General features: G+C 43.4%; 5 protein-coding genes across 6 annotated transcripts; 2 read left to right on the top strand and 3 right to left on the bottom strand.

Annotated features, from left to right (window-relative positions):
• Positions 1 to 8,170: 8,170 nt before the first annotated feature.
• Positions 8,171 to 13,791, top strand: LOC131272428 (zinc finger protein 768). Its single transcript, XM_058274152.1, has 5 exons — positions 8,171 to 8,656; positions 8,740 to 9,724; positions 11,160 to 11,695; positions 11,764 to 11,868; positions 12,919 to 13,791. The coding sequence occupies exons 1-5, from the start codon at positions 8,171 to 8,173 to the stop codon at positions 13,699 to 13,701; spliced, it is 2,895 nt and encodes a 964-aa protein (XP_058130135.1). The 3' UTR covers positions 13,702 to 13,791.
• A 14,059-nt stretch (positions 13,792 to 27,850) lies between these two features.
• On the bottom strand, positions 27,851 to 39,603 carry LOC131260267 (uncharacterized). Of its 2 annotated transcripts, none has more exons than XM_058261944.1 (5): positions 39,478 to 39,603; positions 38,235 to 38,937; positions 36,359 to 37,888; positions 33,998 to 35,838; positions 27,851 to 33,217 (listed from the first exon to the last, which is right to left on the bottom strand). In XM_058261944.1, the coding sequence occupies exons 2-5, from the start codon at positions 38,290 to 38,292 to the stop codon at positions 28,607 to 28,609; spliced, it is 8,040 nt and encodes a 2,679-aa protein (XP_058117927.1). In that variant the 5' UTR covers positions 38,293 to 38,937; positions 39,478 to 39,603; the 3' UTR covers positions 27,851 to 28,606. The 2 variants fall into 2 exon arrangements, with proteins under 2 accessions (XP_058117927.1, XP_058117928.1); XM_058261945.1 differs by having other exon boundaries at positions 38,235 to 38,764; positions 39,531 to 39,573.
• Positions 39,604 to 39,951: 348 nt separating this feature from the next.
• Positions 39,952 to 48,073, bottom strand: LOC131265553 (uncharacterized). Its single transcript, XM_058267839.1, has 6 exons — positions 47,936 to 48,073; positions 47,730 to 47,845; positions 47,149 to 47,655; positions 41,002 to 47,100; positions 40,403 to 40,909; positions 39,952 to 40,320 (listed from the first exon to the last, which is right to left on the bottom strand). The coding sequence occupies exons 1-6, from the start codon at positions 47,960 to 47,962 to the stop codon at positions 40,026 to 40,028; spliced, it is 7,551 nt and encodes a 2,516-aa protein (XP_058123822.1). The 5' UTR covers positions 47,963 to 48,073; the 3' UTR covers positions 39,952 to 40,025.
• A 449-nt stretch (positions 48,074 to 48,522) lies between these two features.
• On the top strand, positions 48,523 to 49,222 carry LOC131271487 (uncharacterized). The gene has a single exon (XM_058272934.1). It carries the CDS (start codon positions 48,592 to 48,594, stop codon positions 49,156 to 49,158), a length of 567 nt encoding a protein of 188 aa, XP_058128917.1. The 5' UTR covers positions 48,523 to 48,591; the 3' UTR covers positions 49,159 to 49,222.
• An 11-nt stretch (positions 49,223 to 49,233) lies between these two features.
• Positions 49,234 to 50,287, bottom strand: LOC131271476 (eukaryotic translation initiation factor 3 subunit K). The gene is made up of 2 exons (XM_058272924.1): positions 50,026 to 50,287; positions 49,234 to 49,918 (listed from the first exon to the last, which is right to left on the bottom strand). The coding sequence occupies exons 1-2, from the start codon at positions 50,094 to 50,096 to the stop codon at positions 49,324 to 49,326; spliced, it is 666 nt and encodes a 221-aa protein (XP_058128907.1). The 5' UTR covers positions 50,097 to 50,287; the 3' UTR covers positions 49,234 to 49,323.
• Between the last annotated feature and the right edge of the window lie 20,626 nt (positions 50,288 to 70,913).

Below are 70,913 nucleotides of genomic sequence, written 5' to 3'. Positions count from 1 at the left end.
CGAGGATGTTTTCTTGTGCTAACCGCGAAAAACCGGGACAAACATTCTCTGAGTTCTCCGAACCGCCGGCCGTCTCGGGTAACTCGCTTCTCGCCGGAAGATATCTCATTCGATCAAACTCGCGCTCGGGCAGTATTTGTGTTTACTCTCTCCCACAATTAACCTTCGATGCAATAATTTTCTTACACAAACATTCATCGGGCGCTCGGTCCTAGTGTGCTCGGTCGTCGGTGTGGCCGCTCTTGCTGCGAGCTCCTTCGAGCCACACAACCCGCACGTTTTTCGTTGTCGAATTTAATTTTCCCTATCCCCCCCGTCGTCGTCTTCGAGTCTCGCTCTCTCTCTCTCTCCCTTTTCTGCCCACTTGCCCGGCATGTCTAATTTGTCGCTCCGTCTCGGGCTGGCGCGCGACGGCAAACGAAAGTCTATGAAAACACTGATCTTGGACAACATGTTTGTGACTTTCGTCGATGAGAACTAGCGTGTCTCGAAACTTCAAGTCCCCCCCCCCTACGTCGTCCCCGTTTCGTTCGTTCGTCGGTGTGCGAATGCTGTCTGTGTGGCAGCCTTATTTTATGGGGATTTTCCCGACACCACCGTCGCAACTCTATCGGAGAGAGTTTCCATTCCCCTCGGGTGGATTTACTGTTCGCTTCCTCTGCACCCGCTGAGACCGTTTGAGATTTCTTGAAAGCATTGTTTTGTGTGTCGGTGGGCCTTCGGTATAGGGGGAAGCAGCACTAATTTTCTCCCGCTGCTACCTCTTCCTCCCCTTCGGGTTTTCGCTCTCCCGGAAACTTCCCGTGCCGGACCACGTGCTTTTCCGTCGCTCGGCGGAAAAGTCTCTCCAACGGAAAACAGCTGATGCCCGCCGTCTTCGTTGTTGTTGTTGGGCGCCACCGTCGTACGATCATGCTGTTGTTGCCTCGCACTTGCAAAGATTTATCTTGACCGCACGTTCGTTGCATTGCACGTCAACCTCGGACGATGCGCTGATTTTCCTTGTTGCTTGTTTTGCGATGGAACGCAATTCGGTGCAGTTTCTTTTGTTGCTCCTGCGCTCAGTTGGTTTGTGTGGGTAGCGGAGGTTGTTGGGAGTTTCGAGCGAGTGGAGGGGGGGGGGGGGATTGTTTTGTGTGGTTCTGTGCAGTTGTTTCTCGATTTCCGGTGCGTGCTTTTATGACCACGTGTGTTCCATATGAGGGGGTTTGAATTGTTTACTTCTCACGTCTTTGGGGAAATGCCACTTTTGAAAACTTTTTAAAGCCTCGTGAATAATATTTTTGAAAAATGTTTATTTAGTTTGTTGTTACTATATTTAATTGTCGGGGTCGGAGAAAATAGTATCCCAGTTTTAAAATATGTTTGAATTGTTTTTGATATACTTGGTATACAAAACCATTTCCATTTTGCTTATTTACAAAGTGGATAACAAACAAAAAAAAAAGAATATAATTTTTTTTTCTCATGTAGCGACCAGTGTCATGTGTCTGGCGCCTCCATCTCCCACACCAGGCGCCTCCATTGTGAAAGTTGCACTTTCCCTGACAAATATAAAAAAACTTCCTTGATAAAAATAAAATATTTAAAATAATGCTCCAAAACAAAAATAAAATATTAATGCGAATAAAATCAAAACGCGCATTATACGATACAACTCTTTGCCGGGAACCCGTTAAAACCGTTTCCCACGAGACGCTGGTGTCTCAAAATTACCATCGATCATTCGATTCAAAACGATCAATCATTGCCATCAGTGTCTGTACAAAAAGAAGGAATATTTTTTATAAATTCAAGAGTCACTTACTGACATGGTTTATCTCATTAACCGTCGTCTACAGGCAAAACATAAATAATAATACATTTCCCCATCTTCAATTGGAGGGTTTGTAAATGTGTTCAAGAAATCGAACAGACAATCCTCTTTGTAATCGTTTATCATGGTATGAAAAGATGAAACAATGCTCTTTAATATTCCCCGGAAGCCATTGCGGCATCGCTTTCGGCCGAAGATGGCCAATCACGCTTCCTTTCACTTTTCATCAAGCCCTCCTGACGCATTTTTTTTTATGTATTTTTGAATGTTTACCACATTTTTATCGCTTCTGTACATTGCTTTAAATATTTGTTGGCCAATGGAAAAGAAAAAAAAATCAACGCATCAACGAAACGCCAAAATGCATCTGGATGAGTAATGGAAGGCAGAGGCAAAACAAGAGTGCACACAATGCTGACGGGGCAATTGCATTTCCCAAGTGCAAGCGGCCATCGCAAATGCAGGCGCGCTCTGGTGCATTGAGTGTTGAACCCGCGAATTTCGTAGTTATTGAATTTTAATTACGCTCGACGCTATTTTCCCAGCAACCAATCAACGGACCGTATTCATTTGGAGCCGCTGCAGTTGCACAATTGCATGTGTACGCAGGGGGTGGCCACACTGGGGGAGTACGGGACGGTGTGCAGAAATTCACCAAAAAACACACGAACGCAAATACCGTACGGTCAGGTCCTCAGTAGGATTTTATTTTTTGTTTTGCTGGTGTATGGCCTCATGACCCGTCCGTCAATTCGAATATCCTTCCGATGGATTGTTTTTTCTTTCGATGCCGAGTACAAATTGGATTTTCACATGGCTTCCTCTTTTCCAACCATGCGTCCCTTTTGCCTGTCAGTGTGATAGGAAAGTGTCAAATTTTTATTTCCCAGCTTCAACTCCAGCGGGAGCTGAGTTTTCCACCGCTGCGAAGAAAGACAATCAGCGTGGAAAATGGCCGATGGTCGATGTGTGTGTGTGTGTGTTTGTGGAGAACACGCGTGCACTCGAATTTATTTATTCTCCATCCCAGCGGAAGCCGATTGTTAACATTTTTAATTATTGCACCAAAATGAATAATTACAACCTCGACGCAATTCTTTTGGCTGCATACGGGTGAACTTTTAGCATTTTTTTTTACCTCTGCACGAACCTTTTCCCAACAGAAGCGCCAATTTTGCTCCCGCAACCACGTTCTCCCACATCAATTCGACGCTGCACGGTCTGTGATTTCCGAACGGTTCGAATTTAACGCTCCACCGTTCTTGTTCTGTGTAGCCTGCGTTGTATTTTATTTGTCCTGCTACAACATTTTTGGATGTAGGTACAATCGTTTTTTGTTGCTTAAAACATCGTTAGTTGGAAAAACGAACTTGTGCAACTGATTGGGAGAAAAAGTAGTTTTAATTGCAGCGGAGATGTAATTTCGCTGACTAACGATTGTTAGCAATTTAAGCAATTTTGTTTTTCAAAAGTTTTCCTTATACCTTTGTCTAACATTTTGCACCTTTGTACTGTAACACTCAGTTAAATATTTTTTGTTAAAATTTTGTATTGGATAGAAACTGTTATCGAAATTATTTCCAATGCTTATGTGTAGACAATAATTCTGCAGTTTGCCGTGTTGATTGTTTTCTCTTCTGTTATTTTCGAGCTTTGATATTTTTAAATTGTATAAGAAATTACGTACTATACCATGGCCAGACGTTATATTTCAATTTCTAAATGTTTCGTCTTTCAAAAATAAACATTTTTTATAAATAACTAGATGTTCTGCTCCGCACTACAATATTCGAAAAAGAAACTGTCTTTAAACATACTTTTTCGGCAAGTGACCCTGCAAGCTGCCATCCTTTTGTCAAAAATTTGGCTGTCGTCAAATCATCAGCAGAATGGATCCTTCTACGGGATTTGGTTTTTTTTTTTCGTTGTTGCATCAGCTCATATCAATTTGGGAACTCAAACCATTGAAATTTGCACTCCTTCTCTATTGCTTGGAAAGAGCGAGACCGAAAAGCGAATGTGATCGTCCTCGCCGACCATCAATCTCCACTCGTCAACCGGGTGGATGGATATTTTCCCATCCAGATTTTCCGCCACACTTCACCGTCCTGACGGCGTCGGCACATTTAATATTTATTTCAATGCACGGTGCATTTTTATACGTTGAGTTTTCCCCTTGCCCCACACTTTTCCGCGTGGAATGAAAGCAGGAATATTGTAACCTGTTGTTTAATTCCTTTTTTAATTCTCCATTCTTTTTTTTTGTCCATCGCACTCGCTGAAACAATAGATGCATTCGATAATTAACAGCCCAGCGGTACGAGGCACCAACTTCATCCTCCACACGTTTGTGACAATTCAAACAAAGCGAGAGTGAAAATCCCGGCTCTCCGGGAACAGCTTGTTTTATTATGCATTCGTGCTGTATATTTTTATGATCAGTCTGATTACCCTTTTTTTCCTGTTTCCGTTTTCCACTTTCTGCACCGTGTTTTCCCCTTTTCCCACCCGCTTGGAAAACTCTATTGTTTTCGAATGTGTTTTTTTCTTCTTCTCTTAACTTACCCCGGGTCGGTACGAATTGACGAATGTAAACAATAAATATTTGTGCAGTGCACATGCGTAGTTTCAGGATTCGAATTTCGCGCCATTGCCATCGGGTATTTTATGTTTCATTCTCTTTTTTTTTCTCTTCCCCTGTTTGACTGTGAACATGCAGGGGACCTGCAGTTGCAGCTGCTTGGTGCAACAAACACCTACCCACTAGGGTTCGCGGATTGCGACCGCTTTCCTTCATGCGATCGCGTCTCATTTATGCGACGAACGTAGCATATGGCATCAAGGGTTTGCGTTTCATTTTGCGCTTCAAAAAGAGTTTTCATTTATTTTATCGAAACTATTGAAACGGTACACGGCCTTATTTCTCGATTTACCTCACCATTGCGTTTGGCCGGGGAAATGTTTTAACCCCTCCAAGCTGGAAGTCCTGGTCGAGTGCTCCCATTGCGTTCCCTCGCCGGGTTGGGTGCAGTTTTAAATAATAAGAGAAAAAATGCATATTATATACCTATCCGTAGGAATTTTAAATCCTGTCGAAATACATGAACAGCGTCAGTGGCCCATTGCGCACGTGCACGACGTCGCTAGGATATTAAGCTCCGAAGGGAAACCGGGGGAAAAATGTGCATCCTGAAAAATGCTTATCACCAAACAACGCGGCTGAATGTCATCGAGGAGGATTTTTTTTAAATCGTGTGTATATATGAAGTTGGGGTTTAGAATCTGGCTCAAATTCCTTTAATTATTGCACTCAACGAATGTAATATAATTTTTAAAAAAGGCACGAAGTCTATAAGCCCAAAATGGAAAATTAAAAATGAAAAACATGAATTAGTACTCAGCGTCAGTTTCGTCGAAGAAAAAAGTAATATAAGCTCTTTTTAATATGTTATCAATTTAATGTTCGACAACTTTCACTACAAATAATTATTACCAATAAATGATTCCCATGCCAGTGAAAATGGATCACTTGTACCATTTGCTGAATCACCTTTCGGCACAATTAAAAGAAATATGGACCAGTGTTTTCATAAAAAACTAACGCCTAGACGTGCTGAATGAAGCGAATTGGAGTACACCATTAATAAACACTGGCTGCACTTTGGCTTTGTTACAGCTGATATGTGAGTATGTTTGAAAACTGCGTTCGTTTTTCTTCTGTTTTGCTTTCCACCCTTGCACCTCGGTCCCTCCGGGAGGAGCGATAGCATTGTGCAATAGTGCGCCACGAAAGTTATTAGCAGAAAACGGCGCCCAGCAAATGGCGGGGACGAAAAAAGAGAACCGCGGAAAAAGAACCGAATCTCCACGCAACGTGTGCGAAACGACGACGGCTTGTTATTGTTAGTTGCAGAGTTGCCCCAACCCGCGCCCCCCTTGGCGCGGTTGCACCAGGAGAGGGTGCATTGTAGTTTTGTTTAGCTTTCCGGTTGCTGCTAAGCGTTTGGGGGAGACGGACACAGGGAGCGGGTAAAAATACACTCTTTGCTGCACATAAACACACACACACACACACACACACACACACGCAAAAGCAACACCTCTAAAGTGTGCGAAGGAGCCTGCCGACCGGAAACGTGAAGAAAGAGCAAATATACTTGCCACCAAAATAGGAAAGCGAACACTTGGAAAAAAGAACACTAAAAAGTAGCACAAAAGTAGCCGGACAGCGTTTGCGAAATACACGACTTAACCACGGAGTGTCCCACGAGGGGTAGAAGGTTAATAGAATAAATAAACTAAAAAATTCTTCAACTATTGCCTTTTTGCATTCAGCACCTAACCTCCTATTGGGGTTTTGACGTTGGAATGGGAGCGTGACGAAAAGAAAACAACAAAAAAGGCCTCCCCATATTACACCTCGGCTCGGCGACGGATATGCTGCACTTTGTGCAATAGTATAAACAACAATTTCCTCACCGTGCCCATTTTTGTTTTCTTTTTTTTTACAAAATTCAAAAACATTCCCAGGTATGCAATTTTTGTCTTTCAATGCTGCAACGGTGGGGAAGACAAATGGCGCCAATCCCCCCGGGGACGGCATGAATGGGTGGTGGAACAAGTAAGGAAAACTGGAATGGCCAAAACCGCGACCTCCTTCGAATTGTTTTGTCCCCGGTTCTGGCGGTCTTCAACCAAAAATTTTCCCATCCATTCCGAAATTAACGGTTTCGCACTCGACTGTGCTCTAGTTCCCTTTTTTGCTGCGGGCCTTTTGGGGAAGACTAAATAGAGCAAAAGCTGTTTGTCAACAGCCAATCACACACGTTCGCACGTCGATTTACCTTTGATTTTTTGGTTAATCAACCAACTTCTTACAAAGGCTTTAACAAAAAGAAAGAAAAAAAAACAAACATGGCGGGAACTGGAAACCGGGCTTCACAGGGTCAGCGTTTTATAATGTTTTTTCCTGCCTTCGGTTTTGCTTCCTTTGCGTCACAAATCCTAATGCACTCGATGCAGTATGCACCACCAGAAGCAAGGGGTGATGGGGTAGGGGGAGGGGAGAGGGGGAAAGAAGTGCATCGCTGACGCAACGAAACGCAACGACGGCAACGAAGACAAACGTCCGTCAACTATTTGCTTCGAACGGAGCACGAAGTGTCTAATGTAAATAGAGTCGAGTTCGTGGAAAACTCGTGCCTCCAAACCGAGGTTGCAATCCCCCCGGGGGGTGCCAGGTGGTTTTCCACCTTTCGGATCTTGTTCCTCCTGTTTGTTTTTTGTTCCAAACACCTTATCGTACACCTTTTCCCATTCATGCGCGCACGGGGTGTTTTTCCGAGTAGCTTAAGGGTAAACCAGCATAAAGCTGGCGTTGAATCCTTTTTATTTCTATGTTGTGCTGCGAATTGTAAACATTGGATTGAGCTGAGGTGGGGTGGAGGTTAGGTTAGGAGACACCCTCCGTGGACCGTGGTGTTCCGCGGTCAGTCCGTTGTTACCGTTGTAGGGCCCAGTTCAGTGGAATTAAACCCGGTTGGCGTGTAGTTGCCTCCATGTTTGTGCACATTCCGGGAAGCCGGCGATCGACAAGAACCGAGAACTCCCTCGGAAACCGTTTTTTTTTTGTGCGTTCGGTTAGGACATTCGTCAAATCTTTTTCCATTTTGTTAGTTTTTTGTTTTGTTCTCCACCCACAACCCCCTACGAATTCCAAACGGAATCATTATTTGTTTTTCTCTTCTTTCTCTTCTTTCTCTCTTTCTCTTTCTGTTTTCGTTTTGCCTTTTTCTCTTACAGACGCACAGAAATAAACCACAAACGAACCCACAGATAGTCTTTCCCCAGCTGGAACCGTTATTCTACAGGATGGCTCAATGAACTGACCAAGCGGCTTGCTTCCCCCGGTTTACTGGAAGCCTTACATTCCACCAACAACCAGCGCAAGCAAGTGCAGATGAAACAGGCGACGAACACACAGCAACAGCAACAGCAACAACAGCAACAGCATCAGCAAAAAGGACAAGAGTGTGTCCTTTGCTTCGATCTTCAACCTTCCCTTCCCGTTACGGATTTGCTCCACCGTGAGAAGCTTCTGAGTTGGGTCTAAGAACCCTGTGACCGTGAATTTACGAGTGTGTGCGTGAGTGTGTGAAACATCGACGCTGCCTTATAAGAAGGCCTTTGGCGCCTGCTGCCTGAGATCCTGACCCTCGATTCCCCCCTCGAAAACCCCTTAAGTACCTTCGAAAAACCCACCGAGAATCGCCACCGGTGGTAAGCGTCCCCCGTCTCCTGGTTGTCGTCCGGGTTGTTTTCCGGAAGCGGTGAGAGCGGGAGGGTGCGCGAAGGATGGCGATAAATTTTTCCGCCTCGTTTGCCGCCTGCCTGGCGGCCGGGCTGAAGGTGCCGCGCCAGATCATGTACTGCATCTCGCAGGACACGGCCCCGTACGTGCTGTACAAGGACTCGCAGGAGGCGGCCGAACGCGGCGCCGTCCAGTGGGGCAACAACGCGGACGGTGGCGGGGGCGGCGGGGTCTATCCGTCGGCCGCCGCCATCCAGCAGAATGCGCAGAACCACCTGCAGGCCCACATGAACGGTGCGACGCAGCAGCAGCTGGTGGCGGCAGCGGCCGCCGCCGCAGCCCAACACCATCACCAGCAACAGCAGCAACAGCACCATCAGCAGCAGCAAACTTCCGGCAATAATAGCTCCCCGAATCAGGACAATAGGCCACAGCAACCGGGTGAACAAGCGAATGGTCATCTACACAGCCCGGCGACTAGCCCGTATCCTGCGAATAACGGTCCAGATATAGAAGAAGACTTGATCAAGGTATTTGCGGTCGGGGTGTTGTTGCGCGTGCGAGATCCTCGCGAGGCAAGCGAACTAATCTGAGATCGTTTCTGTCGTTTCAGGTACAAAGTATGCAACAAGCCGTTCAGCACCAGCAGCCGAACGGTCAGCAACAGTTGGTCCAACAGCAGCAGCAGGCGAACAACAACAACTCCCCGTCGAACCAGAGCCACCCGAACGACCCGAACCCGAACGGGGGCCAGCACGGGGGACCGGGCGCGAACGGACAGGGTGGAGGACCACCGGGACCCGGGTGCTTCGGTAACGAAGCGTCACAGGCCGAGCTGAACTACTACGCGCAACGCCATCACGCCGGGCCGCAGGGCGCCATGTTGGCACCGCCGGGCTTCGCACCGCTGCACCACTATCTCAACAAGTCCGGCGTGCTGCCGGTGGGCATGCCGGGCGGGCTGGTCGATCAGCCCGGCGCCCTCGAGCAGTACGGCATGCCGGACCTGCTGCATGCCGGCGCCGCCACCGGCGGACCCGGCGGTCCCGGTGCGGGCGGTGGAGGCGGCGGAGGCGGTGGAGGCGGTGCTGGGGGCGGTGGTGGCAATCAGCTGCACCACTCGCCGACGAACGGTGCCGTCGCGCCCGGCACGGGGGGCACGAACGGCGGGGGCGGTACCACCGCCGGCACCACACCCGGCACCGCCGGCGGCCACGGTCCGTCGTCCGCGTCGTCCAAGTCGTCGAAAAACTCCGACCTCCGCCTGTTCAAGTGCTTGACGTGCGGGAAAGATTTCAAGCAGAAGAGCACGCTGCTGCAGCACGAGCGCATCCACACCGACTCGCGCCCGTACGGGTGCCCGGAGTGCGGGAAGCGCTTCCGGCAGCAGTCACATCTGACGCAGCACCTGCGGATACACGCGAACGAGAAACCGTTCAGCTGCGCGTACTGCCCGCGCAGCTTCCGGCAGCGGGCCATCCTCAACCAGCACATCCGCATTCACTCAGGTGATAAGCCCTTCGGATGCCCGTATCCGGAATGCGGCAAAAAATTTCGTCAAAAGGCCATATTGAACCAACATGTGCGCACCCATCAAGGCGAGCGATCGATTATTGTGACGATTTATATACTTACTATTAATACTACTAATACCAACGCTTTCTGTCCCCGTCCCAACTGGCCCCACCACCCCAACCGCCACCACATGTACCAAACCCGCCCGGCTTCCCTTTCTTCGTACACCCACCACGTCTCTGTTATCACTCACGAAATCTTTCGTCTTCCCGCATACTAGAGAATATCGATTCAGTAACGTGATTCAATTCAGAGTGAGTGAGTTGGAATAGAGAGTCAATTGTTTAATACCTTCAGTATGAATTGACACAGTGAGAATATGATTCGGCTTATTGAGAATGTATTGGCTCGGTGAGAATGTATTAGCTCAGTGAGAATGAATTGGCTCAGGGAGAGTGAAATGACTATTTCGCGAGCTGAAAACTGCGCATTTTTTCGATGAATAATAACTGATCAAATGAACTGATCTGGTAACTACTGATTGTACAACGAAAAAAATGCCAAATCAAAGCCAGTCAAATCATTCTGAGGGGCCAATTCATTCTCACTGAGTTAATACCTTCTCACTGACCCAATACATTCTCACTGAGCCGAATCATTAATGAGCCAAAATAAATCATCTTGGTGAATTGGCTCACTCACTCACTCTGACTCAATTTGCACATCAATAGCCCATACTGCATTATCGATTACTGGATGCCCAAATTCCTCCCTTCTATCGATACAGTTCCCTCCCCCACGCTTTCATCCCGTAGACTCATCCTGTGTACTCCTCGCGTGATTCCTTCTTTTCCAACGCTTTCTTCTATGGTGTCCGTACTCTGTTGCTTTTTTTACGTTGCGTTACACTAAGCTCTCCATGTCCATAGCCTCCAGGGGGTTTTCCGTTCCATCTTCCAACTTTACACATTTTATCCAGTTCCAAATGGTTTTCCATTCACTTCAACATCTGTTTCCATACGGCAAAGAGTTTATGAAAACAAAAATATTAAAAACAACCAAGTATGATTTTTGTTATGCTTAGTAACCATTGGTCATGGTCTACTAGATAGCACTGCTACGGAGACAATTGTTGATGCGCTCGGAAAACCACCTTACCGTCTCCATCCCGCTCTGTCCGGAACGAACTGCCACTGTTAGATACTGCTCTCCAAAATTCCAAATTCATCAAAACAGAAACAAAAGTGTGTAAATGCCGCCGAAAATGGCGCGTTATTATTGGCAATGTGGTTTTGATTTGTCCATTTAGCGTTTTTGAGTTGTTGCAAACCGGTTTAGTTTGTTTTGTATTTACCTTCGGCACAAGACAGACTGTCCATACTCTCATAAACACATCTATCCCTTTAGTGTAATGGATGATAAGAACAAAAGAAACACACAAACGGAAGCTATACGCTAGACGATGGGTCTTTCACGGTGTCGTTTGTTTTCTTCTTTCCGCTTTCCTCCCATTTGCAGATGTTTCCCCGCATTTGATCTTCAAGAACGGGCCGCACGCGACGCTGTGGCCGCAGGATGTGCCGTACCCGCCGGAGCTGGAGAACGCGCAGCCGAAGGACGAGCAGACGTTCGGGGACGAGGCGTCGCAGGGTGGCGGCGAGTCGCGCGGCTGCTTTTCGCCCGAAAACTACCCGGCCTACTTCAAGGACGGCAAGGGCGTGAACCACTCGATCTTCGGCAACAATCTGCAGTATCTCAACAAGGCGACCGGCGGGAAGGCGATGCTGCCGGACGTGATCCAGCACGGCCGCTCGGCCGGCATGCCGCTGTACGTGCGCTGCCCGATCTGCCAGAAGGAGTTCAAGCAGAAGAGCACGCTGTTGCAGCACGGCTGCATCCACATCGAGTCCCGGCCCTACCCGTGCCCCGAGTGTGGCAAGCGCTTCCGCCAGCAGTCGCACCTGACGCAGCACCTGCGCATCCACACGAACGAGAAACCGTTCGGGTGCATGTACTGTCCGCGCTTCTTCCGCCAGCGCACGATCCTCAACCAGGTACGGCGAGCCGACTCTGTGCTGTGAAACCGTTTACTAATGCCTAATTAATCTCTTCTGCTCCGCAGCACATTCGCATCCATACTGGCGAGAAACCGTACCGGTGCGGCCAGTGCGGCAAGGACTTCCGCCAGAAAGCCATCCTCGATCAGCACACCCGAACGCACCAGGTAGTTGTAAAATTACGATTTGAGACCGAACATTGGTTAACCATATTTACACTGGAACAGCTTAACCTTCGAATATGTTCATTTGTTTTACTTTAAAATGTTCTTTTTCATCAATATTTCTAAACCCTTGACGCGAAAAAATAACAGTTCTGGTTGTACTTCTGTTTTATAAACATTAAAATTTTGTAAATTAAGTCCATTAATCATACAACTAAAGAAGAATTGGTTTTTCTATCATAGCTCAAGGAAACATTGACAAAATGGTGAAATCTTTTAAATTTACATTTGTAGCTTATTTACTGTACAAATGAATTGTACAAATTTACTTCTTACTTCTTGTTCCTGTCTTTCTATAAAAAAATACTTTGTAAAATTTGAAAGATTTTAGCAGCACAAAATTGAGAATACTTCTCGTCTTTAATATGCAAAACTTGATTTTTGGAACTTAAGCATGTGTCAAACAATCTTTATTTAGTAGTTTGACCATCTGGGACCCTAGTCAGTCTATAAATAAGGCACTTTAGCATGTTTTTTGACGCAAATTGGGCCAAAATCGCTATTGCAACTTGTACGAAGGATATCGATATGTTATGCCACACAAAGTAGTTACGGAGACTAGAACTAGCGGACTAGAACGATCTACAATACAAGACAAAAGTGAAAAGTTAAAATCACATTTTATCTATTCGAGAGTTTAAAGTATTTAGTAAACAAAATAAGGCATTAGAAGAATATTGGTTTCAACAGAACTGAATAGCTATGTATAGCAGCTTGTTCAGCATCGACAGCTAAATGTGAAAAATTACATGAATTATTTATAACATCTATAACGAAATTTTGAAAACTTTCGATTTATGATGTTCTATCTTAATATTTTCTTTTCGGGGCTTTTATTTTAGTAAATTCTTTGTAGAAGTAAGACAAACCATTGTACTCATCGTTTTCTTAATTCATAATTTACACAAACGGTTTGGTTAGGTTTTATCCTCCGCATTTATCCACGTAAACTAATTCTTGTTTTCTTTTACATTTATTGTTTATATCGCATCGCAGGGCGACCGACCGTTCTGCTGTCCGATGCCAAACTGCCGGCGCCGCTTCGTGACCGAGCAGGAGGTTAAAAAACATATCGATAACCACATGAACCCGCACTCGTCCAAATCGCGCAAGCTGGCGACGATGGCTGCAATGAACAACAACAACAACAATAACAACAACAACCAGAATAGCAACAACAACAATAGCAGCAATAATAATAACAACAACAATAGCGGCACGGGCAACAATCCGACGGCGAACAGCAATGCCGGTCCGGCCAATGGCAACAACGCCGGGGGCAACAATAACAACAGCAGTGGCAACAACAACAATAACAACAACAACAATAACAATAATAACAACAACAACAACAACGGGATTATTGAGCAAAAAGTGTCGCCAACGTTCCTGATGGACAAGCAGAACCAGCTGATCCAGCGGATGGCCCCGGTGAAGCACGAGCTGTACTTCCCGCAGTGCTACGGCCCGCCCTTCAATCAGTCGTTCATGGCGGGCGCGGCAGCCGTGGCCGCGGCCAACGGTCCGGCGGCAGCCGCTGCGGCCGCCGCTGCAGCAGCTGCAGCCGTCGCGGCGTCCGGCGCCTCGCAAGTCCCACCACCGAACGGCGGAAACCCGCAGCAACAGCAGCCCGGTGCGGGTGGGGCCGGAAACCCGCAAGCGCCGCCGCCTCCGCCCCCGCACGTCGCCACCAACGGACCCCCGTCGGCCGTGTCGGCAGCCGCCGTAGCCGCCGCCATCGTTGCCGCACCGGCCCCACAGGCCGTCGTCGCGCAGTGATATCCGAACGATCCACAGCAGCACCTGGTTCACCTGCAGCCGCAACAGACGCCGCAGCATCTTCCACATCTTCCGCTACAACAACCACCGATGGCCAGACACTGATGATAAGCGGTGGGCCCGACCGATCGATGATGGGTTTTCTGTTTTTTTTTTGCACGCCAGACACCCGCTCGCAACACCCAACACCCATTGCAGGACGACCGAAAAGAGATTGGCTAGATTGGTGTGGTGGTGGTACGCGGAGGCATCAGTCCTGGGACCAGGCTCCGGAAGCGAATGGTGTGCAGCAAATCGTAATCGAAACCAAAGACTGATAGGGAAAATCACGGGAAGGGAATGTTAGCCGCTAGGGGTTTGAAAACGAGATAAAACTGTGGATCGGATTGAGCATGCGCAACGACAGGGTGGGCGACTGGTGGGAGTCCACGAACCACGCCGTCGAGGATCGCTTAAAGCGAACAGATACAGAAATAGAGACAGGGTGGAAAGGTAGTACTTCACACGGTTTGAAAGGGACGAAGGGGTTTCGAAGGGTACGGGGTGCCACCTTCAGGCGACAACAATCCACAGTTTAGTGTGCGAAACAGCAAACGAACAGTTGTGCATAAAAAAAAGCCGTCACACACGTATATATTCTTACACATAAACGTATATATATTTTTATTTGTGGCAGGATAACAGAACAGGCAAGGACTAAATGTAGTGCGCAAAGTTGCGCCAACCCTGTGCTGTCCGGGACAGTCAGCAATTATGAGACGCGCCTGAAGCGCCTCAGCAAACAATTGGTTACCAATACGCGAACGAGCAAGAGGTAGGACGAGCAAACAAGAAAAAAAACCTCAAGGCGACAGGAAAAATCAAACAAACTAAAACCAGACGATAAGAAAAAAAAAACAAAATACGATGCGCTGGGAAAGAGGACATTCGGTAAGGGATGAAAAAACCCCTAAACCGGTGCTCGCTGTGAACATCGGGCGAAATGGTGACAACTACACGATCTTACAGCGCCCGATCGACTGTTTATTAGATTAGAGCCTCACCTTCGAGGGCGCGTGGGACGCGCTAGGAACTAAGTAAGTTTTGTCCATTCGTTTGAGTAAGTCGATTTCGTTGATTATTGTTTGTCTTTTTCGTTTATTATTATTTTTGGCTTTTTACATATATAAATATAGTTGATTGTACGTAGACATTAGCCACACCCAAAACACAGGACTGCTTCACTTGCCATCCCGGGCGGGAGGTGATCCGCATCTTCCTTCCTACCTTTAAACGAGTAAGCATAAACAGTAAAAGATATACCTCTGCCATCCGGGGAAGACGCGGCAATGGTTACAGTAACGGTGGAGCCTCCAAACCGTCGTCGCAATCTACCGAAATCATTGTTACAAAACCCACACAGGACACACACGAAACACATACACTCATACCACGGTTGCGCCATTGCAGCCGGATTTGAAAATAGTGATAGTAATTAATAGTCAAAGTTAGTCAAACTCCGTCAGCACATTTTTCCGGTGCTGACAGCCCCTCCAGCAGCCCCCCCGGCGTTGGCCGGAAGAAGATAGTTTATTTTCCTTTCCTCAATCACCCAGCAAAGGATTTTTTCGGTTGAGCTTCCGTACCACCAGCAGGAGCAACAGCAGCATGTTGATTCGCCACAGGTTTTTAAATATACAACAGTACACTAGCGATACACGAACAGGATGTTATTGCAACTCGGCTACAATATTAACGTCAATCAGATGGTGCTATTTTTCCTATTGAGAACACATTTTTTAAACTGCACAATAGAACAACACCCAACTTCCCGCCACGGTCCCGATTTCTGCAAATCCTTGAGCCTTCCATGTTTGTGATGGAAGATATTCTTGTGATAGAAAACTCGGAAAAAGAGTAGCAAAGCGATGAATGAAAAGAGATTTAAAAAAATACACACACGTACGCATAAAGGGATTTAAAGAAAAGAGGACCGGGAAGAACTAGAGAATCAGGAAATAGTTAATCGTTCCCCACAACAAATCAATAGAATAAATCACTGAGGAGATGCGTAGTGCAATTGAGTTATTAAACAGCCGAGATATTCGTACACCGGAACCTGATACAGACATCCACACAAGTACATCCTCACACTGACATTATCATAATCAGATACTCCCAAAAAAGGTTCGTAGGAAGTTGAATGCCACGTTTGGCTCATGAATGTCGGGACCGATAACTATTTCTGCCCCAAAACTATAAACATGTTATAGCGTGTTACTGCTTGAATATCACTAATTAAAATGTTGTCAACAACCTTTGCTATGGAAGCAGTTACTTCAACATGCTTTCCAGCCTTCTACAACATTTTTATTTACAACATACCTGTTTGATGTTTTTCTCTATAAAATTTACTTTTAATAATCCTGAAGGAATAATATTTGTTGTGACAAATGCGGATCGAGGCAGGGGATGCGTTTATGTGTTAGGTTTAAGAGCTTAGCTGATAAGAGCGAGTTGTCGTATCGCTCTATCAGTAGCTCAGTTGTCCATCGTCGATACATGTATGTGCGTGTGTGTGATAGAGACGCCGACGCGGGAAACCATCTTTTTGTAATCTCTCTTCTTCGTCAACTCCCGCGTCGGTCGGACGTTCGTCGCTTCAACGTTAAGTTAAGTAATATATGTTAAAATAAAATTAGGTCACGTTAAACAAAAAAGAACACAACGTAGGGTTATTATTCAAACAATATTCTCTACCTGCACCTTCTCTTTGGTATTTCAAAATGATGAAATCGTGCAGATATATTATCGCACTCAAAGTTTTTTTTGCGACAACTACTACGAGCCGAATACTAAGAAAATTATTAATTTAAAGTCTTGTAAGCTTTCTAACAATGCGGTCACTGTATTCAGAGCGAAACATGGCGATCAATTTTGTACGAACACACCTTTTGAGAGTAGCTGTACATCAAACACTTTTCATCCCACTTAATGCTCCACCTCACCCTACTCGTAACAGTCGGCTGCAAGGGGGAGGCACGCGTTGGCAATAGTTTAAAATAAAACCGGAAAGCTGGCCATGCCGATCCGGCCATCGATAGAACAATATACAGTTGTTAATTAGTACCTACAGTATATACAGTTAAAGAATCACTTGCAGCGGGAAGCTTCATACCTGCTGCACTGTAATTAATTGAAAACCAAACAAACAATAGCACAGGACATGCCACTCGGCGCGGGTTTAAGTGGTGGCGTGATAACGTATTTAAAGCAAACAAACCACACAAACAATAGTCCGGTCCAAAACTGTTCGCACGGGGTTTTGGCGAGCGGTCGTTTCGCTCCCGTCGCCAACCCGCCCACGTGGGCAGCTCCTTTTCTTTTCTTCCGTTGGGACCTGACCACCAGCCGCCGGTCAAGTGCCTTGTAGCGTTCAATTTTTCTGTTCCAGAGACAGCAGACAACAGAACAATCAATACAATAGGAATCCAATACATATAGTAGTATAATGTGGCAGCGTGGCACCGAACGTGGTGGGCCGAAGGTAGCAGCAGCGGGTGAGGCATATCCTGGTGTCCTTCCATATATTGTTTCACCAGACGCACGGGTTGGTGTGGTGTGGAGTTTTTCTTCGTTTCCGGCTGGACCATACAGAACGTACCAGCAACACAAGAACCGAGCTGAGTAGGGCCAGAGCGCGGGGTTATGGTTTAGCTTGAGTTGTTTTTAACTGTTTCTTTTTTCTTTTCATTACTTTACGCAGAGTTAAATATTTGCCAGCATAAAATGCTGATCGTTAAATATGATTAGTCACGCAAAACAGAGAGATAAAACCAGGACGAAGTAGACGACAATGATGAGCAAGATCTTTAGTGCAACAAATTACGCGTGCCATGAGAGTGTAGAAAGGTGTGTATTGCAACAATCATTTGATAAAGAAGGAAAAGAAAAGAAAAGAAAAGAAAACATGTGTGAAAAAGGTTCGAATGCGGAGAAACAGGTGATGGTAAATGGATAACTGGAACGTGTGCCATGTCATTCAATCGATTACCAAAGGAGGACACCTTAACCGGTGACAGTTGGAAATGAATGGATGAATGAGCGAAAGGATTGAAAAGCCTGAAAAATGAAACGTATAAACAAACTCTAAACTTTTACTTTCATCGAGAGAAAAAGTGGACAACCGTAAAAAAAATGTCTAAAAAGGATGTTACGGTACATGCAAATCGCTGCGACAAGAGCCACGACGGCATAAGAGATGTTACGTTATGTTAGACAACAAGAAGTTGTACGACAGGAGAGGAACCAATCTCGAATTTAGACTTCCTGCGAGGAAGACAATGGGGGAAAGAAACAACCGCGTGCAAGAGGAAGGAAAAAGCAAGTGTTAAGGGAAGTCGAAAATAAGCAAAAGCAAAACAAGAGAGTGCAAATAACTACTACAATTTACTAATGCAACAGAACCTTCATTATTTTAGTGTTGGCATTTAAGGGTGGATACGCAAGGGCAGGGACAAACGCGCACACAGTGTGTGGAGGCAAGCAACCTGCACAGAGGTAGGGGGAACTCTTGTTTTGGCTCAGGATGTGCAAATTCCTCGACGGTATCGTGTCGTTTTCTCCTACGTTGGTTACTATGCTTTATATGGTTTTGACATCCGTTTCGTAGAGTGTGTCCCAGGTTAGGTTACCCTAAGTTAAAGTGCGCTGCTTAACGCAGTAGGTGCAGTTGTGAAATATCTGTATATCTAGTAACGGTTGCAATCGTCTGTGGTCTCGTGTGAATCAAATTTACCAAGTTTTAGGCTGATGATAACAAAAAGAAAATAAGGAAAACATAAAACAAACTTTATTTTTAATAGTAAACGATCGTGAAAAGGTGAGCGGCACGTGCAATGTTTGGCTATGCAAAATTATTTAACGAAAACGGCAAAGGGGCCCATAAAGTGACTAAGATCATGCAAACGAAAATTAAAAAACAAAACGGATGAATTGGAGCGAAAGGATCTGAGGGTGGGTGGCGTAGGGATTTGAAGGAATGAAAAATGGAACGATCGGTAGCAGGAATAAAATTATAGAGGGGAGATTGCATTTAGGTTAGTTATGACGTAAAGGCACATTTTACTTTCCTATAATTATTTATTTTTGTTTCTATTTTCGTTATTTCATCTAAAAACATATGTTCCTGAAAACAATTTATGAGAAGCATATGAGTGAAAAGCATTTTCTTTGACGATGCATGAAAAACAATCTGTGCATCGTACTTTCATGTTCGGTTACGAGATAAATGAACTGGAAGGAATACTTTTACTTGACCTTTTCAATTTATCAACTCAAATGTGTACTTTCCGTTTCGATTTATTTGTCTCTTCCTTTTCTTTTCTTTTTTGCTACTGACCGAAATGTGTACAAGCGTCAGCGTCGGGGTGGAAAACGTGGAAAACAAAACGAAAAAATCTGAAAGCGCAAGTAAAGGATGCAAAAGAACTGTGATAAAAAAATTTAAAACAAACAAAGAACACACGTGAGCACAAAACCACACATAAAATTAATGAATAGAGGGAGGTGAAAACAAAGAAGAAAACTAACATGAAAGTATTTCTAAATTAATGATTTTATTTTGCAAAAACTGTTTCGGAGTACTGCAAGGGAAAGTAACAAAAAAAATAAATAAGGAAACGGAACGCTAAACTAAATCTTTGGAAGCAAAAAACCAAAAAACGAAGGCAGTGAACGATGGGTTTGGTGAACGGAAGGAAATGAAAAAAACGATACAATCGAACTTTCGGAGTGAACAAAAAGAGTAACTGTTTAGGTCAAATGTTTAAAAAAATTTGTTTTAACAGATAGTATATACAAAGAAAAGTGATGTTTGGAATGAGAGGCAAAATTTGTCGTCGAGGCCCAACACGTAGCGAAAACCCAATCACACCTCACAAATCAACATAAAAAAACAATGGGTGGTGAGAGATTTATCGTGCGGACACGTCAACACGGCAGTGAGGTTCGAGCCAGGGGGGTTTCCCTCTACGAGAACGATGTAGAAATGATCTGTTTTTCTTTCGGTGAAACAAAAGGTGTTCAAATTAATGTTTCGGTTTGTATAAATGAAAAGAAAACATAATTCTAGTAGCTAAAAATTTTGACTGTGGTCGAGAAACGGTTTAAAACTTTCTCTGTCTCTCACTCTCTCTCTCTTTAGGCATAAACGAAGTATCAACACATTTTAGGCAATCAAAATTAATGTAATGAACTGTTTGACAAAAACAAAGGAAGAAAAAACACGAAGAATAGAAAGGATCAAATAGACTAATCGTAAAGGTAAAATGGAAAATACTCTCACGCGAAAAAGCTCTCACCCGATGCCTTTAGTTTATTTTTCGGCCTGGGAAATTCGGTGGATGGGGGAAGGTGTTTAGGTGTTATCGAAATTGAATTGTTTAGGCAAAGCTAAATTATCCGTTCCACTGGCCAGGGCACGCGTTACGCTAGTCGATGTCGTGCGGCATTTCGGAAAGGTTTCCAAAAACAAAAAATGGCGAATTGTGAAAGCAAAATGTTAAAACTAAAATCCATTATCTCCAACCGTAGTAGATTTTCATTCGAACGTTTGGCTTACATATACGATGGCGAAGTGAACGTTTTCCATCCATCCGGTTCTGCAAGCGCTCCAGGGACGGGAGGGATTTCCATGTGCCATGGGGAAGGTACAACATCTGGGATGCTAGCTTTTGGCCGTTCCTCTACTGCTGTCTATCACCTCTGTAAATTGTTTGCCGTAACGGATCCCTTTTTTTCTATCCAATTCGGGAGGAATCTCTAAGACGGTGCCTAGTTTGATTTGCATTTGATTTCAACCATATAAGCGTTTAAAATGTTTCCGATCCCAAGCTTCTATTATTCTTGGTATACGGTGGTAAGAGGAAGTAGAAAGATAGAAAAAAACAGCAGCAGCCCCACGCCCGTAAATGAATGATCGGATGATTGCAATATTACTTAGCGTGAAAAGCGTTTCACAACGTGTAAAGCCGTTTAAGTTGATTTCGAGCATTACGTATGGATTTAGCAATATTATTAAATATATGTTTATTCGTACGCGTAGGTTATGTTTAGTTTCACTTGCATTAAGTTTCTAATGTTAACGTTTTCAGTAATGCTAAGCAGTACCATAATAGAGTTTAGCGACAACGGTTGTTGTGGAATAAAAACTGCAGAGAAAAATTTTATTATTTTTATCATTTTATATTGTGTTGTTTTGTTCAGTTTGTATTTTATTGTTATCTTGTTATTCGTTTTACAGCTAGCTATATTTTACACATTTTTTTATTGATTTTGGGTTTGAAATAATTTTTCGAAGTTTTTAATTTAAAGGGATAACATTGTTTACACGATCAGAAGTACAAATACTGATTTATTTTGCAACTGAGAACGTAATGAAGTGTTTTAATATTTAATACTTGCAGTGAATAGCGCCTGGAAAGGAAACTGTCGAACTTCCAGCTCAACTTCCATTTTTCTTAGTTTGTTTTATCTTCCATTCTAGAAGAGTATGTACTTAATTATTTCGTTTTTGATTTACCTTTTCTCGGGCCATTGTAAACTGGGAGGGGAAATATTTGTTTTACATTTGAATGAATGATGTCTAACCTTCGCTTGGATAGCGACTGGGGGCGTGCTGGCCAAATTTAAATAATCGCCCGAGCGCCCCGATATGCGAATGGAGGACTAGAAGACTACTATCGAACGGTCCAAACCCAGCGGAAGTAAGATGCAGCAAAACTGCATACAAGTAAATTTATCAACAAACAAAGCAAACAAACAAGTATCGTGAAAATGTGTGTCTCTTCTATCCATAAACGTAGGTTTTAAGCAAAACAACAAGAGGTCTATCCATTAATATGTGTCTACTAAAGAGATTTACAGAAAACAGCTGCTCAAAGTTGGATGGTAGCGAGAAGAACGAGATACTATCAAATGACTTGGAGCCCTTATGAAAGCCTATCAAACATAACGGATTGCATATAAAGTCTTGAGAGGACAAAGAAGGTAGGATAATGAATCACACCCTCGAAATATCGTGGTTGCCGATACGGATCTCCACCACCACGCCATAGATCGATTGCATCGCCACCCCACAACCGGCGGTCCAGAATTGTTACTATGCACAGCTCGGCAATGCAATCGTAAACGGTAAGTAACATGGAAACATTACCCACTTCCGTAATGGTAATGAGAAAATCAGAGAGAAACGAAACAATCTTGAAAAAGCGAGGGGAAAATTTTAGGTGTAGAACCACAAGCACAACCGAAGGACATGCAAAATATTTGCAGAAAAGAGAAGCTTCTTAAACACACTACTATAAATAGCGTTGTTAACAAGAGATCATTTTTAAATATTTTATTAGGGAGAAGTGAAACGAAACGAAATAAACTGTGCAGCGAGAGAAGTAAAGAGAGTCTAAGAGACATGAACACGTGCACGCCTAAGAAGTGAGTCGTGTGATGCGAAACAATACAGGTACCGAAACCAATAACCCTTTGGATGAAAGGATCAAGAGATGGATGCCAGCATATGGATCATGAAGAGAAAAGTGAGAAAAGAAAACTGTAAGCAACACTAGCAAACAAATAATAGATCGTAAAACAACAAAACACATAATCAATATCCATAAAGAAGCAAAACAAACCAACAAACAAACAAACAAACAGCAACCACAGTCAGCCAGAAGTCGGTGCTCGATCGTCGGTAGCTTTATTGCGGTTGACCGATCGACTGACGTGCACCCGAATCGTTACAATACACAAACGGAAACAAAGCCAATAGCAAAGGGAAACTATTTTTGTTTTAATTTTTTCTAACATAGGTTTATTGTAAAGCAAATAATTATTGAACAGTTTCAAAGCAAAGCAGCGGAAAAGTTGCAGCAACAGAAGCAACCGAAAGCGGTGTCAGCTTCCTTCCGCCAATCCTACGCTCGGTTCACTGGTTTTGTGACGACAGCCGAGGGATGGGAGGGAATGTCCTGTGCTGCTAACATACACATCACACAGTGCCAGAGTTTATATTTAAACGCCACAAAGCTAGCTCAAAGCATTCCCCCGACGGTGCCACGCACCGTCCTGGGGAGTGTCCATATTTACAACGTTTAACAATGAGAGGAAAACCAAACGACAAGACAGAACGGAACTAAAGAAAAAATAAAAACAAACAAAACATACAAGCCACAGAAATAGAACAAATAATAATTAAACAAATGTTATATTAAATACAATAGCAGCTCACCAAAGGTGGGCAAAACCCAAACCAAATCCAATCCGAAACAAATCTGCAGGATAATAAACTGAAAACCTACAAAGTGAAACCGTCAAAATGAACGAACGAACAAACGTACGAACGAACGACAAACGAACACATCAAACATGCCAACGGACGACTAACGACTGACGCAGAGAGTATAACAATAAAACAATAGTTCAAATCAGCAGTTTAAGCAAAAGAATTACAACTTCACAAACAATAAAATAGCATAAAGAAATAAACCGAATGAAAGCAGATACTCCAACACACAAAGCACATACACAACAACACACCGCAAAACAAGTATCACTCTTTCGCAGAACCACTTCCGGCAATAGATATTTGGTACACGATGAAAAGGAAAACATCCATGGAAGCAACAATTTAAGGGAAGAATAAGAACTGTGTTTCTATTTAATGTTGTTAAACGATATTTAACAACCATTCGACTACCGCCAGACGGTGATTGCTTTGGCGTTGGAAACTACCGAACGGCAACACGGCCTTGGGCGTCGCCATAGCAACCACACCGGAAATGGCGCATATCGAAATGGTGGTGAAAAACTTTGGACACATTTAGACGACCGATAAGTTTCGTTCGAAAATTGGTTCATTTGTTCAATCATATTTTTTCAGTTCCACTCAACAACCGAAAAACCGTAAGCAAACCATACTCATACGTTGAGCAAAGTGAGGTGAAGGAAAATGCAGAAGAAAGCAAAAGATTCAACAACTAAGCAACTGGAAAAGCGAAGAATTTTAGGAAATAACGCAAGGTAAAACAAAAACATGGTGACAAAAAGGGAATAAATGCAGCAAACGTCCGTAGTTGTAACACCGTACGGACAAGTTTGCAGATGCTTAACGAATAACGAAGCATTTTGAATAAAATCAGTATGTCTCTCTAGCAACAGTGATCAGGGCAATCTTTGGCAGCACATGTTTTTCGGGATAATCGCGCACTGAAAACAAAAAACGGGGCAAGCAAATGTACGATGGCGTAAAACTAGTCTCGGAACTTCTCTCGGTAGTATCTGGCACACGGATGAAGGGAAAAACAATATATTAAGCAAACTCACGCCCATGGTACAGGTCTGCAAAAACCGACACCATTTTTCCAACAACGGCGTGCAATCCATCCGACTGCTGTAACGAAATCGAAATGAAAGAATACCCAAGCATGTTACAGTGGCGTAAAAACTGAAATCGTTTACAAAATGGGCGACTTTGTAAAAAACCAAACTCAAACAAAAACTACATTACGCGGAACCAAAAATTGAACAGCAAATTCGAAGTCATGTAAAATTCAGCAAATTCAAAAAGACAAAGTGTATGCTAGCATAAAGCATTAAAGAAAGTAAGTAAAACTAAAGCAGTGAAACACATACTGCAACTAAGCATGTTTGTAACCGTCAATAGTGTTTCCATGCATAGACGTAATAAAGATGATTGAAGAAAAAGAAAACAAATTAAAAAGAAACTATCTTACGCATACACGGACACGGAGTGTGAATGTGCTCACCATACATAAATATAATAATTTTAAATGAAACTAACAAAAATGCATCAAAAAACGAATTCATTACCAAAAAAAAAAAACGAAAGGATAAAAATTACAAAACATATTAAAATGATCTGAATCGTTGTAACTGTTCCCTTATAAGATAGCTCGTATCCATTCCACGATCACCCATTTGGCAGACGAGTGGGGCACAGCAAATGCCGATGGAATCAACAAGGGAAACGGTATAGGTTTGACGAAAGGTGGTTATTTAAAAAATCAACCCACATCCACTGCACAGTGCAGCGGCAAAGAGCAACCAATTGGAACAGAAAGGAACGACATAAAACAGATGCAAGACAAATGCTCGTATCAAGGCCTCCAGGGTTCGCCTGAAGGCGTGGGGAAAAAAACGTAAAATCTCATCATCTCATGAATATTAATTATGTATAACAAAATGAAAAAGCAAATGAAAGTAATGGTAACGAAAGTAAATTCCTATAATATTATATTTGATCGAAGTCAAGTCAAACCAGCAACCAAACACACAAAAAGTAATTTAAATTGAAACCAAACCAAATTGATGCTAAAGAATATCAAAGAGCAAAAATAATTGTGAAAATTCTGAAACAAAATTGTAACAAAAGTTTAAAAAAAAAGAATAAACACAAACACAACACATACACAAACAGATACAGATACAAAGAAACATACACACACCTACACAGAAATACATACGAACATACATTCACATGTCTTTAGATGAACAGAACAAAGGAAAATGAAGAAATAAATCAACAAAAAGAAGACCGTCTTTTAAAATGTGTTTCATTGTAGTTTTTTTTGACTAATATTGAGAAAACTTAAAAGACTCTTTCTTTCACATCGCCAAAAACATTCGAAATAAAACATCAATTGTTTTCGCTTTGCTCTTCTCTCGTTTTATATTTTCAGTTAAACTGGACCATACGGTGGATGTTACATACTGCATACACTTCTTGTTTTTTACTGTTTACATTACTTCTGTCACATTTTGCATCAATCACAAAATATTTCCTTCTATTTCAAATCCCACACGTTCCTTTATATACTTATAAACTGCATTAATGTAATGAAAAAAGGAGCATTAACCTCAAAATGTTAAAGAATTTGGTTTGGAATATTCAATTCATATTTAAAGTTACATAAGTGCCGTCACTGAGGAATTCTCAACGGGTTTCTCCAATAGCTTAATTAAAAGATTACAAATATCATAATTCCATTAAAACATATTCCCAAAGTAAGTTTGTATCCTGCTCTCAACTTTTTTTTTCGTAAGTTTCCTTTCTATATCTTATTACTTTCCATTCATTCTTTTTCTTTTTTTTATTTTCTTGTTAATTCTCATTTCCCTCCAATCCCGTACATTTCCTTATGTTGCTTTTTGAAGGACTATGTTACTGTTTTTATTTTCTTAAGTTTTAGTTGTGTTCATAATTTGTAATATATCTTTATTCTTGTTTAAAAAGTACATACATATATGTATAAATATTTCCTTATACTTTTCTTAAGTTGTCGTTTTTAGTTAAATATATTTGTTCTCTTCCGTTCATGACTTTTTTTGTTCATTTTTTTCTTTTTTTTTCATGCTCCCTCACCTTGCTTGTCATTTACAAACTTCAAATCATGCAAAACTAACGGAAAACTATCTGAAACAATTTATGGAATATTGAATCAAACATAGGTTGTCTGAGAGCTAATTTTTTTTTAGATTATGTGAATACGACGTTGCTGCTATGAGTTTATACCTCATTTTACACCAGTTTTATCTATACAGTAATCATGTTTTGCATTCATATGTTTTTATGTAAATATCTCTAATCGTGGGGTGATGTTATTCTCATGCACATATATTTTTGGGGATGAAACTGGTCATCGTAATGATTTTTCTGTTTTTTTTACTTCTTTTTTTCCTTTTTTTAAGTATCCGATGGTCATTTCATTGTTTTATTTCCGTTAGCAGTTGGTTTATACGAAGCACATTATTCAATTTTAGCAACAAGTGCTATTTGTTACACTTGTTGAGTCGTTTGTTATACAATCTGTAATTTACTCGGGTATCGGGAACATGCTCGTGGATAAGACTAAAAAAATACGCCCCCACAGAACTCTTACGTCTGCACGATTTTTGTCTTTAAATGCAACCATCACACCGCGTGGGTCGATTCGATTGATTAATTTATTTATCCTGCAAAACGTATCCGGTCGTGACGATTATATCGTATGTTTTTCTCGAAGGATGCTTCCTCGGCTTTAATTCGCAAAGCAGATCAACACCTTTTCCTCCTCTCTCGAGCGCCAATTACTTCCGAACCCGCACGGTTTGTATTCACACCTCACCATTCCTGTTACAAAAATGTAAAATGCATATAAATGTGCAGCTACACGTTTTACAGTTTTATATATTTATATTTTTATGTTTTAGGTTATATTTGCCACCTAGTTGGTACATTCGATAGAAGTTGTTCTATGTCATTCTGCCGTTTGCATTGCCCGATGCAATCATTTGTTTGAAGTGTGTTTAATCGTACTGGTGAGCATTTATGTGAGTTTTGTAGTGTATTTTCAAAATTGGTATATTTTAAAAGGATGTAGACTGCTTTCCTACAATTCCTGTAACCGAAAGGACCAACACGACCGTGAGGATGAGAACGAAACAGTTCGGTAAATTATGATTTTTTTTTACAAGAAAAACCCCCCAAACAAACTCAATAAGCTCCCCAACGCACAGAAACTAAGGATTGGAACGAAAGAAAACTAACCAAGAAATATTCATTACTGTGATATAATTTATTTTAGATTCATCATGCATGCTGCATTCAAATGTTTTAATTGTAGATATATAAGATATAATGCTAAACGAAGTATAAAGTAGTAGCAAATTAGTTTCACATTAAATAAGAAACGAAATAAAATAAGCATACGAGTGAGTATAGAATTAAAGTAAAAGCATAAACAAATCCAAAGTATGTTCAATTAAAGCAACATTAATAGAACAAAATTGTCAATATGACCTTATGTTTCCTAGGGACATTATGTTGTTTTTCTTCTGTATGTGTGTGTATGTGTGTGTGTTCATCATCATATGCGTTTGATTTGTGAATATATGTGGTTATAAGTGTACATATGGATTTTTATAGTGAATCACCATTCGCTCTAGGTGCATACTAGATCCCGTTCCTCATACTAACTCCTTCTGTACACATATGTTGTTTCTTGTTTTTCTCCGTCTCTTCCTATTCCTTTTCACGCCGTACGATAATAGCTTAACCATCCAGCAGTCAAATGATGGGCTGTATTATAATATTACTCACGTAAGTTATTTGCATATTTTGTCCATCTGTGTCACACAGGTGCCGTGTTTGTGTATGTGTGTGTATGTGTGTAATTTTTTTTTTTCAATTTTCCTTTGTTTTCCTTTGTTTTCCTTTGCTTTTAACATTACAAATCATAAGTAGACATAACTTTTTTGCGTTTTTTGTAATAGTTTTTCCTTTTTTTTTTCTTTTGTTTTTGTTTAAACTAGTTTTGCTTCGTTTAACCTTTTTTTACGTTTTAACTTAATCGTTTCATTGTTGTTAGTACTACTACCATGTATTATACCCATTTTCGGTTTTCTACGTTTCTGTTTTTTGTTGGGTTCGCGCTGTTGCAAATAATTATTTATGCTTCACACACCGACCTTGCTCCCGCGGGCATGATTTAAAATTTTACCTTTTTTTTCTTTTCACCTTTTCATCTGTTTCATTTTACACTTTTTATGTTCTTTTGTTTTCTTCTTCTTCGCTATTGTTGTTCATTATCATATCGGTAGGTGCAGTTTCTGCTAGAGTAGAAAGAAATGCAGTCCTTGAATAGGGCGTAAAAGAGGCCAGACTTGCAGCGATCTGACGGCAACGCAGTTTTTGTTTCTAGTTCATATCGGAGGGTGAGCTAGTTTTTGCGGTGGCAACTAAAAATTCCTATTATTCAACGATCGAAAACGAGTGATTCTTTAGTTGCTTTTACGACATCTGATGGGATCGGTTCGCCATAATGTTGATTCTTCTCAACGATAAGCAAAGTTCGATCTTTCAGCTGTGCTTTTAAAGAAAATAGTTGTACAATCCTCCGCTGGTCTTCGCGCCAAGGTTGCGTAACGGTGCGAATGGATCCGCACTGCTGTTACTGTTGCCATTACCACCACCACCACCACCACCGCCACCTGCACCATCGTCCATCGAGCCGTCAGACAGCTCCATCTTGCCGAGCTGCTGTTTGAGGCTTTCCATACCAGCATGCTGTTGGCCATGTTGCTGCTGGGACGCAAAGTGTTGGTGCTGGTGATGCGCATGTTGTGGATGCGGTAGATGGTTACTGTTGCTGCCATGCTGCTGATGGAGATGATGCTGGTGGTTGCCTAACCCCATCCCCCCTCCTCCACCAGCTTGTTGTCCTTGACTCAGTACACTGGCGTACGTTGCGTGGGCCGAAGAGGAGACGGGCGGCATTCCCGAAGGACCACCACCTCCTCCACCGGTTGAACCACGCTGGGATAGTAAATGATCATCATGTAGCGACGACTGTCCCATGCCACCCGACTGCTGCTGTTGCTGCTGAGCTGTAAGATGCTGCATATAACTCCGACCACCCAAATCGTGCTGTTGTTGTAATTGTTGCTGCTGCTGTTGTTGCTGCTGCAGTAATCCAGCAGCGATATTTTGTATCGAGCTGTATCCAGCGTTACCCTGGAATACTCCATTCTGCTGCTGCTGTTGTTGTTGTTGCTGCTGATCGAGCAAAGGATTCCCGCCATACTGATTGCCACCGTTCGTAGAGCCTGCACCACCGGCCAGACCGGAGCCGAAGAGATAGTTTTGCTGTGACATTTTAGGCTCCAGCAACTCCACGAGCGACGGCTGTAGTCCGTAGTGCTGGGCGTGAGATTGCTGCTGTTGCTGATGCTGCTGCTGTTGCTGCTGTGGATGCAGATGAACCGAGTCAAGCAGATCCGGCGTGGACGAGTTGATCGAGTGGGCATTCGACGAGGAGGAGGTCGTAGCGGTAGCACTTGCACTGCTAGTACTTCCACCACCACCACCGCCACCGGCGTTGCCCGGTAGATAGTTTTGTCCCGCCTGGCGACGGTACAGCGGTACCGATTGCTGCTGTTGACTCGTCTGCGACGGTCCGATGAGGGAGGGAATTTCGGGGGCCACCAGGGTCGTCGAGAGGTTTGCGAATAGTTCTGTCGGCTCAAGCATGGCTTTTCCACCGCCAGGACCTGGCTGATGAACCGCCGCATTGACTGACGATGCACTGTGCAATCCATTCACCAGCACATTCGAGTGCATTCCTCCTCCTCCCACACCGATGTTGGCCGACCCACCACCACCACCGCCACCACCGCCACTTCCAGTGACACCGAGCAGCAGCGGATCCTTCAGATTGGGGTTGAGAATATTGTCCAAGAAGAGATCGGCTTGCGATGATAACGGTCCGACCGATTTCGGCATTCCGTGCTGCTGCTGCTGCTGTTGTTGCTGTGATAGCGATAACGATGTAGCTGTCGGCTTGATCGCATTGGCAGCCGCCACAGCCGTCGGTACCTGGCGCAGCACGTCGGTGAACTTGTTGGCTGATTCGAGCCCTTTCGTTTCCATCAGCTTCATGAACCAATAGTACTGGAACTCCTTCGTCTGCATCGCCATATCGAAGTAGCTCATGTTCTGCGGGAGCAGATGGTTGAAGTCGGTGAGGCCACCATTCGCGGGACCTCCAATGCCGCCGCCGCCGCCACCGCCACCGAAATGCTGCTGAAGGCCCGGTACAGCGGAACCGCCCGGACCGAGAACGGCGGACATCTGCTGCTGCTGCTGCTGGTGCTGCAACAAATGTGCCGAAGATGACACCGGTGGCAAGTGTCCACCGGAGGTCAGCTGGGCCGGTAGAAGCCCGCCAGCGACCTGCTGCTGTTGCTGCTGGTGCGACGCTATGGGATTGCGCAGCTCGGGAAAGTGAACGTTCTGGAGAAACTGATAGTCGCCCGACTTGTCCAGCGCGTACTGATCGGCACCGGTGGCACGCGCGTGTAGGGCTGCGCCCCCAGCGCCCGATGGGCCGCCGCCAAGTTTCTGTCCACCGCCCGCGATCGATAGCTGCGGCATCCGGTTCGACATGGCCATCAGCTCGCTTTGGATGCTGGACATGTAAAGGTCGGTCGATTGGCCACCACCGACGAAGTGGCCCTGCTGCGCGTTCGAAGGTGCCACCTGTTGCTGCTGCTGCTGCTGGAATCCACTCGGGCTGATCGGGCCACTGTTCAACATGGGGCGTATGTGGTGGTTTTGTTGCCCCGCTCCCGACCCCTGCTGCTGAAGTCCACCCATATGCGGTATCGCCTGATGGTACAGCCCAAAGCCACCACCTTGTTGTTGCTGCTGCTGCTGGGCCTGGGTTTGCATGAGAGTGGCCTTGTTGGGTTGTTGCTGTTGCTGCTGAAAGTAGGACAACGGAGGTAGTCCTCCGCCCAGTGGTGGCGGTGGTGGTGCTTGGCCCGCTATCGTTGGACTACGCATCGGTGGCGCTATCATCGGCGGTGGTGGTCCCGGGCGTCCCAGTCCCATACCGAGCGGGTGCGAAACCGATTGGCCACCACCCTGTGCAGCCGCCGCCGCCGCCGCGAGCTGGGGCCGTATCGATGGGGGAGCATTCTTTTGTGCCAAACGCCAACCGGGCGGTGTGTTACGCCCACCCGGTGAGGCGACCATCGGAAAGTTGCCACCTCCGGCCGCCGATGCTGCACCCCACAGGTTCGGCGGATTCTGATTCGGTGGGGCAAGGTTCGGTGGAAGCGGAGGACCACCACCAAGGGCCGCGGAAGGATGCGGAGGAACCATGGTTGGGCCGCGGAGCTGTTGAGGCTGCTGAGACGATTGTTGTTGTTGCTGCTGCTGCTGTTGCTGTTGTTGATAAAAGTAAAGAGGGTTTTGATAAGGAAACTGTTGCGACTGTTGTTGTTGTTGCTGCTGTTGCTGCTGTTGTTGCTGCGATTGCATATGTTGCTGGAGCATCGATGGTTGTGCAACCGGTCCTTGACCGCCCGCACCAAGATGGCCGCCGGTTGAAGAAGCCGGTCCCATGAATGGAGCGATCGCTAGCGGATTACGCATAAGTGCGGCAGCTGCGGCGGCGGCGGCCGGATTCGGTACACCACCCAGTCCACCGGCACCAGCTACTGCGCCTGCACCACCTCCCAGTGGATAGGTGGGTCCTCCGACGGGATTGTGATGAAATGTCCCGCCTGCCTGCTGTTGTTGCAGCTGTAGATGTTGTTGCAGAGGATGCGGGGGTACTTGCTGTTGTTGTTGCTGCTGCTGTTGCTGTTGTTGCTGATGTTGTGGTTGCTGCTGTTGCTGCGACTGCTGACCACCCACTTGATGTTGATGAGATCCGTGGCCACCTGGGTTGAGAGTTCCACCCAGTCCACCCACCGCTCCATGATGTCCAACCAGCGCCGAATGATGATGAAACTGTCCTCCGATCATCGACGCACCGGCCGACGACAAGCCGGGCCCTCCACCACCCAAACTGGCCGCCTGATCCCGAAGGTACGCTTCTCCTTGTAGCGCACGCGGGATAAACTCCGGGGCGAGCGGATTCAGGACGTACGTTTTCTTCAACTCCACCCCGTCCAGCTGCGAGCGCAACAGGGACCACGTGATACCGAAGAGGCTTTTGTTTTGGTAGCAAATTTCGATGAATCGCTCCCACACCTTCCGGCAACGGCCGATCGAGCAGAGGGCAACCGGATCACCGACGACCGCCACCAGGCTTTGGGCGCGCGTGATCGCCGTGTTGAGCAGCTTCGAGTTCGAGAGAAACCCGTAGTCCACCTCCTCGGCCGAACTGGAGCCCTCGTTTGCGTTCGCATTGCACGTGCGCCTGGTGCGCACGGTCGACAGGAAGATCGCCCGGAACTGCTTGCCCTGCACGTTCGCCACTCGCTCCACACTGATGCCGCCCATGCGCCGCTTGCGCAGCTCCGAGCGTATGCGGAACACCTGATCGGCGTACGGGGTCATGATGCCGATGCTCTGGTCGTTGATCTTACCCCACGCGCTGGGCCACTTCTTGCGCAGCTCGCACACCCGCTCGACCACCTCGTACACCTCGGAGTTATTGTAGAACGCGGTCGAGTTCTTGTCCTGCACGTCCTCGCCGCGCGTCGTAAAGAACGTCAGCGGGTAGAACTTCTCGTGGCGTGGCTGCTTGCCGGACGCGATCAGCTTCTGCTCGTAGAACAGCTCGGACGTGAACTTGATGATGGCCTCATGGGCGCGATAGTTTTCGCACAGCAGTATCTTGCACGGGAAGTCATTCGGATAGTGATCGTACAGGCGCTCCAGGAGCGACACGTGCAGCTTGCGCTCCTTGGCAAAGTTCGAAAACAGCTCGGGTGACATCTGCATGTGATCGCCGGCCAGCACGATGCGCGTCTTCTCGCCCGCCAACGCCAGCGGCATGATCGCTTCGCACTCCATCGCCTGGGCTGCCTCGTCGAGGAAGATGTGCGTGAAGTGGCCCTTCGGTAGGTCCAGCGAAGCCAGCTCCATCGAGATGTTGAGCGTTACCACCACGATGCGGTGCTTCATGATATCTTTCACTGTAGGTCGCCGGAAGTTGCGCATGTTGATGTTCAAATCGACCAAGCAATACTAAAAAGAGGGGAATAATTTAAGTGCACGTCTCAGCTTATTATCGACGAATCTTTTATGAGAAATCTCGTTAGAAGTAACGACATGCCCCAGCTATAAGCCGATTTTAACGATAGTTGTCCCCCACCCTAACTGTCTATTGAATCTGAAATGACCACCGACGATTACTATGGCAACGTGAATATTTCATTGATTGTCATGGTAATTTGACTTTTTGACTAGGTAAAGCAGGGGTCAGCAAAGTCCGGCAAAGCATTTAAAAGTAGTACCCTTTTGTAAACATTAAATTATCGAGTAAAGTATCCGGCCCGCGCTCTCGGTTTTCTTTTAATCTTCTGACCCTTTTTAGGAAATGTATGCCGACCCCTGAGCTAAAGGTTCAGGTTCAAAGGCTGAAAGGTTAGCAAGTTTTTCTGCGCAACCATTATTTCGACAATTCTTTACAAAATTCCTTACAAACATATTTACATTATGTGGGAGATCATCGCATCAATTTCTGGAAGGATATAGGACATCGGAAATTCTTTTACGGATATAGTTGAAAAAATCACCCGAGAAATCGAAAGTGCTCCTCCGTTCGAAAATATTGGACGTAGGTTCGAGGGTCTTTCTAACGTGTGTTTTACTCTAACAACATACACCCACCACCTCGATACCATGAAATATAACAAACTTGCAATTTTATCCAACATTTCTCGCTGTTCACAGATATAAATAAATATTTTAATTACTATCAACTAGAATGAGCATGAACATTTGATTTTGCCTAACTCAACTCACCTTCTGCACGATACTGTTCACCGTAGCCACCCAACGCTTGTGGTAGTAGACACGCAATGGTTTCGCCTCGGTCATACCCTCCTCGACCCACGGGTGCAGATAGTCCTTGATGTACAGATCGGCCGCCGAGTTCGAGTGGGTGCAGATTAGTATCTTGGTCGTATCCTGCAGCAGCAGCTGCTTGATCGCTTGCGCCAGCGTGTACGTTTTCCCGGTGCCGAACGGTCCGATCAGCAGAATTGGCGGCAGTGCCACGTTGATTGGCGTCGTTATGGCCATCACCGCCTCCTTCTGCTTCGAGTTCAGCTTCGGATCGAGCGACGAATCCCACTGGCGCTGGGGAGTCCACGGTATGCTCGGCTCGAGAAAGATCTCCGGAAAGATGATGCGAAAGTCGGCTATCTTGTCGATCGCCTGATGCCACTCGCAGTACGTCAGCCGGTTCGGTTGGAACTGAATGTCGGCGAGGAACTCTGTCTCCGGCTTCAGGCCCAGTCCGGCTACCGCCTTCGCCGACACCTTCATGTAGATCATATTTTTGCCCTTGTCCTCGATTACCGCTTCGTACACCTTGCGCTTTTCGCCCGCCGGTGGCGTCTCCTTGGCCGCCGCAATGTACACCGCCTGGCAGTTGTTCAGGATGAGCCGCCCGGCCGAGGTGTCCTCCGAAACGTCCTTGCCAAGCTTCATCAGCGCAAACAGTTCGCCCGAATGCGAGTACTTGGCCGTGCTGGTGGCCATGCCGCTCGGCGTGAGCAGATAGTTGGTGACGATCGAGAGGCGCGTGGTCAGGTTGTAGCGCGCTATCTGCTCGTACCGGGCGATCTCCTCCACGTACAGCAGCTCGTGGATGCGGTTGCGGTAGTTGTTTCGTGTCAGCTTTTTCTCCGTGATCGTCGACTGCGTCAGCACGAACGTGGACGCCTTCGGAAGCGGATAGTGCGTCAGCAGGTCCTTTTCCCGCTCAGCGTCAGCCGTGTACGCCGGCGTTTGCATGTGCGGTATCGGTGCAGTGGTGAACTCGAAGATATCCGAATTCGTCTCATCCCAGCGTTCTGCAGTCGACATGACGATATCCTTCTTGATCTCCTGTATCTTGTCGACCTCCGTAACCGGCACCACGTCCACACAGATGTGCTTCACCAGCACCGGCTCGCGGCCAAAGTCAAACACCACCGTCTGCCGAAACGTGCCGTAGATTTCGGTACTGAAGCCCACCTTCACACGATGCTCCAGCAGCAGGGCACTGGTCCCCCCGTCGCCCTTGTCGGCGGCGGCGGACGGAGCGACCCACTCCTGCTCCGAGTTCAGTTCCACCTCCGATGCGCGTTCGGGTCCGCTTTTGCTCCCCGCAGAACCCTTTTTCGGGCCACCGGGTGCGCCCCTCGGTTCACCCGGGCAGATTTGCTTGATCACGAAGTGGTTCCGGTGCGCGTCCTGGAGCAGCGCAACCGCCTTCAGGTAGCGCTTCGATTTCAACACGAACGACCACTCGCGCTTGCTCACTTTCGACGAGATGGTGGTGACAAGATCGTGCGAGCAGCTGTCCTCTACGCCCTCCACCTTCTCGCGCATCACCTTGTCGGGGCTGGGTGCCTGCACCCAACGCTCCAGCAGCTGCTCGGTGTAGCTCTTACCGTACAGCTCCTTGTCGCGGGCTCGCTGGAGCTTCTTCTTGCGGTACTCGAACCGTTCCTTCCACTCGTTCAGCTCGTCGACGCCGTGCGCTTCCACACACTGGTTGCCGTAGCTGCAGTTTTGATTATCCTGATACTTCTCGCACAAGCTGTACAGCTCCGCAACGAAACCACGCGGCGGTGGGCGCCACTTCCAGTCACGACCTGCCATTGAAAGGGGAATAACCATTGATTAGCTAATGCAATCTTTAACACTACAGACAACATGGTACATTTGACTTATCTAAGGATGGAGTCCAATTTCTTGGACTGTATGGTTTGTTTTTCGATCTTTGAGGTTTATTTATGAGGTTATTTTTCATGATAAAAATTCGAAACTATTTTTATAATATATCCATTTGTATTGGCTTTCTTGTGTTATTTTCACATGATCTATGATGAGGTGCAAATATACTTAAAAGTGACCGTTTAAAAGAATTATGGCCTGGTCAACATGATTCTCGGAAATGGTCGAATGCGGAACCTTCAATGGTGCTATGGATTTTACTGTGTTTTTTTTTAATATTCTGCCGATTTCAAGATATTAAAAATTAAAATTTCGTAGCGGTCAAAATGATCGCTATTTGGATTCTTTAACACAAGTGAAATAACTTTTGGGTATCGAGTATGTGTTTGTAGGAAAGAGAGCATCATGGAAACATGAGAATTCTTTTTTAAAACCTACCCTCATCCGACATGATGATGTTCTGGTGGCTTTCAGTTTGACAGTGCGCCCGCAGCTCGGATCGATCTGCGAACGCCATCGTACAGTAGACACAGGTAATACTGTTCAGTTTGTCAACCGACATCGATTTGCTGGTCGTACCGGTCGTGGCTCCGGCGGTACCCGAAACCGATTTCTCCTGTCCACCAGCCGCTGCAGCCTTCTGCGTCTCCTTGCTGTTTGTTGTTTTCTCCGAGACGTTGGTCATCTTGCTTCCACCGCCACTTTTACCGCCGGCGTCCACTACGCGAGATCCACCAGTTCCGCCCGATCCACGATCGCTGGCGGAAGCTTTTTTGTCACTATCACTGTTCGCTTCATTGAATAAATTACAGTTACTATCACTAGTTTTGCTATCACTGTTGCTACTGCTGTTAGTGGATGACGCTTTCGACAGTTTGCCTCCAGCCGCCATCGTCGTGGGTTCTTTCCGCTCAACGCTGTCCTTTCGTTTGTCATCGCCGGTAGACGAACTGGTCGGTGTAGACGCTGCTCCCGGTGGTTTTTTCTGCCCCTGACTGCCACCGCCCGACCGTTCAGTCCCTCCGCCCTCCATCGGCGGGGTGCCAGAAACGGCCTGCTCCCCGTTGCCAATCTTCAGCTGGCCCTCTATCTGACAGAGTTGCTTCGTGTAACGGTCCGGAGGCAGATTGTTGAGGATAAGATTTTCCAGCTTGGTCTCGATCTGCTCGTACTCGTCGTTCAGCGAGGAAAGTGAGGAAACGGTCGACGAAGTTGGACTCGGCGTGACTTCACTGGCCACGGCATCCACCACCGAACTATGGTTGGCTCCCTCGGCACCCCGTTCGGATCCGGCTCCCCCACCTTCCGCACCCGGCGATGAACCACCCGACGATGACGAGGACGACGTGGCCATCTGCAGCAGCACCCTCAGGCGGTCCAGATGGCGCCCGATGTCTTGGTTGGCGCTATGACTGGCGATCCATTCCTGCAGGATTACTTCCGCTTCGGCAAACTTTCGCTGCTTGAACAGGGAGTGTATGAGACGCTTGCGTACCTTCGACTCAGTACTGGCATTTCCGACACCGTTGTTCCCCACCGGTGACGCAACACTGCTGTCTGCATTTCCGTTAACCGATGTTGTCGTATTGGTGGCTTTTCCAGGCAAACCCTTGCTGCCGGAGGTTCCTGTTCCTGTTGGCTTTGATTGCGCCGAGCAGGATGAAATCGTCGACGTCGAAGAGGACGGTGTAGGGCTACGAGATTCGGCGGAAGAAGACGATGACGATGGTGCAACGCATCCGTTGTTGTTGGTGTTGTTGTTGCCGCTGGTGTCCTTTCCGCTCTCCCCGAGACGTAACAACTTAAGCAACCGATGGCAATCTTGCGTCACTTGATCGTACTGCTGCAGCTCCAGACAGCACTCGGTGCGACCGTACAAACACGCGATCACTTGCTCCTTTGAGTGTCGCCGTCCCGATGCAGATGTTGGGTCATTAACGGATGCTTCTACAATCGTATCGTAGATGTCTAAAAATACAGAAACAAACTCATTACTATCCTGAGGCATACCATTCTGCTTATCGTAACATTTTTACTGTAGGGGTTAGTTTGAGTTAAGATCGCCGCGTCACGTAGTACTAGCAGTACTAATGTAAAACAGATGTTGGAATGAATCATATTTTACGACATCGACGGACGGCACCAAGATTCTTAGGCAGTCTGTCCCATCGACGAGCATTTAATAGTGTGTTGAATTGGAAAAATTCGTAAACTTAAAAAAGAAGTATGCTTTAGAGTGCTTTATAAAGCGAAGGTGATCTGTAATCGTTAAAAGATTATTGAGCATTGCTGGCTGCAATTTAAACTAGTTTACCTTTTGCCTTTTGCCACAGTCGGTTCCGGAGGTACTCGTTGGCTTGCGACTCGGTCATTGCTTTTACTCGATCGTTACCGCTGCGCACAATGCAGCGATCGAGTGGCCCTTCTCACGACCGGTGTGTGAGTAAGACGCGGATTTACTTTCGCTGTTACAACGACGGCGGCGTCTGCGACGTGTGGAACAGGAAGCTGGCAACAGTTTTACGGCGGCAACGGAACGCCACTGGACACTCATTCGTTCCGCTCCGTACCGTTCCCGTCCCGGATCCAACCGAGGGAAGGTGGAGTGCTGAGGGGACGGTAGACTAGCGCGGAGGTGAAGCTAAAGGATTCCAACTAGAAGGATCAATGGAAGGCGTTCAAATCCACCTCGCCTGTCCCACAACTTCCGACGCTGTTGATACGGTTATCTCCCGGTATGATCACCGGATACGGTCGCGTTTGTTTTGTGATGGTTCCAAACGCACAGCTTCACACGGACGAAATGCACTCCCGCAATCGTACACTAAAACACACGAAACACACCTACAAGTAGTACGGCTAGCATTAGTTGCTACACTTAATGTACGTTTTTGCTATTCGATTTCTACAATCGAATAACGTTTTCTAATCCGTTATCGTTTTCCCGACGGTCCAGTTCAATGCTACGATCAATATACACTGCTTTTATGCCTCGCCTTCCCCGCGGACGACGATCTCTGAAAGTGAAGGAAGAAGAAGAACGGAAGTATAGACACCATTAGGTGCTTCAGAGGGGATGCAGAAAATGTCCGCAATATGATGATCTGAGGGTTGTTTTTGCGGTCGTGTGATTTTGTCGCCGGATGCGCTATGCAGCATACTCGCGGCGTCAATCCAAGCAGGAACACAAGAAAGTGTTGCAAAACTAGAAGTAAAAAGTTCGCCCCAATAGCATAGTGTCTCTCCCACGCCAGCTATGATGTGTAAGTTGTTACCGCATCGCTTTCCGGCGTTATAATTCTAGCCGATTCTGGCTGAACGACGAAAAAGCCGTCGCCGATTGAGTTGCGTTTACCGGAAAAAAAGTAATCAACTCGACGGAAGAAAATGAACTTTTCGGCACCTTGTTACACACGCAGGGGTACGCAGCAGCAACAGCAGCGATTTTTGTGTACGCTGTGCGCGGTGTTTTCCGGATGCCGAGAACGAACCCGGACCGCACGGTGTTCGAACAAATTTTCCCGCACCGCCATTCTATTGCCCGTAGCGATACTTACCCACGCTACCAACGGAATCACGAAAACCTTCCTCCAACTCGGTAAATAATTACATTTTGTCAGCCCGTACGCTCCTGCAAGCAAGTTACCAGAGACATTTTTTCCTTTTCTTTGTCTTTTTCTTCCGTTGATGGGATGGTAGATAGTTTGACAGTTCGTTGTGGTACCTCCCATCAGCTAGCAGCACTTGTCAAGCATCTTGATGACAGCAAGGATTTCAAACAACAGTTCAACATTTTTAGCCGTTATTGCTACATCAAGTACGGCGCAATTAGTGGAATTACTTTCTATTCGCTTTCTTTGCTTTATGTCCATACATAACTAATAAAATTTTGTACTATCAATAGCAGTAGTAGTAGCTTTCATAGAGATAGTAAAAAAATAGGGTACAGTATCATGTACAATGCAACATTCTGCATGGTAGCGAATTTGGTGATGAAATAAATAAACAAAAAGTCTATAAACATTGTTCAATTGCAAACATTTATTTATTGTAAAATAATATTAAGTTGAAACTGAAATCCACTCTAAAACGCATACACAACAAATTATGACGAATCGAACTGTTTGGTCACGTTCCACAATAGACACTCGAGAAACATCAGACCCGTCTGGTCGTCCGTGCTTCCAGCGACTTTCGCTGTGCTTCCACCGGCATGCCAATCATTTCCAGCAGAACCAGGCAGAAGTTTCGGCGCCTCCGCAAACATCCTTTTAAAGCTTACTCCGGAAGCACTGAGGTTTCCGATCGAATTGAAATGTACCGTCAACATGTTAGGTTCTATACTATCGCCGTCCAAGCCGCGCTGGAAGTACTTTTTCACGTAGAATCGTTCCATCGCACTAAAAAAAGCAAAGTAAAAAGAAGGAGGACATGTTTTTAAAGTTCTGCGTAACAAACTAAAGATTATTCACTATTTCTTACGCATCGTAACATAGCAAGGCGTCGTTATTTCGTATGATCGTCTGTAGGCGATTGATTGAATCGAACACACGCCGTAATAGTTCATCGAAATGTTGCCAGAGCCCTAGTAGCGATGCCACCGTACGGTACGTCGACCGGAGTGTTCGCTCCGTCGTCTCCTTTGCCAGTCGCATAAACTCTATATGGGCCAACAGCAGCTTGGGCGAGTGGACGTATTCCTGCTGACATTCGCGCACCTGAATCCGCTCGAGCCGACGATCTTCAGCCTGTTTTCGCTTGGATCCCTTTTCCCAGCCTTGCTGTAACTGCACCGAGATGACAACACTTCGTAGCGTTCGATGTCGTAGCACTAGGAGGGCCTCGTTTTCCTCCGAGCAGTCTAGCTGCCAGCGGGTTCCGGAATCCGAAGACAACTTGTTGCTGATGAGTAGCGTAATGCTCGGGGCGACCGGTAAAGGAGCCCCCGGCGGAGGGCCATTGTCAATGAATGTTTGCTCCGAAAGATAACTGAAATTAGACAACAACAAAAATGGTCAGATTTTAATTCTCGATGGATACAAAGAAGTTGAACACAAACGCCTCTTGAAGAAATGACTTACCTTTGTAAATTTTCACACAAAAATACAACGCTCGGTGTTTCCGGAAACTGACCACGGATCGGGGATCGACTACGGGCCCGGTTGGTTCTACCGTTCATACCGTCCACGCTGAAGGAACTCTGCTCAAGCTTCGTTCGCAATAATCGCCAGTTCAGTTCTTCGATCTGCTCCTCGAGTGTTTTGTGTCGCGATTCGGCTTCGTCCCGTTGCTGCAACTGGTCACACCCAGCGATCTGGATGCGTTGTTTAATTGCCTCCATCCACGTACAATACTGGCCCCACACAATTTCGCCCGCTTCTCTTCGTCGCTCTAGTTCCCGCTTCGTTCGACAGAGACATTCGTCGGTTTGTGTCTTGCAGCAGGCGTGTCTCGTAGGAGGATTCTTTTGCCGCAACTCGTGCATAAACTCGCTGGCAATCGTTGAATCTAGTACCTCCGTCGATGTGGGTCGTTCTTTGAAGTCAAACAAACTGCTGATACCACCGCCGGAAGGCATCACCTTCGGTGGTGTTATGCTGAGTGATTCATCATCGTCACTGAGTGAAATGCAATCGACATCATGATTCCGTTCGGGGGAACATGGGCCAGATAACGGTTGCTGCATCCTCCCATAATCATCATCATCAACGCCCACTTGCTCTTCGTCCCACGATTCCAAATGTTCGATCGTCAGATTTGCAAAATCGCGATAGAACGACAACTCTTTCATCTTCCCAACGGAAATCGGTTGTATTTCGCTACGGTCCTCGAAATTGAGCGCTACTGGCGTTCTTTCTTTCCCCGCAGGGCCCGGTTCCTTGCGCTCGGACAATATTTCTTCCGTCAACGAATGACATCGTGGATTCGATTCGTCATCAAGCAGATCTTCCTCATCGATCACGAACACCGACGGATCGTTAATGATCATCTGCGATCCGGCACGGTGAGGCAAAACTTCCACCGTATGTAATTCTTCTGGTTCTTCTTCTTCTTCTTTCACCGGATTGTCTCCGACCATCGCTGCCGGGTGCTCTTGTTTCACCATAATTTCCTCCTTCACTACCACCGCGGTCAAGTTCTTAAGGTGATCTGTTGTTTGGGCTTGCGCTCGTTGCATTTCCGGTTCATCCGCATCCCTCCCGTACCGGGGCGAATCGGATGTTCGTGGCCGTTTCTTTATCGGACCTTGCGGTGTCAGTTGGCTAACTAGGACCGATTGTTGCTGGTGCGGGCCCTGGTGTAGGGTTTGTGTTACGTGAAGGGGATCCGACTCAAACGCCCGGCTCGAGACGGGCAGGGGTGAGCACAGAAGATGCGCATGGCCACGTTTACTGGTCGTCGAGGGAACCAGAATCGCGGCACGATGGTTTCTCGTGCGCTCCAACTGCTCCACGTCGACGAACTTCATCGTCAAGTGTCGCGATTTGGTCAACGACAGGGGATCCGTGCCGGCCACACCATCGTCTTCGGCATCGTAAAACTCATCGTCGCTCGCGATTTCCAGCACATTTTGCGTGGCTATTGATTGCTGCGCTGCTGTCCCTGTTTTGTCGAGAACGTTTGTTTGCTGCTTCGCCAAAGGTTCTTGTTGCTCCAAGCGACAAATGACGGACACGGAATTATTCTGCTCCGGCACTGACGGTGCCGGTGGCAGCGGTTCGGTAATCTCACGCAAACTCATCATCGCCGTGATGTTATCAATCTGAGGCAGCTCTGGGTGCATCATCGTCGTTGTCGCGTTGCACATCGATATATCGCTAAGCTCGTGCACGGTTGATGACGGTGGAACAAATTTCGAAGAGGTATACCCACGTCCTGGTTCCATGTTTTCTTTCCCGCCCAAAATTTCCGACAGTTGTACGATGGTAGGTCTATGGCCGTTCACCGACGGTTCCCTTGTTGCCATCGAAGGAGCACTCCGGAGAACACAATCTTCCGTCGGCTCTCTGTCGATGCAGGGGATGGTCAACGAAGGTTCCTCCACATCCCCATCTACCTCCATGTCCAGAGGACACAGGATCGTTTGTCGCGGTTTACGCATCCTCTCACCCATAGCAGATTCCGTTTCTAAAGTCGATTTCTCCAGTGAAACCGGTTCAGGAATTGCAGCTTCCGTTGCTTTCAATGACCTTCCCATGTGTGTCGGTGTTTCGTCCATCGGATTGGAACAGTAGACCGTCCGACGATCGTTCGCAATAGGTACACGTTCCACCTCGTCCTTGAGGGTGCGAATAATAGATTCCCTTGGACCGAACGTCATATCCATCGCGGATGGTTGATGCATCGTTTGTCGATAATTATTACTCTCTAAACTTGGTTGCCGTGTAGAAATGACCACATTCGTCAGTTCCATCGTGTCCTCGCTACTGCAACGAAGCATGTCGCACGCTGGCGGTTGAACGTTTTCAAACGACGGCGGACGCTCGGCCGGACACAAAATGGGCACCTTCTCTAGGGTGCTTTTTCTCGGACGCTCGATCCGGATGGCAATTGGGAGCATTGTTTCTTCCATGCAGACACTACTCTTCCGTTCGGACGTCAAAGCAGACGCCTCTGAGCGAGACCTTTCTGCTGGTCTGGACTGATGGACGTCGTATACCGCCTTTTCTTGATCTGTTGCAAACTTTGTCAATGCGCGGCTTGGAAGTGCTATTGTATCCTCAACCATAGCTTCAGCATGGCAGATTGTGGGTCGATATTTTACCGCCAATTTCTTCACAGGTCCAGCATGATCCGTTTCCTCCTTTACACCGATTACCATCATCTGGTCGGGCTCCGTTTGGTTTTCATGGGCAACATCAACATCGTCATCAGTGAGCAACGAAAATCCTTCCATATCTTCAACTGCCGTATGCTGCACAATACTACGTAATTTGCTCCTTCGCGATAAAGCACAGCTTCCTTCCACCGAAGGAAGTTCACCAACTTCCGACCTTTGGTTACCGACCGGTGGTAGCAAAGTGGATTCCATTGCCTCCGGATGGTAAATAGAGTTTCGCGGATGCTTTTGTGAATCCTGCTGTTGGTCCTGCGGAGTAGTAGGAATGCTGCTCGATTGTCCTCCCGTTGGACATAGTTGCATAGGTGACGATAGCGCAGCGGCAGATTGATGTTGCTTGGAGCGTTCGATAACTGTGGGCGTCTCAGATGTCTGATCCATGGTGGGGACTCCACTCGGACCATTCGTTTCATCCATTGCCTCAACAAAGTACGATGATGGTCTCGATTTCTGCCGCTCACGCTCCTTCGAAAGCCGCGTAGAATCCAAACCGGCCTCACCCATGCCCTCCATGTAGCACGTCGTTAGTCTTTGCTGCTTCGGAACCTTTTCCGCTGCCTGTGAGATTTCATGATTCACCAAAAAGGCATTATAGTTGGTCACATTGAGTTGATCCTCTTTTTTTGTTTCATCCATAGCCACCGTTTGGTAGACACTCAATCGGGTCGATGAAGGGTGTTGCTTCGGGTCCGGTCTACTATCTTGTTTTTCGCGCAAGTTTTCATGCGATTCGATCCGTTGTGTCAAGTTTAAGTTGCCTACAGTATCGGCCATTATTTCATTGTCGTTCGCAGTGTATCGAACCTTTATCGAACCTTCAGAGTTGATTCTTGGCCTTAGAGAAGTTTCTTTTGCTTTCGTGACTTCCAAATCCGTACAATCGTAGCTGGAAATTCTCTGGGCATTTCGAGCTCTGTTGTCTTGCTTTAACCTTTGCCCATTTACTTCATCGTTCGACCCAAACACCTCACAATCTGTTGGACAACATTCGTTTTCGCTTGCATCCATGTCCTCTTGTTTATAGATGGAACATCTGGACTTACTCGAAACCAACGATGTAGCCGGTTGTTCCAACTTTTGCGCATCCATTTCTTCCGGTTCATGAGTTGTGAATCTTTTACTTCGGTCGGAGTAGGACGGTCGTGCGGTGATGATGACTTCCGCACCGGAATCATGGGATTTGATCCGATCCATTGGACATTCACGATCGCTGAGTACGTTATTTGGTTCTAGAATTCGATCGCTTGCAAGACCCGTTTCGTCCATCATTGCAACCTCGTGAATAGTTTGACGATCCGTGCCTCTGGACCGTGCAGATAGTCCCCAAGCATCTACTCCATCTTTTGCTGGTTTCGTACATGCAGCTCCATGTTTATCGGCTGAGCCCAAACAAGTGTCTTCTTCGATATCGCGAACATCGTGACTCGTTAGCCGTCTCAGGTCCCGAGCGGCTTCCATTTGCGATGGCATAAAGACACTCGCTATATTTTCGTCGTCGATCATCATAGTTGCATCACCAGCTGGAGGTTCATGACCACCCGAAATCGACTCCTTACACGGGTCCGAGCGAAGTGTCGTCGGACGTGCGATCATCTTCATATCAATCACGTTCCTTCCGATCCCGCTCGCGTGTATAGATAGTTCTTCTATATCCCTGCCGTAGAGTCGGTAAGACAATGACGTTTCCGTATCGATTCCCTCGTCAGTCTCGGTGCATATATCGAGATCTATACTTTCGTTGCCATAAATGATCGTTTTACGAGGTACGCTTTCTTGCTTCGCTTGAACATGCTGTGACAAGTCCACCTTCATCGTTTCGTCTGGATAGAAAGTTTTACGGGCTGGACTTTTCTTCGTTATTTCAACCTGTACTGCCATGGCGGTGTCCACTTTCATCGCTTCGTCCGGGTAGTAGGTTTTGCGGGCCTGCGGCTGGTTTTCAACCGCCTCTGCTGCACGTTGTTGATGGAATGGAGTAATTTCTTCGACTAAAATTGTTTCGTAGATTGTGCCTCTCGCATTACCGTGCTTGTGATTATCCAAATGAAGTTCCATTTCGATCGATTGTTCCATCGTTTTCTCTGGTTTGTAGGTGCTTGGACGGACGTTGCTACCGGTGGGTTTATTCGAAACGATTATTTGTGATGGCCCGTGAGTCATTTCCATGCTCTCATTGGTTGTAACCGTCGCCCGATGAAGTTGACCGGTATGTTTCGGAGGAGGAGTACCTTCTTCTACAATTGGCTGTGCCTCGTACATCGTCGACCGATACGGGTTTCCCTCCTGCAGCGTAGATTGATTCGAACCGCTTTGTTGCGTACGATCAAAGTAGGTTGTTTCCATTGGTTTGGAAGCACGCAAGGAAGCACTTCCTAGGACGCCACGTATTCGAGGCTCTTGATAATCATCGTCGTTAATCGATTGATCCATATCTTCAGGTGAGTGAATCGTGTCTCTACCCTTACCTATTTTATCTACTTCCTCGTTGCATATTGACCCTTTTTCAAGGTTCCGTTTCAATTCATCAACCTTTGGAGTTTGTCGAGTTTTGTCTTCGGCATCACTAAAGATCATCGAAGGAAGGGTTGGACGTAAAATTTTCGGGCGACTTACAGTCGGTGCTTCCGGCGAGTTCGGTTCCATTTTCAAGCTCAACGAAGAGATTCCAAAGTCAATCGAAAGCCCATGACGAGATGTTGTTAAGTTGCTGGTGGAGGACTTGTTCACGTGGTGTTTCATAGGAGAGAGAATTTGTTTCGCTTCTTTTTCCATAGGCTGCTGCGTTAAATTGTTGTGAGACAAATTTTGCACCGTCTCACAACATTGCGGAAAATGACCTTCTGATGGCGATGCTGTGTCTACTACGTTTTTTTCTTCACGTGTATCAGTAGAGAATGTGTCTGGTGAAGTTTGTGGTACATCTTGCGATTCATCTACGGCTCTCTGGGATGGTAAAAATGAGGGTCTGGCACGAGCCAGTGCATTCGTGGGTATGTGTTCCGTCGTGGTAGACTCATCTAACTCCATACCTATGGTAGGAACGGGAATAGTGATATTGGGGCCAGCTTCAAGCAGTTTCGCCACTGTGTTCGTTATTGCCAGCGTAGTGTCCACGTCGGAGCTCATGTTGGCCAGATCGTCTAGATTCGACTGCATCATATTCATTTGCTTCATCATTGCATGTGGATGAGAGTTCCATGTTTCCGAAACGTTAAACGATGTACCCCGGAAGGTGGTCCGGCTTGATACGTCTGAAGCATTACTTTTCATGGCTGATCTTGTCGGGGTTTGAAACACGATCTTCGGAGCACTTGCTGTGCCGGCACGCTCATGCTGGTTGCTACCCTTTTTAGGTGTATTATCCTGATCGGAAGGGAGAACTGCTGACTGCGGCACGTCATTGATTTCAACAATTAACTCCTCCTTTTGGTTGTAGTAAATCATTTTTCTCTTTGCTGACTCGGTCACATTTCCTTTAATCGGACTTATATCCATGGCCTGCACATCACATGCCATCAGCGTTTGAGGGCTCTGTTTAGGTTTTGGTTTTGGCCCAGGCGATAGCAATGGTTCAACAAACAGCCGGTCGGTAGTATTAAGACTCTGAGAAAACATAGCCGATGTTTCACTTCCAATACGTCGCTTTTCATCGTCCGCTATCGTTATCGAAAGGTCCCAGCTTGCGTTTGTGCTGTTCGGACTGGGTCGTTGTGCATCGTCAGGCGGGGTGGTCAAGTTTTGTGTACGATTCTCCTTATTCTGTTCATCCGCCAAGCTACGACAGGTGCTGTTGCCGAGCGTCACATCACCCAGCCCGCTCGAAGGCGTTCCATCCGTCGACACTTCATATGAATTGCCCCAGATCGTATCGGTGTCTTCACCGACCATAAATTCTCTGCAAATAAATAAAAGCACCGACCGTTACGATCACGAACTTGATTGCTTAACTGATGCACCTATGTGACTTACTTGATGGATTTTTTTCGATTGAACTCTATTTTTCTGTTGCCTTTGAAGGTGCTGGATGGATTTGCAGTAACGCTAGCATCATGATTGTGTGACTGAAGGTGTTGTTTCTTCAATATCTGAAACACGAATTACACTAAATCACTTCCATTCTGTACGTTTAAGAATATTTCCATTCAAAAATAACAACAAGTTTCACATAAACTTACAGACGCTCTTTTTCCTTTCGAGCTCATCTTGCTTGTTTTGAATCCAGTTCCTCACGAGCTAAAATATCAGAAAAGCGGTTGATTGAACACACAACAAACACACGACACTTTATCGATGGCTCGAATTGCACTATTTAACACTTGATGTTTGATCTCGTACATTTCCAAAAACCGTTGTGAATAATTTGCACATTAAAACCAAACGCACCTGTGATTTGTTTTACAAACTGCTCGCGCTTCGCTTTTGATGCGGTGTGACAGTTGAGTCGGTTTACTTTAAATTTGTTTTAACGCCTGTGTGTGAAAGCAAATAAATCATGTAGCAAAACATTTCAACCAAGAATGCTACAACTTTTTTATTGGTAAACAAATGTAACGATATTTTGTCAAAAACCACGGGTTAATATTGATAATTTAACAACAATTTATTTATATATATATATATTTCAATCAATTAAGCAAATCTATTGTTCAGAAAATTTCTAATTTCAGTTCAAATTTATTTCACACCCGATGCAATGAGACGCGTTTTGGCAACACTGCCCCAATTTGACATTATTGCATTACATAACAAACTGTCACAACATCAAATCCATGCTGCTTATTGTAAATTAGGAAAGTAGTTTGGTGATCAAGAATCGATTTCACAAAATATAATGATCGCTTTAAGAAAAGCATTCCAAATTGCGAAAATAGGTCTTCGCACTCGACACATCTCCTCGAATGTTGTACGTCATGCGGAAGCCGCCACAGTCTCCTCCGGTGTAGAAAAGCTGACGATACCGGTACCAGAAGGAACAGAAAAACCGGCTGATCCGAAGTTGGTTTCTATCGTTGACAACATTGCGAAACTTAACTTGCTCGAAGTTTCCGAACTGAGTACGTTGCTGAAGCGGAAACTTAATCTGCCCGACGCGGCAATGATGCCGGCAGGATTTGGTGCATTTGCCGGAGCTGTGCCAGCACCAGCCGCAGACGAAGAAGAAGCGGCCCCGAAGGTAGTGAAAACTACCTTCAAAGTGAAGCTAGTTAAATTCGATGAGAAGCAAAAGGTTGCATTGATTAAGGAAGTTAAGAACCTGCTGGAAGGAATGAATTTAGTTCAGGCGAAGAAGTTTGTAGAAAGTGCACCAACAGTTGTGAAAGAAGACGTTTCAAAGGACGAGGCTGAAAAACTGAAAGAAGCCTTCACTAAGGTGGGCGCAGTGATTGAGGTGGAGTAAACATAGTGCAGCAAACATTGTAATTAGCTCGTAAGATTTAATAAAATAGTACACTTGAAACCTAGATTCGAAAATAGAATTTGAAATCCATTAACTTATGTTGTTAATTACTGTTGTAATTTATTGTATCGTTCTCTTACAGCGTTTCTGCCGAAAGTTAAGAGCTTACAAACAGTTGGCCATTAGTGGCGCCAAGTTTTCAAAATCAATTTTTTCTGTAATGTGCTTGGTCTTAATGTTGTCTTCCTGCGTGGCGATGGTGACCAGTCCACCTTCCTCCTTCCATCCGTAGCGCTTCAACCACGCCCGTAGTACATTGTCCTCTACATTGCCCAGCAGCCGACTCAGATACCCGCGCTCGATCGTCTGGAATGTGATACCCACGACGTGGCAGACGAACTTGCGAATGGAATCGTTGAATCCGTTGATCTTTTTAAAGTATTCCGGATGCTTTCCCAGGCGTGTCCAGAATAGGGCGAAATCGCATTTTTCCAGAATGTCGGCCAGATAGATGATTTCTTTCACGGTTTCGTCATTCATCTGTGCCGGAAGCAGCAAACATTTGCACAGCACAAAATCGGTGTGCGGAAAGTTGGTGAGGGCCTTCAGCAGAATAATGTACGTGATGTCCAGGTTCAGCAGGTGTGGGTTGAACTGGTACAGCTTGAGGCAGGCCAAGTTTGCCTCCAGATCGTACTGATTATCCCGAGCTTGTTCCTCGACATACTCCTCGATTACTTTCAGGTGCTCCGGGTTGTACCTGTTTGTAGGTTAAGGGCGGAGATTGCAACGTAAACAATAGCATCATACAGTCATACGGGAAACTGTAGTAGGAGGTTAGGGCATGATGCCAGCTAAAATACATACCGTTCAATACTTTTCAGCATCTCCTGGATTGGCATAACTTTGCCATCTTCCATTTTCACGTAATGCACCATGTTTGCTGTGTTAAATTCTGGTTTTTATTGTGGAATATAAAAGCTGGACTTCTCACCGCACCGTGCACAACGCGAAGGAATAGTGATTAGAGATACAAAGCCGGAGTTGGATCTGCTGGTTTGATGTTTACAGGGAGCTGTTTAATGCGCTTTCATTTTAAGTGCTTTTGTCTCTCGTTTATTTGATTTAAGACCGAATAGTAATTTTTCTGGAAGCGAATGATTTCCTTTGGCTCAGAGATCTAATATCTAATTATGTAAGAATTTGCTCCACTGCCATTTTGGAACATTAAAACTTGACTCATTCCAAGAGTCTTAATACCCATCACTATATATAGCACTATAGTGCTATCAACGGAGGTGGATATCCAAACGCCAAGGTGTATAAATTACGAGGTGAAGTCGTCCAGTGTAAAATGACATTTCATGACTTGACATAACCCAAGCTGCAAACGTCACTTTAAAAGACGTCTTTTAGTGGTCTTTTAATCGTTTAACCTTCAGGTCTTCGACCAAAAATACCTACGGTAACATACGACCGCCTACCCGGGTAGGCCATACGTTTTGCATTTTGCTATGCTTCAAAGCTAATATCTTTTATTCTAGATGCCGTAGTGAGTTGAAATTTTCAGTGTTGATACTTAAGATTGTTTTCTAACACATCTCATTTAAATAATAATATTTAAAATTAGATAAGTAAGTATTTTTTTCATTCAAATATATTTTATCTCATAGATCTACAATCGCCAACTCTGTAAACTATACATTTTCATTAAGTAATTGTGTTTGTTTATACCCAAGGAGAACCTTGCTGCACGTTCCTACCAAAGGTATACATGCCTACCTAAAAGAACCTTGCCAAGTGTATTTTAGGTAGGCATGGACTCCTCATAACCTACCAATAATTTTTTTTTCGGAGGCACCGCAGTGGAAGGAGGTACTGGCTGTCAAACCTTTGTTTGACTGGTTTACTGTTGACTGTGCAAGTCTGGCCAACTAGCTGCGAGTTAAGAATAACGCTTTCGCGGGTTTGGGTGTCGGAATCGGAGTGAAGTTTATTAAACAATGTGTTAAACAACATCATGAAACATGGTAGGAAAAGGGCAGGAAAGGAAACAGGATGAGACGATGACCCTTAGCGACAGGCGCCGAAACTGCAACTCAGTGTTAATAGTTGGTCGGTGTCGGTTGGACATCACGGCGATCATCGGTTGTTACCGGGTGTAACATAGCATCGGTGGCCCGTGTCCGATAGCAGCGCTTGGATCGACCAACTCGGGGTGGTTAACCGGGGCCGGGTTAACTCGCACCAGACAGTAAGTACGTGTGTAAGAACCCACAGCAGAGAGTTCTTACTGATGATGATTTGTCCGCACTTTTCACACATTTCAGTGTCTCGACAAGGAGGAAGAAGCGGCTTGAAATAAACATGAATGCATTCTACGTGTTTTCAATGGGCATGACGGAGTGGTGCTGCACATCGTACATCGAAGGAGCGTGCTACGATCCGTGGTCGCTGTTTGCCAGCACAAACCAGAGGAGGCGTCGGACGATTTCTGAACATTTCCCCTGATTGCCTACCGAACCGGACGATATATATATAATATTATAGATGTATCAAAATAATAAAACAATCAAAAATATTTCCTGCATGAAAATAATTATTATGGGAAAGAAAAGATATCCTGAACCCAGCTCATATAATCTACTACGAATAGCCTCACGGCCACGACAGCTGAAAAATAATTTTCTCCCGAAAAAAACTGTTTTTTTTCGCTTCAACACCGTTTTCACGACGTTCACCATGGCCGGGCTCTTTATCGTAGGGCACTCACAACACTGTCTTTTATCAGAAGATTTTGGATGAAATTGATAATTCTTTAATTAATATATCAAATAAACGTTCAATATTTGCTAGACTCGGTGATAATACGCACCACAGCAGAACAGTTTGCTTAGATTTGAGCTGTCAAAACATTTTCACCCTTTTTTCGCTACCATTTTCGTGGTCCATCCACAGATTTTGAAAAACTTTTTCGGCACTCATAGTCGCGAAAAAGTGAGTGCCGAAAAAGTTTTTCGCCTCTCGTGGCCGTGAGGCTATTAGCCTCACGCTAAAGTTTTTCAAAATCTGTGGATGGACCACGAAAATGGTAGCGAAAAAAGGGTGAAAATGTTTTGACAGCTCAAATCTAAGCAAACTGTTCTGCCGTGGTGATTATTATCACCGAGTCTAGCAAATATTGAACGTTTATTTGATATATTAATTAAAGAATTATCAATTTCATCCAAAATCTTTCGATAAAAGACAGTGTTGTGAGTGCCCTACGATAAAGAGCCCGGCCATGGTGAACGTCGTGAAAACGGTGTTGAAGCGAAAAAAAACCGGTTTTTTTCGGGTGAAAATTATTTTTCAGCTGTCGTGGCCGTGAGGCTAATGGGTATACGGTTTTTCACGCGTATAGCCAGAAATAGGTGTTATAAACACGTTGCACAGTCACGTTGTCCATACAGTTCTCTTTTGCGGTGTCCCGCAAGTATCAAGAGAATTGTTTTACCCTTCTTTTCAGAAGTGTTTTACATCCAAAATTGCATAGGAAATCTGCTGCAAAAGAAGGGGTAAAACACTTCTGAAAAGAAGAGCGATCAGTTCTCAAGAGAATTCTTTTACATCAAAATGACGCCAAAATTTCTCGTTGGGTACTTCTTAAGTTTCTGGTGAAGTAACTTCTTGGTGTCTTCCAACATTTTTGCTTATAAATTGAAATTTCAAATATTTAGAAATATTTTTCTATTAAATTTTACGTTTTAGAAATGTTCATGTTCCTCAGTGAATTCAGTGGTATATCTGGAGGAAATTCTTCATTAGACATTGTTACATCTGATATTTAAGCCTTAACATTTTAAAACTTAGCTCATATACGTAAATTCGATCGTTTTGTTTCAAACGATAACAGTTTCTTTTGTATTTAATTCAACCCGTAGCATCATGATTTTCTTGCAATTAATAAATTATTATTTTGTGTACCAAATGATGAAAGTTCACCTAGAAAGCTTTCGATGCCGCTGTGTGGTCCAAAATGTAGCATAATTTGCATATTTGTAGATCGTATTCGAGTTTATCTCATTTCTAATTGTTCGAGGAGTTCAAGGAGTAAAACAGTATTTTATATTAAACTCTTAGATAAATTAGGATTATTTCCAATATAAACTTGAAAAGAAAAACCCAAGGGGCACCTAATTTCACCTACTGGTGGTTTGTCTTGGTACAGAAAAATATAAACTCTCGTACAAAACGTATGACTTACCCGGGTAGGCGGTTGTAGATTTAAGGGGTTTAAATCAAAAAATGGTGTAAAAAAATACTTAGAATTGAAATAAAAAGTCGGTTTTCGGCAGAACGATAGCAAACATGTTGCTTGAGGCATTCCAGGAGTTTCGAGTCGATACAACTGTTCAATTCGAAGTAATTGCAAAACAAAAGGGCAAAACTTACCCAGGTAGGCGGTTGTAGATCTGAAGGTTAAAAGACCATTAAAAGACGTCTAAATAACACCGTTAAAAGACCGCATATGTCAAAAAGTGGGTATTTCGAAAATTCGAAATAAAAAATTGTCCCTCCTTTTTTCGAACACCCACGTCTCTGTCTTTCGTCATTGCTCTGCTTGCTACGTGTTGTTGTAGAGTTTCCTTTTCTGAAAGCATGTAGATTTTCGTATATATATTAGTAAATTTTTATTACATACCTGCATGTGTATCAAACCATCGACTACATATTGTGTGTTCAGCTCCCCTAACCACTAGACCATTCGATTGGACAATTCTGTTTGGTTAGTTATCATATATAAATGGAGCAAGTATGTATTTTTAAATACATATTCCAAACGCTCGCACGACAAAACAATAAATGTATCGTTGTAAATCGCAAGAACGGTGTTAAATAATACTTGATCTTCTGACATGATTCTTCGCATAAAAATGATAATGACGAAATGAGGCTGATTCCAATACTTTCCAACAGGCTTCCAACAGCCAGATTTTTTATTTATGTTCAATCCAGTAATACAAAAATACAATTGTACACATACAACGCAGTACCCTCAAGTATCTTCACTGAAAATTTCAAATTGATCTGACGTCTAGATAAAAAGTTATTAAGTCTTAAGTACAGGAAAACGGAATCTCCCATACAAAATGTATGGACTACCCGGGTAGTCCGGTTGAACGTTTGAGGGGTATCAACCGAAAAACGCAAATAAAAATTATTTAAATTCCTTGGAAATTTTTTTTTCTTTAGCATAACGATAGAAAATGAGTTTTTCTAGGCATTCTAAAAATTTCATGCCGATACGTCAATCCAATCAAAAGTTAGAACAAAACAAAACTCCAAAAACTACCCGGGTAGGCGGTTGAACGGGTGACGGTTAAGCACAACACTAGATTTGACAGCTGCAAGATGTTGCACGATTTTATCGTACGATAAAATCAAAATCGTTTGATTTTATCGGATGGATGCATCCGATTTTATCTGTCAACAAAGTTGGATTTTATAAACTTGGAGTCGTGGTTTTCACCTAGCAAAAGTAAAAAAAAATCATTTAATCTTCTTAGAGTTTGAAAAAATACAGGAAAATTGGCGGACCTGACATCCGACAAAATATCGTGCGACAAAGCACTGACACTACCCAACTGACGGCGACATGCAACATTGCCCCGTTTCCACAGATTCCTACCCCCGCGAGTCCAGAACTGTCAGCTTTCTCTTGCACACTTTGTCTTCCTTCTCGTTCTAATGATGAACCGGTGTGCTAGGGGAGAAGTCACATCTGCCCTTTCACATCTTCCCTTTCAGTCTGACACATTACAATAGCGGAGCCGATCGTGTAGCATTCCCACACTGCACAGCAACCCGAATGTGTGTTGGTGCACTTTATGTCGGTCAATCATGTAGAGAATAAAAAAGGTCGTCTGTATGCATGCCATCACGCACCAAATGCCAATCGCGACGCGATGAAGTTTTCAGTCTTCGAAACATCCAGCGCTAGAACAGTCGAGTGAGAAAGTGTAAAGTGTTGTACCTTCCGCAAAAGTGTGTTGAATTTTCAATGTTCATGGCACCTAAACGGAAACTAATAGGATCCATCAACAAGTCGGGAACAGTGTCAGGCGAATGCGTTGGCCGGATCTTAGAATCGGTAAGTAAACAAAGTGGTAGTGCAAAATCATAACCATTTATAACAGCGATTCACTAATTCTATTCCTTGGTTTGTTTCGTTCAACAGAAATAACACCGGAGGAAGAAACCGCCCTTGGGAGAGCAGAATGTTGAAGAAGCGGAGGAATTCTACGAAAAATAAAAATTTCCGCGTTGGCGGCTCGAGCAGAATACAACACCGTCTTCTCCGTCTCATTTGACATCCGAAATGGATTATATAGTTGTGTGCGTGCCATTATGGTGAAATAGCACGGACACATTCGTAACCTCTGTTTGGCACTAACACCACCACAATTTAACCGATTGAATGTTGCATCCCCACCCCTTTTTTGGTGCAACACTTTGTCTCGTTATGGAGATCGAAAATTAACAAACGAGATGGTAACGATATGATAACGAGACAAAAATCGCCAGTTGGGTAGCCTAAACATTTCCAAACGGTTTCCCTTAAACTCCACAGCTCATACAAAAACTACTCCTCATTTTTGTATGGGCCGAGGCCGGCTGTAACAAAATTTTGTTCAACCACATTTAGTTAAAAGGATGAAATCAGCAATAGCATATTGTTACGGACGGATGATAGGTCTCGTTTGAGATAGAAAATTGGTTTATTTCGAGTATTTTGAAGTTATAAAATTTTGTTCTATGCAACGCATCGCGCATAGAGACAAAGAAAATGAAAACAAGGAAACAACAAAGAGCCTTTTAACAAAAAATGCTTGAAATATACCAAAAAGGTTAGATGTCTCTAAACGCAAAACAATCACGTGCAAGGTTAGGACAAGAAAGTTGGAACAGAGGAAGAGAAGGCACAACGGAAACATATTTTTTCTTTTTTATGCAATCATAAAAATCGAAGATAATCATAAAAATAGAGAATATCCAGACGCGTACATAGCAAGTAGAAATGCACTCGTAAGAATTGAAGCCTCATTTGCGAAGGACGGAAGAATGGAAAGAAATAGCGATTACCGGTGTTGCTGTAACAACCGGATGCATTTGTAGATCGCAGTAAGGGAGAATATTTACATGTAACGCTACGGCCGACGTATGTACGTGGTCGGTTGTACAAGATAGAAAGCACCCACGCAACGATGCGTACCAACGAAAGCGAGCACCACTGGGCCTTTCCCAAGGATGCTAGAAACACTTGAGTAACAAAGACAAGATCCAGATGTCGGTCTGGCCGTCACGGAACTAAACGCATTGAGACAAAACTCGTAAGGACGATCAGGGACGTCGAGAAAGTCTCGCGTGACAAACTCGGCCTGGTTACTAGTGTTGTGAAAATCAGCTCTTTTTGAGGAGCGGAGCGGACATATTTCGCTCACCAAGAGGAGCGGAGCGAGCTGGCTAGCTCCGAAAAGTGTTGCACGACATTATTGCTCCTTTCCGCTCCTTTCGCTCCTTTTCACTCCTTTCGCTCCTTTTCGCTCTTTTTCGCTCCTTTTCGCTCCTTTCGCTCCTTTTGCTTCTTTGCGCTCTGTTATGACCTGGTTGTAGAGCGCTGGCGGAATGTGTGAAAACCGATAACAGTTAAAACGGGTACCAGTGGGGTCGATACCGTGTCTACACAATGAACATATTGAAAAAACGCCATTCGAACTAGATGAGCAATGTCAAAATCTATGAAAAGCAACTGTAAAACGATTAACCACGATGGCAGCAGTGCTACCGTACTTCATGACAATACAAAAGAATTAAACAAAGCATTCAAGTGCACAGTATTGAACCGACACCGGTGAGATTAGTCGCCAGTAAGTCGAAAAAAACGTAAGTTTCGTCCCCCCAAACGCGAAAAGTAATGAAAAATAACGATACAGCACTGACGGCCACACAAAAGAATAGAACAATACATTCGATTACGGTGTGCAAACCCGGCACCGGACAGCACGGACAAAGCAAATTGTCGAAATGAGGATGAGGGTATGAGGGAGCGCAATGAAACGAGCGCATTGAACGAAAGGCATGAAAGGAGCAAAAGTAGCGAAAGGAGCGAAAAGGAGCGAAAAGCAGCGAAAGGAGCGAAAGGAGCTCAAAGGAGCGAAAGGAGCGCAAAGGAGCGAAAGGAGCGAGAATGTCGTGCAACATTTTTTGGAGCTAGCTTCGCTCACAAATGAGGAGCGATTTTATCGCTCCTTTCGAGGAGCGGAGCGTGGTTTCCAGCTCCTTCGCTCCTTTCTCAACACTACTGGTTACCTTCGCGCTCGGCTGGATAACCGCCTCGTTGCACACGTTATTTTGCAACACGTGGTAAAATATAGTTATTTTCCGTTTGTGTTTGTAACATGGTAAGTAGGCGTTTTTTCTAACATTCAAATCATTCTAACATTTTCTAACAAAAAATTGGTATGAAGAAATCCATAACATTGGACGCATTTGAACAAAACAAAAGTTAGAATAAGGACAAGAAAAAACATCAAAATAAGACATAACACAAACATATATTTGATTACAAATTAACAAACGATCAAAAGAAAATTTCAAAAAGATTTCGAAAAAAATTGTGAGGCGTTTTACAATTCAATTTGCAAGCAGTTACTTTCTCTTTAAACACTTTCCGTTGATACTGAAAAAAACATCCGTTGAAACTGAAAGAAAAAGAAAACAATTTTTCTTATTTGATTTCTTTTTTACTTTTATTTATTGTTTAATCTTTCCTATTAACAGTAGAGCAATTCACAAATATAAATATAAAATCGTTTGTGATTTGTGAGTGATCATTGCTCTTTTCTATAATCGTACTTTGATAATTACGGATTACTTAGAGCGATGGAATGTTTACCCACAATTCAGTGAAATTCATCAGATCGTCCTGGCAAAGATAACTTTGCGATCGCCAAGCTGTTAGGAAATATTTAACATAAAATCCAAGTAATCATTAATAGAACCCGCTTATAAGCCAATTGATATTGCTATCCGAGGTATTAAGTGACATAAACAGACGTTGCGCGAAAACAATTTCAGAAGAAATGGGATTTTGATTAATGGGGCGAAAATTTTTTTTTTCTCTAGCGGCTACTAGGCGCCTCCATCTTGGTGGTGCTCTACAGCCGGTACTGGGCGCCTCCACCGAGTAAATTGATGGAACTGTTAAACATGGTTATTACACATCGGCCAACGTACCGTGCGGTTTTGCGTTGGTATCGGTAAAATTTATTCAAAGTAGAGACCAAATACAGATGAAACTAATAGGCAGCCAAAATGTGCGCACCAGTGCTGACCTCATGCGCCTCATTAGACAAAGAAAACAGAAGCTGTCCATCTGACGGAAGCACGCCTGTAGAAATTTCTCCTATATTCGTTGGTTCGGTTGAATAGGCGTTGGTAAAGGAAAAACAGTGCTACAGAGTGGTGAAAGGTTCACAGGCCCATAAATAAGATTATGAGGTTATGATTTATAGCAAATCTGCCCTCGTAAAAATGACTTTACCCCTTTTGGGAAATTACTCTTAAAATACCCACATTGGGTGTCACCCCAATGCATAGACATTATGTTTCATACAAGCATTACCACGTCACAAACTATGATGACCTTGGTCATCGGTGCAGCAGCTGGTCTCGAAAGGGCAATTAATTAACGACTGAAATTGTGAAAATTAGATTAATTGCACGGCTTAAGGTGTAAGTGTATAGTTTGACATTGGCAGCCAGCTGAGGAATAACTTTACCGATTTATGTTGATAACACGTTGACTGCCAAGCGTTTTTAGCACACTTTTTTAGAACAATCGTTTCTGATAAAATTTGTTTATAACATTTACTAAACCAACTATTTTTGAAGGATAAACCAAAACTTAGCTTCCCAAAGAATTGATATAAAATATAACTATTATTTTTATGTTGCATTTTCATTTATTTTTGGGTAAAACACTTTTTAGAACTGAGTTTCGCTGTCACCCACTTTTGGGTGACATGGCAGTCAACGTGTTATGGGACATTTGAGTCATCATGATTTTTCCGTCGGGTTCTGTCAGTTTCTCCACGCTGCCGGATTTGAAAAGGTAAACAACACAAAAAAGCTAAAAAATGGCTAGCTGTGTCGATATTTTCGCGACGATCCAAAACAACGCCCCTTACGCGTCGAGACGAACATACGTCCTTCTCCATATCATCCGAGTCGCATTCGTTTCATTTTATGCTGCTCACTATTCTACACTTGTAGATACCCAAGTAACATTTTAAGTTTTATCATGGTTCTTACGATGTTGTTCATGCTCATCATTAAGTCTCATCTTAAGAGTAAAATATCTTAAAGGCTGTGATAAAACCTTCATAAACCCGTTTTAAGTGTAAGAGGGCCCACTCTACAGAACGTTGTCAAAACCTTTTCTAGACCAAAAATCACTGATTGGTTTTAAGAGAAGGTTTTAACAAGGACTTAACAGCGTATTTACAGACTCTTCAAGTCTACTAAGATTTTAGACTTAATGAGCGGTTTTATAGCTATCCTCAAAAGGTTTTAAGGATGTCAAAATTATTAAAACTATTTTGCCTGCTGAGAAACCTCTATAAAACCAATTGGACTTGGTACACCCATGTTAAAACATTGATAAAACTTATAAAAGTCTATTAGGTCTTGGAAATGTTACTTGGGTATCTTCTCCCCTTCGCTTGTAGTAGAGGATCCGCTTGTAGTAGTGGAGCAATACGACGAGCTGGTCGGCTGCCTCGAGAAGAGCCCGCAGCTGGCGAAGCCGGGCCAGATGCTGGCCACGTGGGGATGTGCGAGCAGGCGGTCGCCGCCTACCTCAAGCTGGGCGACGTCAAGTCGGCCGTCTCCAGCTGCATCGGCCTGCGGCAGTGGGGACTGGCGGTGGAGCTGGCGCAAAAGTACAAGATGCCCCAGATCAACACGCTGCTGAGCAAGCACGCGGCCCAGCTGCTGCAGGAGGGCAAGCTGCCGGAAGCGATCGAGCTGCAGCGGAAGGCGGGCCGCTACCTGGACTCCGCCCGGCTGCTGCTGAAGATGGCCGAGGCGGAGGTGGAGAAGAAGTCCGACTACGTGCGCATCAAGCAGCTGTACGTGCTGTCGGGGCTGCTCGCGGAGGAGTACATCGAAAAGCAGATGGCGCTGCAGGCGGGCGGCCCAAGCCGAGCGGCGGTCCTGGCCCAGCTCAATCCGGACGATGCGGTGCTGATCGAGCAGATATGGCACCACGCGGAGGCGTACCACTATATGCTGCTGGCACAGCGACAACTGCGCTCCGGGTTGCTGCATAGCGCCGTCATTACCGCGCTCCGGCTGCGCGAGTACGAGGACGTGCTGGACGTGGAGGTGCTGTACGCGCTGCTCGCCCTGGCCAGCTGTGCCGATCGCTCGTTCGGCACCTGCTCGAAGGCGTTCATCAAGCTGGAGGCGATCGAGACGATCTCCGAGGGTCGTCGGCTGCAGTACGAGGAGCTGGCCATCAGCATCTTCTCGCGCTACGACCCGAAGGACAACAAGGTGAAGCACGTCAGCTGTTACACCTGCGAGACGCCGGTGGCCGACTGCAGCACGCTCTGTCCCAGCTGCGGCAATCGCTCCGGTTCCGGTTGCTACCACGTCGCGCACCCGCTGGAAATGACGTCACGCAAGACGTGCCCCCTCTGCCATCGGTTGATCGCGCCGGCGAAGGGAGCGGTGGAGATTTAATGTTTTACTGCACACCAACACACACACACAGACACACACTTATTACGTACCTGCGTTCAAGTTTATCGAACACTCCATTTATCATGATCTTTTCTTATGGTTAGTACACATTTTTCAAATCTATTTTTTCTAAACAGGTGAAACAGTTAACTGATAGCTGCAGCAACTGCGATGTTCCCATTATGTTATTTTCATTTATCATATTACTTTTAACATCAACATTTTCACATTTTTGGGATGCTACATTCGAAAAGGTTTAAAAAAAAAAATTAAGTATGACAGTTTTCAAATTATTATGAATATGCAAAGAAGATGTTTTAGATATTGTTGGGAAACAAATCATCGGGCAGTATGAAACGTCGACTACGCTTTCAATTGTAATAAATGTAATACACCAAAATAAACTCGGAAGGACTCCGTGGAAAAATGGTTCAAATGATTGGTAACGAATTACTGGATGATTAACGTGATTAAGTTGACAACCTTTGTTGAAATTACTCCTAGTAGAAAGAAAATTAAACGTAATAAAGTTGATAAATAAGACACTGGACAACTATTTTAAACTTACTCTGCCTACCTTCTTACTTAAAAATACTTACTCTGCCTACCTACAGCGCAGGAACCGATAGGAAGTTTGATAAACTAGAACCACAGTTAATGTCCTTAGCGACGGCAAGAAAACTTTACATTTTGATTTATAAAAAGGCCTAGGACACACAAACCCAGAAACACACCTTTCGGATATTTTGATTAAATACTATCAAGGATGTTGTTTATTTGAGGTAGACCTTAAATGCTAGTTTATTGCTCAATAAGTTTCTTGCCCTTACATTAACATAGTTTCTAATATAAGTTTGGTAATAATTAGTTCTATTTTGACATGGTTGTATTCTTTAATATGTTATCAAATTCACAAAATGTCTATTTTAAAACTAACAAATCGATCGAATCGACTTTGCGACCGCATCTATTTATTTCGACTGATAACCGATTTCGCTAAAATAATTGACATTGTTTGGGCTTGCTGTTAATTCTGCGTCAATTCATCCTTTCCAAATTTGATTTAATTTCGACGTAAATTTCATGTTTTGCGTCCAAAGTAGAATGTTGCTTCCAATCTGTTAAAAATCTATCAATATCCGTCCTCGTTAGTTTTGATTCACTCAAGCGTTTTGAAAACATCGAAGCCCATTCTTCAACTGAAACATAATTATTTGTAGGCAACTCATTTTGCATAATATAGTCTGCAATGAGAACATTATTCAACAACGCATAATAAAACACATTATGATTTTTGGAATCCAGTTGACCGAAGCAGTCGAAAGGATCTCTCTCCATCAAATAAGTGAATATTTCCAGTTTGTTTGAAACGTTTTTACTGTTGCACACGCAGTAGAAGAATGTGTTCCAGTTGTTTTCTTTTTCATTGATTCCCTTCGCATTAAAACCATAATTTTCAATGAGACATTTCGCCAAAGTTAACCAACCCTCCATGCAAGCGATATGCAGAAGATCCCGACCCGTTTCTTCACCTATGTAGTTTAACTCCCCAGTGTTTTTCAAGTAATCGCAAATGATCTTTACCGATTTTTCATCAATCAAATTATTTTTACTAAGGTGAAGTAAACTCTCGCACGTATTCAGGTCCGAATTTTTCAAGTTGCTCATCAAAAGAGGGATTCGCTCTTCGATAGGTAAATATTTCCACACTTTACACTCTTCTTTGAATATCTCATCTGCAATTTGCTGGTTATTGAGTGTTGCATAAAAAAAAACGTTCTTTTCCATCTTGTCCAACCGATTGAGCAAATCCATATCTTTTTCAAACGAAATCAAATAATCGAAAATTTTTACTCTTTCTATTGGTCTCTCTTTATTGCATACGCAGTAAAAAAAAGCATTCCAGTTTGTTTCTTTTGGATTAATTTCGCGTAGATCAAATTCATGATTCTCTACTAGACATTTTATCAAAACCAACCAACCCTCCATGATCGCGATATGTAGAAGATTCCGTCCTGTTTCTTCATTCTGGCAGTGTAGCTCTCCTGTATTTTTCAAATAATCGCAAATGGCTGCAATTGATTTTTCATCAAACAAATGGTGTTGTTCAAAATAAACTAACTTTCCCCTCACAGTCAAGATAGTGTTTTTTAATTTTGCTATCAAAGCAATGCACAATTCTTCTTTAGGAAGGTTTCCGAGTGAATCACGTTCTCGTTTGAATATCATATGTGCAATGTTTTCGTTATACATCGCAGCATACGAAAAAACGCAATGGCCATCAGAATCCAGCTCCTGAAAACAATCCATTGCATCCTTCTCCATCATATAATTGAAGAAATTTACTCTTTCTTCTGATGACCCAAATGTGTTCTCTGACACGCAATAGAAGAAAGCATTCCAGTAGTTGTCTTTTTTATTGATTTCCTTGACGTTAAAATTAAAATGTTCAATTAAACATTTTCCAACAATAAACCAACCTTTTTCTATAGCAATATGTAAAAGATTTTGGCCTGTCTCGCCGTCTTCATAAGATAACTCACCGGTTTTTTTGAAACTGTCGCATATCACCAGAACCGAATTTTCATAAAACAAATTGAGTTTTTCAAAACATTGAAGCTTTTCGACAACATTCTGCAACTTGCAATATTTGAGTATTTCATGACAAATGTTTTTATTATTCATTACTGCGTATGAAAAAACGGAAAGATCTCTGGAATCCAGCTGAGTGAAATGATCCATAGGATCTTTCTTCATCAAACAAGTGAATATTTCCAGTTTGTTTGACGCATTTTCATTGTTGCACACGCAGTAGAAGAAGGCATTCCATTTCTTTTCCTTTTCATTAATTTCCTCTGAGTTGAAATGGTTACATTCAATAAGATATTTAGCCAAACTAATCCAACCCTCTATTATCGCGATTTGTAACAGATTCCGGCCTGTTTCATTGTCTTTGTAGTTGAGCTTGTCCTTGTGGTAATCGCAAATTAATTCCACCGACGATTTGTCAATTAAATTATTTTGCTCAAAAAATCGTAACATCCCTACAATATTAAGCTTCGAATCAGCTAACTGTTTAATCAAATAAGGGACTCGCTCCGGATGTTTACAAGAGTTAAATGATTGTTTAAAGATCTCATTTGCAATTTCCTCATTTATTAAGGTCGCATAAAAAAATATATTTCTACCATCCGAATCCACTTGCTCAAAACAGTCTATATTTATTTTGTCCATCATAAATTTGAATATTTTGATTCTGTCTTCTTTTTGTTTACTATAGTACACGCAGTAGAAAAAGGCGTTCCAGTTTTTCTCTTTTTCGTTAATTTCTTCTACCTTGAATGAATGATGTTCAATAAGACATTTAGTCAAAGTTAACCAACCTTCCATGACAGCTATGTGTAATAGATTCCGACCAGTCTCTGCGCTTCTGTAGCTCAGTTCCTTGTTTTCTTCCAAATAATTACATATTGTCGAAACCGACGTTACATCAATCAAGTGATTTCTCTCAAACAATGCTAGCTTTCCAAATGCATTTAACGGTGATTTTGTCAGCTTTTTCACTAACTCAGTGATTCGATCCACTGTCGAAAAATGTTCTAATTTTTCCCTTTCCCGATTGAAAATGTCGTTTGTAATCTCTTTATTATTCAACGTTGCGTAGTAAAACAAGCTTTTTCCTTCCAAATCTTCTTTATCGAAACAATTTATGTCTTTTAGTTTCATGATGTGGGTGAAAATTTCTTGTTTCTCTTTTAATTTTTCTTGGTTGAACACACAATAAAAGAATGAGTCCCAGTTATGTTCGTTTCGGTTAACTTCCTCAGTGTCAAAACTGTAAAATTCAATCAAGCACTTCGTCAGAACCAGTAAACCTTCGACGATAGCGATTTGTAAAATATTCCGTCCGGTTTTTTTGTCCTTATACTTCCGCCCCTCTGCAAGGCTTAGATTATCGAAGATGGTACCAATCGATTGCTTATCAACCAATTGATGCAATTCGAAATAACGCAACGTTTCGATGATATTGAGCCTTGAATCTTGGAGGCATTTCGTCAAACTAAGAGTGCGATCTTGTATTGTACTACTTTCAAGTGATTCGCACTTTTGTTTAAAAATTGTACGAGCAATTTCACAGTTATTCCTCGTCGCATAATAAAAAACAGTTTTCCCCATCAAATCAAATTCACCAAAGCAGTCGAAAAGATTCTTTTTCATCAAATAAGTAAATATTTCCATTTTGTTTAAAGCGTGTTTTTTATTGCTAACGCAATAGAAGAAGGCATTCCAGTTATTTTCTTTGTCATTGGTTTGCCTCACATCAAAATGTAAACTATATTCTATAAGGCATTTACTTAATGTGAACCAACCCTCTTTGATAGCAAGATGCAAAAGATTTCTATTCTTGTCATCCGTGTATTTTAATTCCCCCATTGATTGCAGTGTTCTGCAGATTGTTTTACATGCTGATGCATAACATAAGGGTGTGCCTTGAAGATATTTTAGCATTTCCATAGTATCAAAACCAGAATTTTTTAAAAGACGTACAAAACGATCGATTTTATCTTCGTTGAAACAGTTTAATGGCTCAGAAAATATGGTTTGGATAATATAATCAATAATCTTATTGTTGTTTTTGGCTGCATAATAAAATACACTTTTTCCTTTGGAATCTAGTGCCTCAAAAACATCAGATTCGTTTTTCATCATGTACCTGATTATTTCCATTTTGTTTGCAATATATTCACTATTGCATACACAGTAGAAGAAAGCATTCCATTTGTTTTCTTTTTCGTTAATTTCCAGCACATCAAAGTCAAAATGTTCAACTAAACATTTAACCAAAATGAACCAACCGTTCAAAATAGCGATATGTAAAAGATTTCTGTTCAATTCATCCTTGTATCGAAGTTCTTTGACTGCTGTTAGAGCATTGCAAATCAATTTACATGTTGTTTCACTATCCAAATGTGTTTCAGCAAGATATGTTACCATATCCTTTGCATTAAATCCCGTTGTTTTAAATTGCTTAAGCAGAAGAGTAATCTGTTCTACATTGAAATCCTTCAAATTTGTCGAATATTTGCTTTCAATGATGTATTGTGAAATAGAACGATTGTTCTTGACTGAATAATAAAATACACTTTTTCCCTTCAAATCAATTTGCTCGAAACAATCCATGGGTTCTTTTTCCATAATATAAGCGAAGAAATCCTTGCTTGTTTTCAAAGATGATTTATAAGTACCACCTGATGATACACAATAGAAGAAGGCATTCCAGTTGTTTTCTTTTTCATTGATTTTGTTCACGTCAAACTCAAAATGCTCGACTAGACATTTCCCTAATACAAGCCAATCATTCATGATGGCAAAATGTAAAAGATTCCTGTTATATTCATCCGTGCATTGAAGTTCGTCGATAGATTTAAGAACGTTGCAAATCAAATTACATGTTATTGCATTATCCAAATGACTGCCTTCAAGATATCGCAACATGACTTGTGCATCAAAACCTGTCTTTTTAAAACGCCTCAACGTAAGAGTAATTTGTTTTGAATCGAAATTTTGCAATTTTGTAGAAAATTCCCTTTCAATGATGAATTGTGAAATGGGACGATTGTTCTTGACTGCATAATAAAACACACTTTTTCCATTCGAATCTAATTGCTCGAAACAATCCATAGGGTCTTTTTCCATAATATAAGAGAAGAAATGTTTGCTGTTTTCTAAAGCAGATTTGCATATACCTCTTGACAGGCAATAAAAGAAGGCGTTCCAATTATTTTCTTTTTCATTGGTTTTCCTCACGTCAAACTCAAAATACTCGACTAGGCATTGCCCTAAAACAAACCAATCATTCATAATGGCGATATGTAAAAGATTTCTGTCCAATTCATCCTTGTATCGAAGTTCTCCGACTGCTGTTAGAGCATTGCAAATCAATTTACATGTTGTTTCACTATCCAAATGTGTTTCAGCAAGATATGTTACCATATCCTTTGCATTGAATCCCGTTGTTTTAAATTGCTTAAGCAAAAGAGTACTTTGTTCTACACTGAAATTCTTCAACTTTCTAGAAAACTTGCTTTCAATGATGTATTGTGAAATCAACCGGTTGTTTTTGACTGCATAATAAAATACACTTTTTTTCTCCAAATCCATCTGCTCGAAACAATCCATGGGTTCTTTTTCCATAATATAAGCGAAGAAATCCTTCCTATTTTTCAAAGATAATTTGGAAGAACCACCTGATGACACACAATAGAAGAAGGCATTCCAGTTGTTTTCTTTTTCATTGATTTCGTTCACGGAAAACCCAAAATGCTCGACTAGGCATTTCCCTAACATGAGCCAATCATTCATAATAGCGATATGTAAAAGATTCCTGTTTTTTTCATCTTTGTATTGCAGTTTATGGTTTATGTTGAGCGTTTCACAAATTGTTTTACACGCTATTTCATTACGCAAAACGGTGTCTTGAAGATAGTGGATCATCTTCTTCGTATCCAAGATTGACTTAGTTATGAGCTCAATTGAATTTCTAATATCTTCTTCTTTTTTGAAATAATTCAATTGCTTAGGAAATTTTCGCTGAATAATATATCGTGAAATCTCGTTGTTGTGTTTAGCTGAATAATGAAAAACATATTTGTCGGAAGAATCCACTTCCTTAAAACAGTCAAACGATTTTTTTTCCATCATGTAAGTAAATATTTTAAATTTGTTAATATCATGTTCACTGTTACTCACACAGTAGAAGAAAGCATTCCATTTGTTTTCTTTTTCATTGATTTCCTGCACATCGAAGTCAAAATGTTCTACCAGGCATTTCCCCAAAATCAACCAACCGTTCAAAATAGCGATATGTAAAAGATTTCGGTTCGATTCATCCTTGTATCGAAGTTCTTCGACTGCTGTTAGAGCATTGCAAATTGATTTACATGTTGTTTCACTATCCAAATGTGTTTTAGCAAGATATGTTACCATATCCTTTGCATTAAATCCTGTTGTTTTAAATTGCTTAATCAGAAGAGTAATCTGTTCTAAATTGAAATTTTTCAAATTTGTTGAATACTTGCTTTCAATGATGTATTGTGAAATCGAACGATTGTTCTTGACTGCATAATAAAAAACACTTTTACCATCTGAATCTAATTGGTTGAAACAATCCAAAAGACCTTTTTCCATAATATACGAGAAAAAAAGTTTGCTATTCTCAGGAGATAATATCCAGTTACCATCAAAAACTAAATAAAAGAAGGCGTTCCAATTGTTTTCTTTTTCATTGATTTCCAGCACATCAAAGTCAAAATGATCAACTAGGCATTTTCCCAAAATGAACCAACCGTTCAAAATAGCGATATGTAAAAGATTTCTGTTCAATTCATCCTTGTATCGAAGTTCTTTGACTGCTGATAGAGCATTGCAAATTGCTTTACATGTTGTTTCACTATCCAAATGTGTTACAGCAAAGTATGTTAACATATCCTTTGCATTGAATCCTGTGTTTTTGAATTGATTGATTAGAAAAGTAATCTCTTCTGAATCGAAATCCTTCGACTTTTTCAAAAACTTGCTTTCAATAATGTATTCTAAAATCAAACGGTTGTTTTTGACTGCATAATCCAATACACTTTTTCCCTCTGTATCTAATTGTTTGAAACAATCAAATAAACCTTTTTCCATAATAAACGAAAAAAAGTTTTTGCTATTCTCAGGACAATGTATGTATCTGCCATCAAATACTAAATAAAAGAAGGCGTTCCAGCTCTTTTCCTTTTCGTTAATTTCCAGCACATCAAAGTCAAAATGGTCAACTAGGCATTTCCCCAAAATGAACCAACCGTTCAAAATAGCGATATGTAAAAGATTTCTGTTCAATTCATCCTTGTATCGAAGTTCTTTGACTGCTGTTAGAGCATTGCAAATCAATTTACATGTTGTTTCACTATCAAAATGTGTTTCAGCAAGATATGTTACCATATCCTTTGCATTAAATCCCGTTGTTTTAAATTGCTTAAGCAGAAGAGTAATCTGTTCTAAATTGAAATCCTTCAAATTTGTCGAATATTTGCTTTCAATGATGTATTGTGAAATAGAACGATTGTTCTTGACTGAATAATAAAATACACTTTTTCCCTTCAAATCAATTTGCTCGAAACAATCCATGGGTTCTTTTTCCATAATATAAGCGAAGAAATCCTTGCTTGTTTGCAAAGATGAGTTATAAGTACCACCTGATGACACACAATAGAAGAAGGCATTCCAGTTGTTTTCTTTTTCATTGATTTTGTTCACGTCAAACTCAAAATGCTCGACTAGACATTTCCCTAATACAAGCCAATCATTCATGATGGCAAAATGTAAAAGATTCCTGTTATATTCATCCGTGCATTGAAGTTCGTCGATAGATTTAAGAACGTTGCAAATCAAATTACATGTTATTGCATTATCCAAATGACTGCCTTCAAGATATCGCAACATGACTTGTGCATCAAAACCTGTCTTTTTAAAACGCCTCAACGTAAGAGTAATTTGTTTTGAATCGAAATTTTGCAATTTTGTAGAAAATTCCCTTTCAATGATGAATTGTGAAATGGGACGATTGTTCTTGACTGCATAATAAAACACACTTTTTCCATTCGAATCTAATTGCTCGAAACAATCCATAGGGTCTTTTTCCATAATATAAGAGAAGAAATGTTTGCTGTTTTCTAAAGACGATTTGTAGGCTCCTCCTGATAAGCAATAAAAGAAGGCATTCCAGTTGTTTTCTTTTTCATTGATTTTCCTCACGTCAAACTCAAAATACTCGACTAGGCATTTCCCTAAAACAAACCAATCATTCATAATGGCGATATGTAAAAGATTCCTGTGCAATTCGTCCTTGTATTGAAGTTCGTCGATTGATTTTAAAGCGTTGCAAATCGATTGACATCTCGTTTCATTATTCAAATGAGTGTTTTCAATATATGTTATCATATCTTTCGCATTGAAACCCGCTGTACAAAATTTCTTTAGCAAAAGCGAAATCTTATTTGAATCGAAATCTCCCAATTTCGTGGAAAACTCGTTTTCAATTATGTCTTGCGAAATCGAGCGGTTGTTCTTGAATGCATAATAAAATACACATTTTCCCTCTAAATCAAGCTGTTCGAAAAAATCCATAGGATCCTTTTGCATAATATAGCAGAAAAAAGCTTTACGTTCTTCACAAACATGTTTATTTTTACACTCAGAAACACAATAGAAGAAAGCATTCCAATTATTTTCTTTTTTATTTATTTTCTTCACGCCAAACCCAAAATAATCAACTAGGCATTTTCCTAATACAAGCCAATCATTCATAATAGCGATATGTAAAAGATTTCTGTTCAAATTATCCGTGTACTGAAGTTCATCGATTGAATTCAGAGTACTACAAATCGAGCAACATATTTTTGCATCACCCAAATGTGTCTCAACAAGACATGTAATCATGTCAATTGGATTTAAACCCGCCGTTTGGAATTGTTTACACGAACGTTTGAATTGTTCTAAATTAAAATTGTTCATCGTGGAGAATTCGGTTTCCATAAGATAGCGGAAAACTGAACGGTTGTTTTTGGCTGCATAATAAAAAACACCTTTTCCCTCTGAATCTAATTGTTCCAAACAATCCATCCGATTATTTTCCATTATATAAGAGAAGAAATATTTTCGTTCTTCAGAAAAATATCTGTTTTTACGCTCTGACACACAATAAAAGAAGGCATTCCAGTTATTTTCTTTTTCATTGATTTCATTCACGGAAAATTCAAAATGCTTAACTAAACTTTTCGCCAAAACAAACCAATCATTAATAATGGCGATATGTAAAAGATTTCTGTTCAATTCATCTGTGTAGTGTAGTTCGTCGATTGATTTCATAGCATTGCAAATTGATTTGCAATGTTTTTCGTTATATAAATGTGAGTCAGCAAGAT

Source organism: Anopheles coustani, chromosome 3 (genome assembly GCF_943734705.1).
Source record: "Anopheles coustani chromosome 3, idAnoCousDA_361_x.2, whole genome shotgun sequence".
In the NCBI taxonomy this organism is placed as follows: domain Eukaryota; kingdom Metazoa; phylum Arthropoda; class Insecta; order Diptera; family Culicidae; genus Anopheles; species Anopheles coustani.
Note: the sequence above shows the minus strand (reverse complement) of the source record. Positions and strands in the feature narration are given on the sequence as shown.

Excerpts from the sequence above, each read along its gene's own strand:
- LOC131265553 (XM_058267839.1), bottom strand. The coding sequence starts at position 47,962 with ATGAGCTCGAAAGGAAAAAGAGCGTCT. Across the intron at positions 47,846-47,935 it reads CGAAAGGAAAAAGAGCGTCT|ATATTGAAGAAACAACACCT; the intron begins GTAAGTTTATGT and ends TTCGTGTTTCAG. Across the intron at positions 47,101-47,148 it reads GAAATCAATGACGTGCCGCA|CAACCAGCATGAGCGTGCCG; the intron begins GTCAGCAGTTCT and ends TAAAAAGGGTAG.
- LOC131271476 (XM_058272924.1), bottom strand. The coding sequence starts at position 50,096 with ATGGTGCATTACGTGAAAATGGAAGATGGCAAAGTTATGCCAATCCAG. Across the intron at positions 49,919-50,025 it reads ATGCTGAAAAGTATTGAACG|GTACAACCCGGAGCACCTGA; the intron begins GTATGTATTTTA and ends ACCTACAAACAG.
- LOC131272428 (XM_058274152.1), top strand. The coding sequence starts at position 8,171 with ATGGCGATAAATTTTTCCGCCTCGTTTGCCGCCTGCCTGGCGGCCGGG. Across the intron at positions 11,696-11,763 it reads AGCGCACGATCCTCAACCAG|CACATTCGCATCCATACTGG; the intron begins GTACGGCGAGCC and ends TCTGCTCCGCAG. Across the intron at positions 11,869-12,918 it reads ACACCCGAACGCACCAGGTA|GGCGACCGACCGTTCTGCTG; the intron begins GTTGTAAAATTA and ends ATCGCATCGCAG.
- LOC131260267 (XM_058261944.1), bottom strand. The coding sequence starts at position 38,292 with ATGACCGAGTCGCAAGCCAACGAGTACCTCCGGAACCGACTGTGGCAA. Across the intron at positions 37,889-38,234 it reads ACTGTGGCAAAAGGCAAAAG|ACATCTACGATACGATTGTA; the intron begins GTAAACTAGTTT and ends CTGTATTTTTAG. Across the intron at positions 33,218-33,997 it reads TGAACAGTATCGTGCAGAAG|TATTGCTTGGTCGATTTGAA; the intron begins GTGAGTTGAGTT and ends CCCTCTTTTTAG.
- LOC131271487 (XM_058272934.1), top strand. The coding sequence starts at position 48,592 with ATGATCGCTTTAAGAAAAGCATTCCAAATTGCGAAAATAGGTCTTCGC.